Below are 72,089 nucleotides of genomic sequence, written 5' to 3' on the forward strand. Positions count from 1 at the left end.
AATCAGAAGCAGGAGCAGAATGAAGCCATTTTTATTTGCCATCTCCTGCTTTTGGTAATAGCGCTTCTGTAAGGTTCTGCTTCCTTCCACGAGTTTCAAGGTTTCTTTCCAACAGGTGGTGGAAAACACCAGCTGTCCTGGCAAAGCTACTGGCCCTTGAGATTAGTTTCGTATTTCCAGATTACTACGCATTCAGGAGAATTATGCATGGACCAGCCCATCATCCCTAGGCTGAACAATGCCCCCTTTCCCGAACTACTAGAAACTGGTAGTGGCGTCCACAACAGCGAACGGATGGAGCACGCAGATACGGCCAGGAAATATGTTACAATACCTTTTTTCTTATTCACATTAGTTTTACTTTTTTTACGTTGTTTTCTATCCTACCGTGTAGTAGGAATCATATCATTTCGTTTTATTTTTCCTTATAAATAAGTAAATTACACATAACATTAAAATTCAGAATATGATTTGTAACCTATAACTTTTTCTCTTTTTGTAGAGCAATTGTATAAAAGGCAAAGTAATTGAAACGCATTCGAAACAAACGAATGAAACCAATATTAATATGTAAAAAAACTTTGACTACAAGGGGCGAAATGTACACCTTCATATAGCCCATCCGTCTTCATGAGAAAATAGGATGAAAAATAGAAAAAACTGCTGGTCGCGAATTTCTAATAATATTGTACAAACATTATTTTCACTCGCTATAGTAAAGAAAGGACAACTAGGTTGTAATGTTCCGTAGACGACAAGAGAAGGACGAGAAGGGAAATCCGTCGTGTCCTTTTCGGAGGAACCATTGTGACAATTACCGTAAGCGATTTAGAGAAATCACAGAAAATTTAAGTGTGTGTGGCCGGATGGGGATTTGAACAGTCGTTAACCGCATACCATTGCGTCATCTCGTCCGATCACATTATGTAGACTAAACCACATTGCCTCATGCACTAATGATTGTGTTGCAATTTTTTATGCAACTGTTTGTTACTCGCGTAATATGAGGGTTGGAACTTTAATAATGGCAACTATTTATTTACAGCTTGTAGAAAATAGATACGTGTTTCAAAGTTTTACTGACCTTCAAAGTAGTCACCAACATTGTGTATAATCCGTTGCCAGCGATGTGGAAGTCGTTGGATTCTCGTAGCAGTGCCAGTTGTGTTGACATTTCGAGAGGCGCGGACTATTGGTTCTGAGCACTATGGGACTCAACTTCTGAGGTCATTAGTCCCCTAGAATTTGGAACTAGTTAAACCTAACTAACCTAAGGACATCACACACATCCATGCCCGAGGCAGGATTCGAACCTGCGACCGTAGCGGTCTCGCGGTTCCAGACTGCAGCGCCTAGAACCGCACGGCTACTTCGGCCGGCGCGCGGTCTATTGCTCGACAAATTTGTAACAGTTCTGAAGAGAACGCCGAGTTGAATTCACGAAGGCTTAAGTCAGGGGAGTGCAGCAGGTGGTATAGCACATAGCAGCCCCATCAGTGAAACAAGTAAGTAACAGCTTGCACTGTTCATGCTTGAGCATTGCCTGCAAAATAATGGTCAGGTCCTGCAGAAAGTGTCATCACTTCTGTCTCAATACTGTTCATTTTTGGAACACAATCTACGACCAGCTTAGAGACAGAAGTGATGACACTTTCAGCAGGACCTGACCATCGTTTTGCAGGACAATGCTCAAGCACGTACAGGGCAAGTTGTTACTGATTTGTTTGACTGATGGGTCGCCGGCACGGTAGCTCAGCGTGTTCGGTCAGAGGATTACGTGCTCTCTGTAATAAAAAAAACTGAGTTACTCGATTAACAACCAACTTCAATGGATGTTTTACGACGTCCGCCCTGAGCAGATGCAACGATCAAAAGCGAACAAAATGAGATTAAAAAAAGAATGGGGCTGCTAAGTGCTATACCACCTGCTGCACTCCCCTGACTTAAGCCCTCGTGAGTTCAACTCGATTTCTAAACTGAAGGAAACACTTCACGGCATTCGCTTCAGAACTGCTACAAATTTGTCGCGCAATAGACCGCGCCGCTCGAACTGTCAACACAACTGGCACTGATAAGAGAATCCTACGACTTCCACATCGCTGGCAACGGGTTATACACAATGCTGATGACTACTTTGAAGGTAAGTAAAACATTGAAACACGTGTCTATTTTGTACGAGCTATAAACAAGTAGTTGCCACTATTAAAGTTCCAACCCTCGTAAATATGAGTCGAACAAAACAGTCGTAATGCAGATGAATTTTTGAAAGTTATTGAGCCTCATGAATGAACCATATCGAAACCTTTTTGTATTTATCGCTAAAATAACTTCATTTTACTTCCTGGGCATAATAACCCCCAGGGTACGAATCATTTTTCTAAAGCGATATAAAATATTAAATGTAGAACTAGAATACGGAGCGCTGAGAATTCAAATACACTAGTAGATAATACTTCCATACCCGAATGGGGCACTAAAAGAACGGACGAAATGCATTGATTCAAAGTGCGGCCAGGATGGGAGCACGTTGCAGAGTGTGCACTGCCGTCCGTGTGTAGGGAAGCAGCCTACTCACGCATTATAAAATTCACATCAGTCTTTCCATTGTGTGCCAACCTAGTCCGCTGTAACTAGCTCTGACGTCATAAATATTGCGCAATACTTTAAAATGAAGTAAATAACCTGAAACGTTTCTAGCATGTCAGGAGTAATACAAAATCAATATGTGTAGGATATCAGTTCAATAACTTTAACCATTTTCGAAATTTGGATCTTTTTCTGTAAAAATCATTGGCGCAACAGAAAAGAGCTAGAAACTTAAAAATTTATATTTAGATTCTTTTTGCATAATAATTTAGTAGAAACAGTGTTCTGGATCTCACAAATTAAAATTTTAGTCGAAATTCATGATTTTCTGGTTTTTGTCTTAGAAATTAAGGAAGCAAGATGGATTAAGTAGGCGAATAAATAAAGCTAGGATGTTTAAATTTAAGTAGAAGGGAGATCCGCTATAATCATAAAAATGTGAGAAGTTTCAACAGAATAACTATAAAACTATAGCGATAGCGATAGCGATAGCGTATCTCCAAAGGGCAAGTTCAGAGCTCGTCTACTGCATGTAGTGTAATTAAATTAATTATCTCGCCCAAAATATTTGACTTAGCCACGTCAGACTTTTATTATGATTACTTACCTGTGAGCTGATTGCACATTTAAGTTGAGAGCTTCATCGGCGATCAGCAAAGGAAGCAATGTTTTATTCGATAACTTGAAGTGGTGCATTACTAACCCGGCGGCTAGTCGGGAGAGCAGATTTGATCAGGCGTTCCCTTAGCCATCGGCACCGCGGCTTTATATGTAAGAACGCTGCGCGAGGAAGGAAGGCCCCAGTTATCTCCAGACGCTGATTAGCGCACTACCTGTGCCGGGAGTCGCGTCGCGTCGGTATCGTTGATATAAACAGCCTCCGATGCAGTAATAAGTTACTCAGGATACGCGTAAACACGAAATCGTTTTCGAGTGAAGTGTTAATTTTGGGAGGAGGAGGATTAGTGTTTAACGTCCCATCGACAACGAGGTCATCAGAGATGGAGCGCAAGCTCGGGTGAGGGAAGGGTGGGGAAGGAAATCGGCCGTGCCCTTTCAAAGGGACCATCCCGGCATTTGCCTGAAGCGATTTAGGGAAATAACGGAAAACCTAAATCAGGATGGCCGGAGACAGGATTGAGCCGTCGTCCTCCCGAATGCGAGTTCAGTGTTCTAACCACTGCGCCACCTCGCTCGGTGTTAATTTTGGGATGACGTTAATGATCTATCTTTAGTTTGCGTATGTCGTATTTTCACGTGCCGCTGCAGGACAGACATTCTACCATTATTAGCGTGGCGTTTGATGAACATTATCATCAAATTATGGCGAGCTTTCACTTAAACATTAAGTTTGAACAGTTATAGTGGCATCAGCGCATTAGTCTCTGAACTGCTTTGGTAGTTGGATTGTGTGGATTCTTTTTGGTCTGTGACTTTCAGAATATAGTGAACATTTTAGAGAGAATGGTTTTTGATTATGAATCCCAGACAATCTCCTAATTCCTCAGAGCTATAAGCTGTAGCTATAAATGTATTTCTCAGATGAAGTGGGCACTAGGAATTCTAATTACAGGCTTCAAGTTTTGCTAATCACATTCTGGTTGCCAATATAGTAGTTACAGAGCCAGTGTTGAGAACGGCAAACAGCATAAATACAAAACATATATTCTATTATTCCACCCGCCGCCCCACATATGTTGCTAATCGGCCGGGAAATAAACAGAGTAAAAGTGAAAGTGATTTTTAAATATTCGGATTCGGAAGTGAAATGCGACACGCCACTGAGCAATGGAACAGTGATAGACAGTGTTACGTGTGCATGTGGACGATGCAATTGGATTAACAACGCATCTGGATTGACGGAGCTGGCGCTGAGTCTAGCTGCACCGCTGGCATCGCGAGAAGTCAGACTCGCCGCACCGCAGTCATCCGACGGAGCGACCGGAGCCGCGTCTGCTGTTGCGGGCTACGCCCACAACACAGCAGTTGTCGAGGTGCCGTCTGCAGTTCAACGCGCCCCGTCACATCAGTAATCCTGGTACGCCGCGTCGGCAACGCCATACGTCGTGCAGAAGGAACTAAGTTAAGTGAAAAGCTGTTAAAACTTTTACTAACCTGCACTAAAAGACTGTCGGCGATGGAACCGCAAATAGAAACAGAAGTTAAACCTAAATCAGGACCAATGTCTGTTGAAGGAACTGTAAATCCAGACAACGGTTCAAGTGTAAATATGCATGAAAATAGTAATGTTAAAGTGAAATCCGAACTAGTGTCTCCTGACAGTAGTGTGAAAAAGGGCAACAATTCAATAGTAGAGACCCCTGTAGTAAAGCAGAAATCAGAAAGTGTTAAGTTATTGGATGATAGTTTCTCTGATGAATTAAAAATGAAACAGTCATCAGAGATTGTAGAGTTTAAAAAGGAGAAGTTAGATATGACTGATCAATCAGAAGTTTCATTTAGTTTTGATGATTCTGGTGCTGGAGCTAGTTTTTCGTCACCTGAGTGTGATAAAAAGCCAGTTAGTGAGCAACCCAAAGATACTGGGGCTATTGATTTAAATGTAATATTACAAGCAATAGCTGCCAGTAATGCAAAAATGTCAGCCAGTAATGCTAGAATGACAGCTGAGTTAAAATCTAATATAATTGAGGTAAATAACAGGATTGTGGCCAGCCAAACCAATTTTAATAAGCGGTTTGAGGCAATGGACAATAAATTAGAATCCAATAAAGCTGAATTAGAAACTTCCTTCAAGACTGGCTGAAATAAGTTGAAAGAGGATCTGGACAGTTTAAATTATAAAATTGATTACAACCATGAGGATATTAAGAAAAAGGTTGCTCAACCGTTATCTGAGATGTATAAAACAGTAAAATCCGAAGTTACTGAGGTTCGCAAATACTTCCAAATGGAAGATGCGAAGCTGGAGCACAAGTTAACAGAAAAGATCGAGGCGGAATCTGAACTGTGCTCAGATAGGTTTAAAGATGTTAATACAAAAGTAAACATATGTCAAGCAGAAGTAGACGCAATCTAAACTGATACTACTCATATTGTGCAAAGAGTAGAAAATATTATTACTAACATTGCTAACATTGAGAGTAAAGTAGCTTTAGAAACTTCTGGTAATGGTTGTATGCAACAAGTTGTAGCTGCAAACGCCGCTTTTATCGGGTGTTGGCAGTTCTTGCGGTTCGATACAGATAAAAATATCCACCCGCTAGATTTCTGGAACGATTTTGAAGATGTGATTCCACCAACTTGGTCTGAACGAGAGAAAATCTCATTTATTAGAAGCCATTTAGCAGGTGACGCCATGCGTTGGTCAGCTGATGTTATGTTGGAGTGTAAAACATTAGCGGAATTTAAAACAGCTTTCATTAATGAGTATTGGTCTAGCAATAAGCAAAATGAAGTGTTGAGAGAATTTTGGAGTGGAAAACGCTTCAATGCAGGCAAGGAATCTATTAAAGAGTTTGCTAGGTCATGGATTTCACGTTTGTCACATTTGGCGGAAAAGCTGAAACCTGAAATGATGATACTAGGTCTCGAAGTCAAACTGCCATGGTATTGGCAAACTAGAATTATATCTGCCCCTAGAGACGATCTTGATCGTTTCATTGAGTATTTGGAACGTGTAGAGCGTGTTGCTGCCAATGAGGAGCAAGCACGTAATAACAGAAATGGTAATAACACTAGTAGTAATTTTAAGAACGAGCAGAATGGCAATGTAAACATCAGAACAGTAGGTGTTCGCCATCCTAAGATAGGTAGGAATTGAAGAAATAATTATCAGAACCAACAATGGCATCCTAATGATAGTAATTTTGTTCCGAACAAAATTATGCAGGTAAACAACAGTGCGGAAAGCAATGCTGTGCCAGTTAACTATAATGGAAATAAAGGAAACAGTAGTAGGCCGAGGCAGGAAAACTAGTTCCCGTCTATGAGGACACTGGCGCTCACCAGGCGGTTATTTTTCCTAAGCCAATAATTGCAGTAATTGGTAAGACAGATCAGAATACTCAGACTGAACATGTGGATGAGGGGTCGGTAGCATCTAAGGATACAGCAGAAATATTAGATCACTCACAGTATTTGATAGATACCGTGTTAGAGACGCTTTCTAAGTGGGAAGAGAAAGAGAAGGCGCAGCAGTGTAACGGTAGGGAAGAGCTACAAAATACTGAATTGTCAGGTGAAGAAGCAGAAGAAATTCATGCTTATATTTACGATGAGGATGATGTGCTCTTATCTAAAGTGCCTGTGGAGGATGTTGATACTGTACTAATAGATTTAGGACAGGAGGTAAGTGAGAATGTAGAGGATAGCCTGTTGGGGGTCGATGAACCCAGTAGCTGTGACCAGTTGTCACTGGAGAAGGAACCCGAAGATAATAGTGAAAGTGGTTTAGCTGTAACTAGTTTTATGCCCGGTCTGCAGGCGGAGAATCGCTCAGACTACAGTAATTTGGGTCATGTTCAGCAAACTAATTGTAATGAAGTCGTGCGGGTTTCGATTTGAAATTAATGGACCGACTGGAAAAGGCAGCTGAAAATGTAGTTCAGGCAACCCCTACACACTTTGACCTAAATGTAATGAAGACAGATGTCGATCACTGTAGTTGGAGACAAATCCAAAAGGAACTATTGGATGAGTTTGAGGAACCACACAATGTGATTGCAGATATGGTAGAATTCCCTATTCTAACGCAAATATCCATAGACGAAAAGAAGTTAAGGGCTAGGGCAAATATAAGGAAAAGAACATTAGAAAGAAAGAAGCGTCATGACGCAAAAGCTGTACCCACCAGTTTTGAAATAGGTCAGTTAGTCCTTGTCAAAACCAAGGAAAAATCAAAGAAAATAAATGCAGAAACAAAGAAATTCATGTTCGTATACCAAGGACCTTTCAGGATCATAGGAAAACCACATGCCAATGCATATAGGCTAGAGTACCCTAAGAGTAAAAAGCTATTCGGTCTCAGGAACGTGATCGACCTAAAGAAGTTCATAGGTAGCGAATGAATTCTGTAGGGAGGAGGTTGTTCTGTAACCTCTACACAGTGTGGCAGCTGTGCAGTCTCAGCTGTGTGAGACCTTTTTTCCTTTTCAGGTCTCACTCATTCTTCGTCTTTCCTATCCACCAAAATTTCGGCTCTTACTCTCAAATACTAAAATCTTCCGGTATGACTATCAAGCCAGCATTAAGCTAATGAATTCTGTAGGGAGGAGGTTGTTCTGTAACCTCTACGCAGTGTGGCAGCTGTGCAGTCCCAGCTGTGTGAGATCGTCTTTCCTTTTCAGGTCTCACTCATTCTTCATCTTTCCTATCCACCAAAATTTCGACTCCTTCTTTGCAATACAAAAATTTTCCGTCATGGCTATCAAGCCATGTGTTCTGTAACCATTCTATCCACCGATTAGTGAAGAAAATACCTACTGTGACAAACCTAACAGTGACATAAACGACAGAGAAGTATGATGTAATTAAGATACAAAGGTATTTGAGTAACAAATATGTATAGAACCCTGGTAATATTATAAGTACAAAGTTGTTGTTTTATTGGAAATGGTCCACCAACAGTAATTTAAAAACATATACAAATTCGTGTACAAGCAGGATCTGAAGTGGCAGAAAAACCTATTGTATGCTGTAGATCTAGCTAATTAATAGTAAAAGAGATTGCTTAGTGTTATGAAAAATATGCAGATAAGTTATAAGAATGAACTCACCTTGTGTAGCAAGGAATGGCAGTGTAATAGAATTGAACAGTGTTTGTGGTCGAGGCGTTAAGGACACGTCCTTGAAATATTTATAAGGTCGGAGCTGGCCGTTATTTGGTGTAGTGTGTGACAGGACACGCCTACACGTATTGAGGTTATGAGTTGGAGGTACCCTTATGTTAGATGAGACAGAGCAGCTCATGGTGTCCTATAGGTTTAAGGAATTTAGCATTACGCTCGTCCATAATTACTTAATGCACTTTAGTGGTAGGTCGAGAGAGACTACCTGTGGTTTCAGCATCCAATCAAGTGGAAATGGATTGCAACGTGGGCAAACTGATCAGCTGCCATATACTATAGATGTGAAATAAATGTGCTATCCTATGCGTTAAATGTTAATAGAGTGAGTGTTAAATAAGTACATACACTAGCAACATAATTGAGTAACATAATGGCAGACGTGAAACATTATTTATAGCTCAACATAAATACACTTCGATGAAGTAAGTACATAATTTCAGATGGGGAACTGACACAGCAGCAGAAGACCAATAAGTGGATTTAGTAGTCAACTAAACGTAGTGTGTTTTGAACACTCGGAACTGTACTATTACCACAAGTTACTCACCTGTACAAAGAAGCTGAGAAGACAACTACTAATCAAATATACTCATACTATCTCTAAGAATAAGGTAATCGAAGATGAGTCAGCTAAGTAAATAAAATACAAATGTATCAAGAATGTACCGAGCATTGGTTCAGTGTTCTGGCCCAGAAATAATAAATTGAGATTAAATAGGATTCATGATTGTATGCCTTGAGCATAAATTTTCTCTAGTACGTGACTAACGTCGTTTTGAGCCATTTGTTTACCGATTTTATGACAATTAAGTAACCGTGAGAGTAAAATTGAAAAAGTTCTGTTAACTTTGTTCCAGAAACATATTGAAAGATAAAATGTATGTATATCTCCATTTCATTGTGACCCACCCTTAGATATTAAGTGAACAGAGTCTGAGGCACTCTTTTTGTTTGTTCTACAGGACAAACCAGATAATGGCAGCCTGGTAGCTGCGTGAAAGCGTGGAGTGACTTGGACACAACTCACAGTGACCCCTCCCCTTTCCCCATGTAATTTAGAGTGAACGTGAAGGACGCACACCATAGCAACTTCCCCTCCTCTACCCTTGTGAACGGAAGTGTAGAACGCCAGCCAAAGCGGCTACAACCACGTGTGTAAAAATGAAATTGTCATGATTTGTGAAATTTTCTTTCAGGTTTAGAAAAGACTGCTATGATATAATTATCTGTTTATGTATAATGAATAACTGTGTTATTTTCTTTGAATTTGTGTATGTAAAAATATTTACAGACAATTTAATGGATTTAAGATTTTCATAATTTTATATATTTTTATGTGTTCGTCTGTCTAAGGCAATATGTATGCCAAAGTGTTTCATTGATTTTTGCTTAAATTTTGAGCGATAATGTTGCTTAAGAGGCAGTGAACATCCCAGCAATTTAAATACATTTCAATTTTAATTTTTCATAGGGAGTTAAGCTGTACTCTTGCTTCCCTTTTTGTAATTAATTTTTTTCATTTAGAATCAAAAAAATTAAGTAGAGGGTGATGTAGGGAAGCAGCCTACTCACGCCTTATAAAATTCACATCAGTCTTTCCATTGTGTGCCAGCCTAGTCCGCTGTAACTAGCTCTGACGTCATAAATATTGCTCAATACTTTAAAATGAAGTAAATAACCTGAAACGTTTCTAGCATGTCAGGAGTAATACAAAATCAATATGTGTTAGATATCAGTTCAATAACTTTAACCATTTTCGAAATTTGGATGTTTAACTGTAAAAACCATTGGCGCAACAGAAAAGAGCTAGAAACTTAAAAATTTATATTTAGATTCTTTTTGCATAATAATTTAGTAGAAACAGTATTCTGGATCTCACAAATTAAAATTTTAGTTGAAATTCATGATTTTCTGGTTTTTGTCTTAGAAATTAAGGAAGCAATATGGATTAAGTAGGCGAATAAATAAAGCTAGGATGTTTAAATTTAAGTAGAAGGGAGATCCGCTATAATCATAAAAATGTGAGAAGTTTCAACAGAATAACTATAAAACTATAGCGATAGCGATAGCGTATCTCCAAAGGGCAAGTTCAGAGCTCGTCTACTGCGTATAGTGTAATTAAATTAATTATCTCGCCCAAAATATTTGACTTAGCCACGTCAGACTTTTATTATGGTTACTTACCTGTGAGCTGATTGCAGATTTAAATTGAAAGCTATATCGGCGATCAGCAAAGGAAGCAATGATTTATTCGATAACTTGAAGTGGTGCATTACTAGCCCAGCGGCTAGTCGCGAGAGCAGATTTGATCAGGCGTTCTCTTAGCCGTCCGCACCGCGGCTTTATATGTAAGAACGCTGCGCGAGGAAGGAAGGCCCCAGTTCTCTCCAGACGCTGATTAGCGCACCACCTGTGCCGGGAGTCGCGTCGCGTCGCGTCGGTATCGTTGATATAAACAGCCTTGGATGCAGTATTAAGTTACTCGCGATACGCGTAACCACGAAATCGTTTTCGAGTGAAGTGTTAATTTTGGGATGACGTTAATGATCTATCTTCAGTTTGCGTATGTCGTATTTTCACGTGCCGCCGCAGGACAGACATTCCACCATTATTAGCGTGGCGTTTGATGAACATTATCATCAAATTATGGCGAGCATTCACTTAAACATTTAATTTGAACAGTTATAGTGGCATCAGCGCATTAGTCTCTGAACTGCTCTGGTAGTTGGATTGTGTGGATTCTTTTTGGTCTGTGACTTTCAGAATATAGTGAACATTTTAAAGAGAATGGTTTTTGATTATGAATCCCAGACAATCTCCTAATTCCTCAGAGCTGTAAGCTGTAGCTATAAATGTATTTCTCAGATGAAGTGGGCACTAGGAATTCTAATTACAGGCTTCACGTTTTGCTAATCACTTTCTGGTTGCCATTATTGTAGTTAGAGAGCCAGTGTTGAGAACGGCAAACAGCATAAATACAAAACATATATTCTATTAATCCACCCGCCGCCCCACACGTGGTGATCACATGCCCTGTCAGGAAGCATGTCACGCATTTTATAATGTCCAGGAGACCACCGTTAATCGCGGTGTAATAAATGTCTTAGAATAAATGTGTCAAATAAATGTGTCATTTCTTTTCGTCTCATTGCTTATTTCTTCCAATACCTTGTGTACCATGCTGTAGTAGTTCTTTCTACTTATGGTCCAAGTTTCATCGAGTTATGTTAGTTGGTAGTGACATATCATGTGAAAGTTAATTTCGTCCTAGTCTTGCACCCCAGTGTGTTTGTCTTACCGAAAATATTTTTTATAGCGTTTCATACGATTATTAAACATATAGACTTTGCGAGAATGGTGTCGACAAGCTTAGTTTTTGCAATTAACTACTAAATTTAGTCCAGGTGATACTGTTGGCCTCCGGCATTCAGTATGGTCTTTTAGAACTACGCAGAACGTTCAGCGTGAGGTGTCACCTGTGTATGGACATTACTCCCTCTGGTCCATGGAATGTACCCTCGACTCTTCGCAGTAGTTCCAGTCGACAGCGGTATACAGATGCACGCATGGGTAGCAGCAGCTGTATACAGGTTTGGTAAGGATTCTTTATATGACATATAAATGTACCTTACTCGGAAAAGCCTTCTTTTTTCAGTAAATAAGGGAAGTTAACGTTCAACGGGTTCCGACGTAAGATCCAACACCTGATGTTTCTAAGTAACAATTTAACTGTTTTAAAACCTGGATAGAATTTGCGCCTAAGGCAAAAAGGTACATTTTGTTTATTTTAACTTTTCCCAAAAATGTTTCAGCCCTCATTGTGAATATTTGTTTATTATTCTATCACAGATAACGTTATTAGTTGGTCATGGTGTCCGATGCTGTTTTTGTTAATTATTACGTCGGACATGACGCTCCCACGTGTCATGTGTTGGTAACTTTATTTGCACCATACATTATTCAGTGTCACATGGTTTCTGATGCTGTAGTCTTCTTTCACGTTGTTTTAGACGTTTTAAAACGCTTATTTACGTGACTGTCGCTGTTTTTAACCGTCACACACGTGTTTTATTTACTGTACCACAAAACCACAAGAGTTGTGGCGTCATATCACTGCGGAAATGTTTGGAGTTTGACACAGAACGTTGTCACATTTTTCGAAAACTATATGCGACTATCTCACCTTTCACCGCTACGTAATTCTGGCGAGAAAATTTTCTTCATCACCAGTATTCAGAATGATTCTATCCTGGTCGATCGTCACTGCTTTTAGTCTCAAGTAATCGACCGTGTGCTCTGTGGCTGGTAGTAGTTATCCAACTGTGTAACCGAATACAGCCTATTGCTGTTTTCTTTCTGTTACGAAACACGATGTTGCTCATTGTTTAATTATTTTCAAAATTCTTGGACCCAGATTTCGGCTGACAAAGCTATTACGACTTCGCTAACTATGAACTTTCGCATAATGAGTATAGGATGTTGTGGTCTAGTGGTAAAGCGTGTGGATAGAATGCAAGATGTCATGGGATCGAATCCCGATATAACCATGGAAATTTTCAGTCTTCACTTATTAAAAACGTGAGTAGTCGCCAAGAACGACACGTTATTCGGATTCCACGTTCAACTGTAGGTCCCATTACCCAGGTTGAATAACTCGATTAGATTAGGGATATGGAAGTCGTCGAAGTGGTGTCCAGATGAAATAGATGCACCCAGCTTTTGAACCACGCTAAGTTATTGTTGATATTGGCTTGGTTCAAATGGCTCTGAGCACTATGCGACTTAACTTCTGAGGTCATTAGTCGCCTAGAACTTAGAACTAATTAAACCTAACTAACCTAAGGACATCACACACATCCATGCCCGAGGCAGGATTCAAACCTGCGACCGTAGCGGTCGCTCGGTTCCAGACTGTAACGCCTAGAACCGCACGGCCACTTTGGCCGGCTATTGTTGTTATTGTAACGTAATGAATATACGAGGGTAAGTCAAAAAGTAGAGGGACTTCTGAGAAAAGAAATATTTATTCTAGTCATAGAAGACTGAAACGTACATTATTTATCTACTTAACCTCCGTGAACTTCAAAGCAATTTCTCCAATGTTGCACAAGTTTTTTGATTCCGTCAGAAAAATAAGTTTTCTGGTTGTACCTGTAACCAATTTTGCACCGAATCAATGACTTCTGCATCGAGTGCAAATGTTCTTCTCCTGACCGCTTGCTTCCATTGTCCAAATATGTGGAAATCACTTAGAACCAGGTGTGGAATGTATGGCGTGTATTTCAGCACTTCCAATCCGAACTCCTTTATTGTTTCGGCCGTCCATTTGGCAGAATATGGCCGAGCGCAATCTTGCTGCAGGATGACACCTTTTTGCAGTTTTCCATAAGGTTTGAATCTGATTGGAGGTTTCAGGTAGAGTCGCAACACATCGCAATAGCGCTAACCGTTCAGAGTTTCGCCTCTTGGGGTGGAATGAACGGCTACCACTCTTTCCATGTTCCAGAACAGTGTTAGCATAATCTTACCAGCTGATGGTTGACGTTCAAATTTCTTAACTGCTGGTGATGAGCTAGCAGCCATACTTTCTGGTTCGTGATGATGCACCCAAGTTTCGTCTACGCTAACGGTTTGCTGTAAAAATTCATCGCCCTCATGATTATAACAGGCCAAATGTTTACAAGAGATGTCCATCCTTTGCGCCTTGTGCTGCACTGACACTTCTTTCGTACTCACCTTGCACACACTTTCCGAATACTTAGCCTGTTGTGTAAGATGAAATTCACTGAACCATGACTGGTATGTAAAGTATTCACTATTTCGTTCACTATGATTCATCTGTTTTCCATCACCGTTCCCTCAATCACTTACAAATTGTCCTTAGCTGTTGACGTCAATGGTATGCCCGATCTTTCCTCGTCACGTAGAGAAGTTCTTCCCTGTTTGAAGCGCTCTAGCTATTCGTAGATCTTGCTTCGCGATAAACAGCTGTCACCATACTGCACTTGCATTCAGCGAATAATTCCCGCAAGTTTAACACCTTCCGCAAATAAAAAGCGAATCACTGCCCTTATTTACGCCTTCGTGGAGATCGACAATGGAGCTGCCATGTTTCACCGTTGAATAGAATCGTTGCAGACGACGGTACTGCAGCCCTGGATACTAGCAGTGATACCAAGTCCTACAGCCAGACATTGCAAAAGTCCATTTACTTTTTGACTTCGCGTCGTACATATATATTTCTTCATAATAATTTTAGAAGAACAAAATGTGAAGTAGTAGCCTACGTAAGTTGCTTACTTCCGATGTCGGATGACAAGACTGTTATAAGCTAAAATATAAAACAAAAAGCTTGCGTATTTAACTATCTCTCAATATGGAATTGTCCTGACAAGGTTGGTGCTAGCTCGAACTTTTAGGCATTATATTGGACTGCGGTTATATTTTGAACAGGGCGGAATTAGTTGCGGCTTTCCTCCTGTGATTCGCTATAAATAATGGCGTCTTCCGCGAAGAGTCTGAAAATACTGCTGACGACGTTATTTATATAGATTATGACGCTCTCATTTCCTTGAGACACTCACGATGTTGCCTGCTTTGCTGATGGAGCTTGCTTGTCCAGAGTAATGTGCAGAACTCAAGTTTTACAAAACCATTTAGAAATCAGCATAATTAATCCTCGAAAATGTACTACATCTAGTGTCAGGGTGTATATTCGTGGAAAACAAACGCGAGATATAAGAAATGCTGTATTAACTAAGTGCAGATCCCACCGTTGGCTCTATTTCACTAAATGATTGCTGATTGCATCGAACATCCTCAAACAACAGTCATTATTTCAGGACGTTCTGCGTACTTTATAAAGTGAGTAGCCTCAAAAAAATCATATAAGCTTTTTTTGTTTCTAATCTTGACCTTTTGTTATCTTCGAGGAAGAGAACGTTGTCCACTAATCTAAAAGCACAGAACAATAAGCTTTTCTTCTTTTCTAGTCTTATCCTTTTATTATCTTCGAAGAAGTGAACGCCGTGCACTAATCTAAAAGCATGGGACAATTACTGGTGTCGGATACTGATAACAAAATTCATTTTGTGGAAACACCTGTATTACATTCAGTACATAAATGAGACATATTTTTACCAACGTGCAGTTCGGTTTTAAAAAGTCAGTCGCTTTAAAACAGCTGCGAGATGTATTTGTGTTACTCATTGCACTCCGGCTATTCTACTAATTTTATCAAGTAAATAAACGAATGATAACTCATTGTAGCCATAAATTCAAACTAACAACGTAGTGTATGCTTCAATTTTAGTGCTAAATTAGAATAGTAATATGCCTACTGTCAGTCACATTTAGACTCGCGAAGAAATTAATAAGATACATTAAATTTTTTCATAATGCGGGGCCAGAGTCATAATATATTTCTTTAAAGTCATTATCGCCATTGGACTATTGTTTATTTACAGTGTTACAGTTACACTTACACACTCATGATTTCGGCTTCAAAGTGCCATTATCAAGGGTTCTAAGTGTTATAAATTGCCTAAGATGGCATACTGTCGTATTAAAATACACTATTAGACACATGAAAAGATACATTTAATTTGTCGTAATACGGTCTAAACGCAGATGCAATTCCTCTGGCTCCCACAGCGTACAGTTCCCTGCTAAGGACCGACTGTGTCAGTTGTCCGCCCGGCGCCGCTGAACACAGCGGTTATCCTACCCGAAGTACCTCTAATGGCCATGACTAAGGTTGATGGTGACACACTTGCACCAGGCCTGCCGTAAGTACGTGGTTTTAACTCGCCCTCATGCGAATTCATAGCTCGTTGTGTATCTTATGCTTGAGAACACTAAAGAAGGGCCTTGCTCCCTGTCTACACCCCCAATTCCCCCCCCCCCCCCCCCAAACACACACACACTCACGTTCGAGTACAATTCGGCTAGTTTCGCTATACTTTCTCGCCTGGTAGCAACTTTACCTGTCGGAGGACTTGAATCTTTTTTGTGCAGTTCCTCTGTACCTCATATATACTTTTTGCACACTTGCTCATGACAGAAAATACATATCTATTAAACTTCAGTGTTGATTCCTTCGGATTTCTTTTCTCTAAAAGTTCAGTTGATAGCCGAGTCCAATACAGGTATCCCTTCCATAAAACACATAGCCACCTCACGGGAGTGTTGGTGTTGACCGCTCGCAATGCCTAAGGGTGACGCACAAATGGTTACTCAATTTCCAGCCTTTTTACAATATTAAGTTCTTAATCCTTTTTTAAATAGACATCTGTTTTACTCAGTTCAACTATTGCTGGATTTGGCGTTTCTGACCAATTATTGAAATTTCTGATGAAGACACTAAAATAGCTATATCTGTCCTACATATGTGTGTGTTTTTGTAGGTCGAGTTTCTTGTGTGCTTTCATGGAGAATTTTATACTGATGGGCAATTGCATTTGAAATAGCTGTAATGAAGGAGGAAAAGCAGTCATAACGTATCTGGAATGTCATCGGACTTTGCAATCGGCGTGAAAGTCAACTGCAGGATGAGCAAGATGCGCGATATCAGTTCGTGTAACCGCGGCCAGATCGTGGGTGCCCGACGCATGGAACGCTCTACCTCTGAGACAGAGCAAGTACTGATCGTCTGACATGTCACCGGCTCGATTTTCCTCATAGGAACTTCTCTCTACCTTCGGAGGAGGCTTAGCCCTGCGAGTTGTTCTGTCCGTCCTTAGATGTCTATTTTATTCCTTCCTCTTTTCTTAGATGGTCCTCTCTAGTGTCGATTTGAAACACACGAAGAAAGTCTACATTAATATGTTACAAGAACACGCTATTCCGCCAGCGTACGGGGCTACCAGGTAGCGTTGTGACGCTGCACCATGGGGTCCAGGTGGCGGTCTTGGACGTTTTACATTTCCCGTAGAAGTCACCAGCCATTTGCCTAAACCTATCTCGGAAGTAAGGTATTCTGGCTGTCTGATGGAGTTCCGCCGTCAGCAAATCCCGAGGTAGGTTTAGACAGAGTAAAAGTTGACTAGTGGGAGAACGTTGCTCGACGAAACATTGTGAGTCTTTTTGTAATTGCATGTGTGCTCATCTGAAAAACCTCAATCGATTCCGAAAATAATTCCCATGAAGTATTTGATGCATAGAAATACATATTACAAATGATTGAAGCGATTTCACAGCTCTACAATAACTTTATTATTTGAGATATTTTCACAATGCTTTGCACACACATACAAAAACTCAAAAAGTTTTTTTAGGCATTCACAAATGTTCGATATGTGCCCCTTTCGTGATTCGGCAGACATTAAGCCGATAATCAAGTTCCTCCCACACTCGGCGCAGCATGTCCCTAGCAATGAGTTCGAAAGCATCATTGATGCGAGCTCGCAGTTCTGGCACGTTTCTTGGTAGAGGAATCTTCCACATAACCCCACAGAAAGAAATCGCATGGGGTTAAGTCGGGAGAGCGTGGAGGCCATGACATGAATTGCTGATCATGATCTCCACCACGACCGATCCATCGGTTTTCCAATCTCGTGTTTAAGAAATGCCGAACATCATGATGGAAGTGCGGTGGAGCACCATCCTGTTGAAAGATGAAGTCGGCGCTGTCGGTCTCCAGTTGTGGCATGAGCCAATTTTCCAGCATGTCCAGATACACGTGTCCTTTCTCGGCTCTTGTCGCCATTTTGTCTCACTGCGCTCTCGAGCGCTCTGGCGGCAGAAACCTGAAGTGCAGCTTCAGCCGAACAAAACTTTATGAGTTTTTCTACGTATCTGTAGTGTGTCGTGACCATATGTCAATGAATGGAGCTACAGTGAATTTATGAAATCGCTTCAATCATTTGTAATAGCCCTGTATGTTAGGAATTGTGGTTCTGACGTTTTAGTATCGCCCAAACACTTGTATGAGCAATTGCTGACTGGTGAGATATTTCTCACTTACTCGCATATGGATTATGAAACACTGCAGTTTCATTATTGCTGTTCCCCGTTACAGTTGCTTTAAGAGTTCTGTTTTTTTTAAACGTCACACTTCCTTCCGTAGTGAATAATTTTATAACACGATAAATAGTCGTATGAGATGTGGCGTATCAGCGCAAAGAACAACAGCAGCGTTCGTAAATTAATATTATTTCAATTTTCTTGTCTACAAATAAAACATCCATTACTTAAAATGCGCCATAAAATGCTCCGGAGGAGGAAGTGGTGCCGAGTCGTTCGACGTTGGTGCATATAAATGCTTAGGCGTCGTGGTGGGGCGCAACGTGTGGTGGGGCGCTGAACGGTGGGACGTGCATGTAGAATTCACTCGGTATGTGTTTTTCCACGGCAGGTGCGTCTGTCACTATTATTATGAACATTTTCCCTCGTAATGGTTGTGGATTGTATTTTGTCAGTAGCCGCGTAGCGCCTGACACGAGAGTTATGGTGGTTGGATGGAAGAACAAATCGAAATCAGTCACCCTCATGACGAGATTCGAGAGGATTCTCCGATGGTGTGGGGACTCACCGAAATCAACCTCTAAGAGAACTAAAAACTACATTACGTTTAAAGTTGCTTATTTGCTAGAGTTTTAAATATCTAAACGTAAACAAAAATATTAATTGCTTGGAATAAAAAAAGTTTAAATTTCTTTCGCGAGTATAACGTAGAATCAAGCGAGTTGGTTCTTAACTGTAAATACCGGAAAAATTGACTTTTGTCAATTACAGCACCATACACCTCGAACAGAAAAAAATATTTGGGGTAAACCCCACGTATTTGATAGCGTAGAATCCGAATCTGCAGCAAAATGAGTGCTTCACATTTGAAAATAGGAAATTAACCTCCCCTTCATGAGGAAAAGGGTGTTAGAGTTGATCAGTTTTAGCACAGAAAGGTGTCCACTTTGAAAACAATAACGTTTTATCTATATCATTTTTTCGTACTAGGCGTATTTTTCGCGGTATTTAGTTGTTCCGAGTTAAAAGAAACATCCTGTATAAAGGGTGGTCAGAATGAGTCCGAAAAGTTTGTAACGATGTTGCAGTGTAGTTGTGCTGAGAAATAATTTTGAGAAAAAATTCGATATGTTGCGCCGTTTCCGAGTTAATTCGCATTGCCTTTAGCAACTCAGGCCGTTGCGCGCGCAAATTCAAACGGCCCGCCAGATAAAATTAGTGTCAGTTGTTCTCATAGCGCAAATGAAAGCGCACGAGATTTCTTAGTCATTGCTTCGGGTTCGATCGCTACTACCTACCACCCCACGTCCAAGTTTTGTATAGCTCTCCTGTTAGATTTTAGGTAACCAAACGAAGAACGCTTGAATTTGCGTACATCGGCCAACTTCAATGCTAATTAACTCTGAAACATCGCAAGGTATGGAATTTTTTTCTTAACAGTTATTTTTCAGCACAACTTACCCTGCAACACCTTTACAAGCTTTTCAGACTTGTGTTGACCACTTTATATGCTACGGGATACTGCACACATGGCCGGCCGGGGTGGCCGAGCGGTTCTAGGCGCTACAGTCTGGAACCGCGCGACTGCTACGGTCGCAGGTTCGAATCCTGCCTCGGGCATGGGTGTGTGTGATGTCCTTAGGTTAGTTAGGTTTAAGTAGTTCTAAGTTCTAGGGGACTGATGGCCTCAGAAGTTAAGTGCTCAGAGCCATTTGAACCATTTGAACTACACACATGTAAACAGAAAATATTGGAAAATAAAACTATTAGCTACCAATTCAGAGTAGTCTTCCTATTACTTTAAACGGCAGTCTGTCACTTAAAGCAAGATTTCACTTTCACACTCGTTCGCCTCGTTAACTCACAAACAATTTGTTATCTTCCAACTTAACCTCATTTACACTGAAGTGCGACAGTATTATGAACACTGTAAACCACGAGACTGAATGCCACTTGGAGGTGTTGCGCACACGTAACGCTGTGTATTAAGTACACTGAACCGCCAAAGAAACTGTTACAGGCATGCGTATTCAAATACAGAGATATGTAAACGGACAGACAACGGCGCGGCGATCAGCAACGCATATATAAGACAACAAGTGTCTGGCGCAGTTGTTAGATCGGTTAATGCTGCTATAATGGCAGGTAATCAAGATTTAAGTGAGTTTGAACGTGGTGTTATAATCGGCGCACGATCGGTGGGACACAGCATCTCCGAGGTAGCGATGAAGTGGGGATTTTCCCGAACGACCATTTCACGTGTATACCGTGAATATCAAGATTCCGGTAAAACGTCAAAACTCCAACATCGCTGCGGCCAGAAAAAGATCCTGCAAGAACGGGACCAACGACAACTGAAGAGAATCGTTCAACGTGACAGAAGTCCAACCCTTCCGCAAATTGCTGCAGATTTCAGTGCTGGGCCATCAACAAGTGTCAGCATGCGAACCATTCAACGAAACATTATTGATATGGGCTTTCGGAGCCGAGGGCCGACTCGTGTACCCCTGATAACTGCACGACAAAAAGCTTTAAACCTCGCCTGGGCCCGCCAACACCGACACTGGACTGTTGATGACCGGAAACATGTTGCCTGGTCGGAAAAGTCTCATTTCAAGATGTATCGAGCGGATGGACGTGTACGGATATGGAGCAACGTCATGAATCCATGGACCCTGCATGTCATCGGGGGACTGTTTAAGCTAATAGAGGCTCTGTAATGGTGTGGGGCGTGTGCAGCTGGAGTGATATGGGACCCCTGATACGTCTAGATGCGCCTCTGACAGGTGATACGTACGTAAGCATCATGTCTGATCACCTGCATACATTCATGTTCATTGTGCGTTCCGACGGACTTGGGCAATTCCAGCAGGACAATGCGACACCCTAAACGTCCAGCATTTCTACAAAGTTGCTCCAGGAACACTCTTCTGAGTTTAAACACTTCCGCTGGCCATCAAACTCCCCAGACGTGAACATTATTGAGCAAATCTTGGATGCCTTGCAATGTGCTGTTCAGAAGAGATCTCCACTCCGTCGTACTCTTACGCATTTATGGACGGCCCTGCAGGATTCATGGTGTCAGTTACCTCCAGCACTACCTCAGACATTAGTCAAGTTTCTGCCACGTCGTGTTACGGCACTTCTGCGTGCTCGCGGTGGCCCTACACGATATTATGCAGGTGTACCAGTTTCTTTAGCTCTTCATTGTAGATGCAACGTGTGAACAACCCAGCTTATAATCCGAAATTGTTTCACTGCGGAAGACGGTCCCTCTTTATAACTGACGAAATTACACTGAAATGAAAGATATTGAGGTAAGTGATTGCGAAGTAAAAGATCCCCTAAAATCGCCCAACGGTGGATAGGCATCTGAATCTGCTGACGTACTTAGGAAGTTCTAAATAAATTGTATGAAAGAACTGGGGGCCCTTATAGCAGCACATTTTCGTATGTCGATGGAGCGACGAAGGGTTGCAGGTAGCCGCAAAAAGCCGCAAGTCATTCTCATTTTTAAGAAGTGTTATACGAACAGAAGCACATAATTATAGGCCCGTAGAACTAACGTCAGTCCGGATTAAATTTCATGGACGTATATGATGACCTTTTTGAAAAGCGATGAATCTCGTGTTTAGGAGACATCATTCACCATGTATTCCGCATAGTGAGATCTTGTGAAACTCAGCTCGCTCATTTCGTCCATGAGGTCCAGACGGTAGTGTATAATATCACCGTGTTCTTTGACTTCCGGAGCGCATTGGGAACAAAATACGAGGTTACAGAATATCGGACCAGTTTTGAGACGTGATTTCGAATTTATTATCGGTGGGATCCTGGATCAGTATCACTCGGTTATACCAAGTTTTCAGTATCACCATATGTGAGAAACGGTAGCTTTGATTTGTTGTTAAACACGTCACACGCTTTTTACTGCTTTCCTGCATTGGGAATGGTTTGAATAGTGAACCAACTCCTTTTTAATTTGAAAAAAGTGCGTGTAGCGTTCATATGTCACAATATAGCGATGGTAATGAGTAATGCTACTCCTTGCTTGGCTCCAAAGTTTTGTTTTTAAGTAAAAGGCAGGGTATATTCCATGATTTTCGACTTGGAAAAATGTCATTCACTAGTGCTCAGAATACTGAATACTATGCATATTAACATATACTTTTCATTGTTTTTCTCAAATATATGAACATGTTCCAGTTTGGTGGGAAAAGGGCTGTCAGCAAAATTTAATGAACCTGAATAAGGAAGATAATTAGATACACGATCCACAGAGACATCTGCAGGATACGATCCAGTTATAAATGAGCATCTGAAACAATAATTATCGTTCTTTGAATCGACATTTACCAAGAATGTTTGTCTGAAATCACGTTAGATAATTTTCTATATTTTCTCACAAAAATCCTTTATTTATTTACACACTAAAGCAAAGTTTCAGAATTTATTTTAACCCCCATCCGGAATGTCGCCGGCCGAAGTGGCCGTGCGGTTAACGGCGCTGCAGTCTGGAACCGCAAGACCGCTACGGTCGCAGGTTCGAATCCTGCCTCGGGCATGGATGTTTGTGATGTCCTTAGGTTAGTTAGGTTTAACTAGTTCTAAGTTCTAGGGGACTAATGACCTCAGCAGTTGAGTCCCATAGTGCTCAGAGCCATTTGAACCATTTTGAACCGGAATGTCGCACCTGGAAAGACTCCTCTTTTTTAACACTCGACCGTAACATTGGTTGAATTCCATTCTACAGACAGCAATAGAATCGAGTTCTTGCTGTTCATATTCATTTCTAATTCACCAGACCTGGTCAGTAGGAACTTACGAGGAACTGTTATTTTTATGTTAAGTGGTTGATTTAACTCGTGTAATCTGTTTTCAAAAATTGGAAGACAAAACGCGATTGACCATTACGCTGGTAAATTGTCGAATCTTAAATTCAGAATCCGCATACTGATTTAAGAGTGTCCTTATTGATTTAAACCGCTTTGTTGATGATTCACCCTTTATTTACAGTCATTATCTTTTTCACCGCTAATATGCAGTTGTTGCTATGATTAGAGGTCATTATTCAGTAAATTCTGTAATTCATCAGATCAGCCACCGAATTTCATTGACCTTTCTCCTTTAGAAAGTGGTACACTTCTTCTGGTTGCGTTTTGTAGCTGCATCATGAACGAAGAAGAATATTGTAAATTAAGAACACTCTTTTAAAAAACAAGGGGCATTAGACTTTTACTCGTAACGTCCATTACACTGCTGAAGAGTGTTCTGTATGTATGCCTAAAAATGTTTCGATGATAATGACCTCAGCGTTCCGTCATAGACATGTGTGACAAATATCAGTGATAACATAAGCTTGGCACAGACTATGGAACATTGATTGTTATTGCTATACATTTATTTCTGCTGATTAAGAATCAGAGACAACCACGAAGGAAGGAAGATTAGAATTTAACGTCCCATAAACAGTGATGTCATTAGAGACGGAGAAACAGCTCGGATTACGAAAGGATTCGGAAGGAAATAGGCCGTGCCATTTTCAGAGGAACCATCTCGACTTTTGCCTGAAACTGTTTAGGGTAATCACGGAAAACCTAAATCTGTAACTGTTCGCGCAGCTCCCCCTTCAGAGGTTCGAGTCCTCCCTTGTGCATGGGTGTGTGGGTTGTCCTTAGCGTAAGTTAGTTTAAGATAGATTATGTAGTGCGTAAGCTTAGGGACCGATGACCTCACCAGTTTGGTCCCATAAGACCTTACCACAAATTTCCAATTTCCTACATCTGGACTGCCGGACGGGGATTTCAACTGACATTCTCCCGAATGTGGAGTCCAGTGTGCTAGCCATTGCGCCACCTCGCTCGGTCAGACACAACCAATGACAAGCTGCAGCTGCTGGTGCAATCAAACTTGCACGTACGTGTCTTGAATCTCATATTATACAGAGACTTGAACTGAGAAGATGACGTTGCAGCACATATCTGAAAAACGTCCCAGAGAAATCTGTCACGTCGTAAACATGACAGCTCGATCAGTGTCAATAACGCTGTTCTTCACCTATTCTATAAGTTTCAGTATCACCTTTCGTCGCTATGTTTTTGAATATTGTCACATTTAACGGCAAAATCCTTTCCTAAGTGTACGTATGCCTTGGAGGGTTTCCATGCATTAGAGACAGCGTGTAACTTAAGCTCACAGCTACACGCACCAAGCAACAGCCTGGTCAAATACGGAGCACTTTATTGAACTAAATACCGTGGGCAGTTTAGCTCATCAGCTCATCAGTCTGAACCGCACTAATGACTCGGCAATGAAATTTATGTCTGCGCCTTGGTGTGATGAGCCGTGAGACACCAAGAACAGTCAATTTTACACATTTTCTACACATCAAAGAATTCTGCTAACTTCCTCGTAGAGCAATCACTACAATAAATTTTGTCAATGATGCACTAAGAGTATCGTGGATTCTGCCCTGGTCGCGTTGAACTGATTCCCTGTTTTGACAGGAAAGTATCTAATTGAAAACGAGAAGATATCATAGTTACCTAAAAGATATAACAACTACCTTGTCGCTCGTAATACTACCGCAATTCAAATGAATCTTTTTTAAATACGATTTCTTCACGTTTAATCATTTGGTCTACTTTCGCGTCCCGGTCGGTAAACTAGTGTGGTACGCTGCCATTTAATCCGATATAACCCGGATAGTGTCCGAGTTCTGGAAGCATATTTTATGTGACAGTGATAGGCTAAGGCTGCTCCCAATTAAAATTGATTTTACTTTATTAGGTGTTTTTAAATTAATGTACGTAGCAGATCTCACTCCATAAGTTCAGCAATTATTACAAGAACAGTTAACCATTTTCGTTTCTCTAATTAAAGAATTTGTAAATTACTGCGTTTGTTAAATCAATTGGAAACATATAGAACAGGTACCAATGCACTCGTGAAGACTTGAATTAAATACACATAATTACACTGTCCAGTTACATTAATGTGACCACCTGTCAGATGCCTGAATAACCATATTTTTGCAGCGCGGACCACACGTGCAGGAAGAGAGTGGGTTCTGGAAGATCCTTACAGGGATGTGGAGCCATGTCGCCTCCAGTGCCGTGGCCAGCTGTGCAGGTTTCTGGGCTGAGGATCAATACCGCCAACATCCCAATCGAGGTGGTCCCAAAGATTTTTCGATTGGGTTTAAATCCGAAGAGTTTAGTGGCCTGGGGAGTTCGGTAAACTCATCCTGGTGTTCATCAAACCACGCACGTACACGGCGAGCTGTATGACACGTTGCATTGTGCTGCTGATGATGGGCATCATGCCGAGGAAAAACAAACGGCATGTAGGGGTGGACGTGGTCCTCAATGATACATGCATACTTGGGGTGATCCATTGTGCCATCCAGCATGACGAGATCGCCCAGGGAATGCCATCAAAACATTTCCCAGACCTCCTCTGCCCTCCACCCTTCCGACGAGGGGTGTTTGCTTTCAGACGTTTCACTGTAAACACGCCAATGGCCGTCTGTCATCTGAAAAGGCCATCTGCTGCTAGTCAGTGGACATTGAGTTGTGGTACTGGCGTGCAAATTCCAGCTTTCGTAAATGATGAACAGCAGTCAACATGAGTGCAGAACCAGGAGCCTGCTGCGGAGACCCATACGTAGCAACGTCCACTGAAAGGTCATCGAGGAGACATTGTTGGTGACCCTTCGTCCATCTGCGCGGTCAGTTGCTCAGCAATTGCACGTCTGTTCGGCCGTATATATATGCGCAGCCGTCGTTCAACACTGTCATCTATGGCCCGTTATGCACCACAGTTGCCTCGGCGCCACTTTTGAGTAGCGCCTTTTTGCAATGCACTGAATACAGTTTAAGTCCATTTCAGAAATGGTTCCACCCTTGGCCCGAAAGCCAATGACCATGCTATTTTGGCCGTCAGATAAATCGCTCCATTACCGGATTATAACAACGACTGCTCGTACCACATGCTGTCTCTGAGTGTTTACTGTACGTTGACGTCGAACATATGTGGTGGTCACATTAACATGACTGGATCGATTAGTAGCCATGTTGACTTCGGCGACATGGACTCCACGTGAAACTGAAATCGTTGAGAAGGCATCATCATTAATGACAGCTGCGGGCTTTCAAACAGTATGAATTAAAGATGTGATCGCGTGGCCCTCAACTACATACTCTCCAACTCAGAGTTGCAATATTAAAAGTTTTGGCTGGTTTCGTTGTCTAGGGGCTGGGATACGCAGTTGCCGCATTACAGGCCAAATACTGCTGAGTCTACAGTATACGTTAAGAATACACACATGAATCGAATGGTGGAAGGTTTCTATCACTCGGCAATTGCGAATTATGAAAGTAACATATAAATTTATAAATGAAAGATTGCAATTAAATAAAATCTGCAGGTACTATCTTAACGACTTTAAATGATGAGTATGATAGTAGAAGTACTTTTGAAAATGCGCTATATTTCTGCAAAACACTTATTGGTGTCGATGGTCCAGCAATTAAATAAAATATAAGTTGAATAACAGGGAAACAGTAGATTCCTACTGCACGTAATTAGTTATGAACAACAACATAGATCGCAAGATATTCACTTCTAAACGCACACTACATCTTCACTGTAGAAGCCACGGAAATCTGAAAAGTGCACAAGTCGGCACTCCGAAGTATTTCTATCTCTCGCGATCACGCGCAAACTGCTCCACTGTCCAAGTCCTTCCGCCGACTCTGCGTCCGTCGCGCCGTTGCGTCCAGCACTTCCCGTGTCCTGTGCGACTGTCCCTCAGGTCGCACTGCCCAGAACTGCCCCGTGTCCTCTCAGGAAACGATGCTCCTCCCCAACCTCCATGCGTCTCTCTTAGTAACGAGCACTGTATTTGGCTAGAGCGCTCCCTCCATGGCCCCAAGCCAACGTGCACTCACAAAAATATTGAAACACATACGAAGTACTGGATTTACATTTAAATAACAGCTGGACCATAAAGACGCTCTAACACACCTTATTAAATACATAAACAAATTAAATAAACATATATCAAAGGAGTAGTAACGAAAGGTAGGCCAGTAGCCTAATGTCTCTGTGCTTTCTTAAACACTGTAAATATTTACCCAATTTCTTTATGAATAGTGTATATCGGATATAAACAAAAACATAGATGAATAAATATGTTTATAAGCTTGCTGCTACTGTTTCTTCGTGTAACTGTGGAGTACTTATGACCTGACGCGATCGATAGTAATCGGCCACTTTGACCTCCAATAACTCATGTACTACTTAAGTTACATGCCTGTAATTCCTACAAATGTAGGTTTATCCTAATAGCTTTCCAAAGACACGTAGATCGACGAAATCGGATGAAGCGTTTGGATTTTGGAAATTCGTTGCTGGGTGTTACTTGTATAATTTAGCATCAGATACTAAACTTTAAACTAATAAAGATATTGAAAATCTGGGAACACCATCAGAGTTGTCGTGCAAATAATAGTAATGTACATGTTTCTTTTTCAGGTATCATGATTCATCTGGCTACTATTAATTTCTATACGAACTGTGAAACGTCTGCCATTAAGGTTTCACAAAGTCCGCCATCTTCGGCCCTCCCGACGCACAGCGTCACCAGGGAATTCCCAGCCACGTGCTTGGTAGACCAAGCGCTGGGGCTCCCCTCATGCTAAGCTAACGTTCGGCACCAAGTGGTTGCTGCCTGGCTGCGGCTTTGACGAGCGTCCTGTGCGGCCGCCCCAACTCCGAACCTATAATATTTCCAGGGCGACACAACTCGCCCGTTACATCACACAGCTCAGTCGCCGTCAACAACTTACGCAGATTGATAGTAACTGCGTACAAGTCACACATATCTCGCTCGATGGGTTCCCAGATTATGCTCAATATAATTGTGGTGTGGTAGCGTTGGTGTGAGGTTAAGGGAACACAAGCAGATTCAAGACCTTGAAGGGTTTCTTCCTGTATCGTTCGCCTGAGAGAGTCATCAGGAGACGAATCTATTTCCTCATTTTATTTCATGGAAACACGTCCAGCATGAGATTATATCCATCACGTGCGTCAGTAGTGTCCTGTTGGCGCTAGGAAGCATCACCTGATCTGCTTCACGACAAGTTCATATCCTTCCTTTCAGTTGTTGAAAATGTTGGAACTGAGTCACGTGGCCAATGTTTTGGGTGAACATTAAGAATTTAGTACATCGTTATTAGGGGAAAATCGATACGATACCTGCTGTGAAGTACTGATATTAGTAAAAGTATCAGTTGAAAAGTATGGAATAAAGATCTATGGTTATCCAGTTGAAATTACTCGATACCAAGAAGAATCGATTCTTTTTCCATATCCTTACGTGGAAGATCTAGGAAATGGACACCTACAATATGGACGGGATAGACTGCGCTCATATCGTCCGTGTTACCCATTCCACAGGGTGTCCATAATTCAAGCTCCAGGATTAAAGCGCTGTAGAAAGAGAACCACTGCTCAGAATGACATCAAATTTGAACAGCATGTTGTTGACACAGTGGGAAACGTCACGAAACAAAAAAATAAAAAATACGAAAATTTGACCAATAGCTGGCGCTATAAGTGTCAGAATATGCACACCAATAGTCGCTAGACGGCCAACATAACTATCTCCGTGAAGGCTCTCACGGTGCTGGTGAACGTCTGTTACAAGAACAGTGCCTGTGTGCCAGTAGACCAGCAGAAGCTCCGGACACTGAAGGGTATGAGAAACGGCATATGCTAAGGATCTGGAGAAAATGATTACAAAATTCGAAAAGATACGTCCGTTGATGTGCAGTGTGGAAGAGGGAGGAAGGGAGTTGATCCGGCGTCTGTCGAAGACATGATCACAGTATTGCAGGAGGAGTCGAGCGGTGGCACGTTGAATTGCCGAACGTTGGACATGTGTGCGTGTAAGGTGCACAAAACCCTACGAAACATCCTGCATTACTATCCATATAAAATCGCCCGTGTTCAGGAGTTGCTTCCTGCTGACCTGCCAGCAAGGCAAACGTTCGCTCTGGTATTTCTTGTTCGCATGGAGATGGGCGCTTGCAGAATGTCTGTCAGTGAACAAAAGCACGGTGAGTCGTTGGACGAGGCGTCTGTTATCAAACCAGGTCGCGCAAAACTGTCCGATCTTCTGCGTGCTTGCGGGCTGCACTCAGCTGTGACTCCTGCAGTGTTGAAACGTGTGGATATTCCCATTCGAGGTGATCAATGGATCACTCTCAGAAACCTCGTTGCCCAACTGGACGTCTCTGTTGGTAGTGCTGACACACGCGTCGCCTGGGTGGGGATACTCAAACGTGTCTGCTAGCTGGATTCCTCGCCGCCTAACGGAAGACTAGACACAGCTTCCATGTGTTTGGTCCAATGAAAGATGACTCTGCGGGGAGCAGTACGTGGGCGGTGGAGAGGCTTTTGGTGCACCAATACGTTGTCTGCAAAGTCGACCAGTAGAGTGGAACCATACGAGTGTACAGGTCCTCCCGGTAAGGTGGCATAAGGCCCTCGCATTGAACGGAGATTATGTTGAAAAATAGGGCTTTGTAGCTAAAAGAGAATAAAAAAATATGGATTTCTTGGAATCCTGAATAAAACCAATCTGCTTTCTGAAAAAAATATGATGCGCTACTTATTGAACGCCCCTTGTAGAAGAGTAGCTTCTAGCGTTTGTCACTGTGAGTTAAGGGACTCCAACCCTTGCTGCGAGCGTACAAGTTCATATCGCTAACTTTATGCCAAAAATTTGCTCTGAGACGCATGCGCGAAAACTTTGTCGAGTTTAACACCCTTCTCGAATATTACTCCATCTGTGGCGCGCAGGCGCATGTGGAATGGTAATACTACATGCACGCTCTCTGTCGGAATGCGAGCTCGTGGAGTTCAAATTCGTATTTTAGATTAATAAAACTGACTGTCGCTAGACGTGACATTAGTGATAAAATTTTTTCTCTCTGTTGAGCCCCACGCCTTACGCAGTTTAAAGCCGCCATCGCGATTAATAAGATCTTTCGCCAGACGTATTTCCACCGATTTCTTAATAACGGAATCCTAAAAGCATCTCGTCGAGGCCAAGATTTCCGTGCCAGAATAATTCATAGGATATTCCGTGGAGATACAGTGCTTGGCTGTGGCCGATTTATTGGTCGGCCAAGGGCGAGTGGGATCATGTTCAACACACTTTTAACGTAATGTGCGTGTTGTCTGACCACAATGTCAAGGTATTATGTTGATTCCAGCTTCTACAATCCCATATTGTCCTTTATCGAACCAAGAAGAGCACAAGTCTTTTTATTTGGCCGGGAGATTACTGTGACATCATGTTTCCTTAGGATTTTGCCTAATTTCGGCGACATATTGCTGACATATAGGAGGAACGCCCTGAACTTGAAACGGCCCTTCTCCTTTTGATCTAGCGCGTTGACACGTGCCACGAAAGACTTGGCTTCGACGAGACCCTTCTGGCTTTCAGTTATAAAGGAATCGGAGGAAATGCGTTTGGCGGGAAAAGAATGGCTCTGAGCACTATGGGACTCAACATCTGAGGTCATCAGTCCCCTAGAACTTGGAACTAATTAAATCTAACTAACCTAAGGACATCACACACATCCATGCCCGAGGCAGGATTCGAACCTGCGACCGTAGCAGTCACGCAGTTCCGGACTGAGTTTGGCGGAAAATCTTATTTATCGTGATGGTGGCTTTCAACTGGTTAAGGCATGTGGCCCGGCGATTCCTTTAATATCTTCAGAAATGTGTTCTTGGCTTAATTTCGCTGAGAATTACTGCACTAAATACACCAAAATAAAGAAAATCTTTTGTAAGCTTGATAGTGATGAATCAGATACTATCGAAACTGTGAAAGTGGTCTTTACAGATATCTTGTCTGGAAACTTGGCGCCGACCGAAGTGGCCGTGCGGTTAAAGGCGCTGCAGTCTGGAACCGCAAGACCGCTACGGTCGCAGGTTCGAATCCTGCCTCGGGCATGGATGTTTGTGATGTCCTTAGGTTAGTTAGGTTTAACTAGTTCTAAGTTCTAGGGGACTAATGACCTCAGAAGTTGAGTCCCATAGTGCTCAGAGCCATTTGAACCATTTTTGAAACTTGGCATACATCAATGCCAACTTTTCAGTGGTATCAAAAGTCATCACAAGACTGGAAGCTGCTGGTACTCAACTGTGGGTCCCCCTGGGTATGGTGCAACATGTGCAGGCCTCAGTTGGGTCAAGCTTGTGGTTATGTGGCTGACAAAGTGAACAACAAATTGCAAAGTTTTCTCCAGTGGAATCTTGGATATTCTTTCACGTACGAAATTAGTGACAGTCTTTCTGGGAATTCCACAATATTTGAAGACAGTGAACCAAAGCTAGCCTGCAGTGACCTCGTCGCCTTCAAATGCGCTCCTATTTCGTTATGTGATGTGGAGAGGAGCTTTTCCAGGTGAATAACAATCCTAAGCGACAACTTTAGATCTTTGAAAATGGAAAACCTGAAAATGCACCTTCTGTTCCAATGCAACTCTGCAGAAACTGAAGACTGATAAGTCGTATTAACTAATTTCGAATACTTTAAACAAGTGGTGTGCAGTTGGTTTCATTGTTTCGATAGGTGTTATTGTTTTCGTTGTACTTCGTGCTTTTACAGACGTTTCAAAAATAAGTATAAACTAATTTCAAACACTGCAAAAATCAGTACTATATTCACATATGCATTCGGTATTACACTTTGTATAAAAAATCAATAAGAGTATTTTTAAAGAATCTTTGTAAGTCATATATTATTTTAAGATCATATTTGTATAAATTTTAGATCCTAAATGCTTGCGTAGTTTGCTCTTTCTTAGGTCATTAAAATCTGAGCTCTACTAATCGCACGACTAACGACCGTTAATTTTATTAATTTCGCATTTGAATTTTAACTCCGTGAGCACGCATTCTGCCAGAGAGTGTACATGTAGTATCACCATTACATCTGCGCCTGCACACCACAGATGGAACGATATTTGAAGAGGGTGCTAAACTCGACAAAGGGCACTCATGTTGTGGCTGCCTTTGCGCTGCTTCTACGCGTCAATTTTTGGTATAAAGATAGCGATGTGAACTAGCAATCTCCAGTGCAAAACACTCACCTGAAGATGGCTGAGTAGTTGCCAGCCAAAATATCGTTGCAAGAAGTGGACGTCATCTGGCTGAAATCCGAAAACTTCATGGAATAAAGACGTTTATTTTGAAAATTGGTTTTATTTTTGGTCAAGCATCTTGTCAAAAATTATGTTACATGGCTAAAAAGAGCTATGAATATTAATACCAGGGTTTTTATTAAACATGTAATGCAGGGGCTCACGGGCTATGCCCGGGCCCGAGTGTCAAAGCCCTCAACCTCGCTTCCCATTTCCCACACCGTCACGCCACGCTGAGCGCGAGGAAGGGGAAGAGGGGAAAACAGCGAAGGCACCGTATTTAAATTGCAATGCATTCGCACTGCATGTGACTTCGTTTTATGAGTCAGTTCCTCAACAATATAGATCACAAACGAAACAAGTTTTAATAATAATTTTTTTTTTTTTTTTTTTTTTTTTTTTTTTTTTTTTTTTTTTGGTGCAAACTGTCGGCATACGCACAGACGCAGAGAATTTCACAGAGTTTTGCACTCGACCTGCCGCCTAATCGTGACTTATGCAGTTTCATGATCGAAAAAGGTCTTTCACATAAATATGTCGATGGAAATAATGTAGCACTTTTACAACCTAATGGTGGAGACTTGGAAAATCCGCCTGAGGAAAGCAATGTAGACGTCCTGGACAATTTTGACGTTAAAAGATTTGTCAGTGAAACTGGAATTACCTCGCAGGTCAATCAGCTACGTCTGTACATGCACATGGAACTTTCGACTGAAATGGCAAACCGTCTCGAAAACAGCTCGAAATGAGATGTAAGACTGACAGTGTCCTCAAAACCCTTACAAATCTATCCATTTAATTCTTGCAAGGCCACAATGAATTCTTCAAACCTCGGGCTTTCTTTAACGCCAGTGAGCATAGGGAACTGGACTCTCTTTGTCACAATGTGTCCTCTCTACAACGAGATTTTCTTTTTAATTGCATCCCAATCATATCAGAAAGAAGTTACCTTGTAATGTTTTACTGTGGGCAGTGTGCAGTCAAATCTCCTGAAACTGCGAAGTCTGGAATCCATTCCGGATGTTCTAACTTTCGTTCCTGCACTCCTTTTTGCTTCATAAATTCAGCAATAGCGAGTTTTAAATCGAAAAATCTTTCCAGGCATGCCCATGCCCCGTGAATTAACCAACGTACTTTGTAGTAATATATGAGGTCTCCATACTTTTTCGTTCATGAAACTATTGCAACTGACAATGGAATAATGGGTGCAATTTCACGAATTTTACTATTCGGACCAAGTGCTCCATGCCTGCAGATTTAGCACAAAGTACTTATGGATGTACAGAACAATGAATCCCGTCTGTCAATCGTTGTAATTTATTGCTCTTTCATTGGCATATAAATATTTGAATTCCCTCTGCATGGTACTGTAATGTCGTTTCATAGCAAATAAGCAGCACCCGTCGTTTATGTAAATTGAGAATTCGCATCCCTGTCTTCTGTCATTTCCACTCATTTTAAATGATTGTGACGATACATCGCTATAGTGACTCTTTTTGCGTAAACAGCCACTGGACCTGTTAACGTCCATCGTACCACGAACAAATAGCTAAGGGTAAGCAGCTCTGACACCACGCTTCTGCCGAACTCATAGAGTTGTGCCGATCGAAAAATGCCGCACAGCAATGCTAAATGAAATGTTGTGCTGTTCCGATACTTCCGAGAAGCACCGAGCAAAGGCGATTGACAGGCCGGACCTCGGCGCACCCGCGGCCCGCACGCGCTATGCACATGAAGTTTGGCTCGCCGTGGCCCGCCCTGGTGTAGTGAGTTGCGTTTAGGAAGTGTAAATTTCAGGTTGTCCGCAGCTCGTGGTCTTCTGGTAGCGTTCTCGCTTCCCGCGCGCGGTGCCCTGGGGACATCACACACATCCATGCCCAAGGCGGGATTCGAACCTGCTACCGTAACGGTCGCTCGGTTCCAGATCGAAGCGCCTAGAACCGCTCGGCCACACCGGCCGGCTTGCAAGCAAGACTGGCAGTCTTTACCACTTCTGATAGTCGCTCGAAACCAGAGAGAATCTCTTCTAATCCAAAGTGACACACATCATTGGTACCGACATGAGCAACCACCTGCAGTTGGCTGCACCCTGTGCTCGTCATGGCATCTGGGAGGACCCGTTCCACATCTGGAATAACTCCACCCGGTAAGCACACGGAGTGCAGATTGGTTTTCTTTCCCTTCTTGGCAGCCAAATCCCTAGCGGGCCTCATAACGCGCCTAACGTTGGAGCTCCCAACTACCAATAAACCCACCCTCTGCGATTGCCCAGATCTTGCAGGCTGAGTGGTTTCCTCTCAAACAGGACAGGCTACAGCATCTGGCTAAGCGACAGTGTCAGCCACAGACAGCACCTGGAACTTGTTTGTCAGACAAACCGGGGAGGTGCGGCCGCCTGGGAACTCTTTCGCCGTCTGCTACGCCCCGGAGCGACCTCCCACTCGACCACAGGCAAGGGGTCAACCTCAGTGCGAGCAGTAGCTGGGCTTGCCACCGGTGAGGACAGATCGGAGGACTCGGACGTGCTGGGCGTCCGTTGGATCCCCACGGCCGGCCGACAACAGTGGTGCCCATCCACTGCAGCCTCAAGCTGTGTATCCGAAGCCATCACGGCCTGAAGCTGAGAGCGAAGTGTCACCAACTTGGCTCGCATCAGCACACAACAATCGCAGTCCCTGTCCATACTAAAGACCGTGGAAAACTAAACTATGCAGATAAGAGGACTATCGGCACGTGCAGCGCAACTCTACTGTAGACCCTGACGAAAACGCAGGAACTGTGTCTAATAAATTAGATTAATACGCAGAGATTCAAAAAACTAACTACCGAAGCACTCAGGTGAAACTAAATAATTTGACCCTGATTAGGAACTTTTAATATGTCACAAAATCGGTTTACTTCCGATGCAAACGAAAACGCGAGAACTGTGGTTATTAGCTGTTAAATTAACGCGCAGAAAATCAAGAAACTAAACTATTAAAGCACACAGATGACACAAAATTCGCTCCTGGTTAGGAACTCGTAAAAGTCACAATATCTGTTACTTCTCTGTTACTGCTTGTGTCTCGGCCGGCTACTCTGCCAGAGGTCGTTCTGTTGTTTTGTGGGTGTTTTGGTGTATATCGTTACCATGACTTGAACTCACCCATTCATGAAACAGGATGTTTGATTTAACATTCTCGTTGACCAGTTGTTGGCCCTTCTTCTACATCTTCGTTATGGGTATGATGTGAACATTTCCATCTTCCAATATGAAAACAGCTGTCACAGGGCTGCACGCATACTTTCCTGGTTTGACGAATACAGCGGGTGAAACGCAGCAATCAATATTCTTGCAGTTTGGTAGCTCTACGCGATCTAATTATCAATGAACTAGCGATCCGACCCGGCTGAAAACGGTTAGCATTAAGTATCTACGGCCAGACGATTTGTGTGACGCAGCGTATTTTTGGGGACCACTGCGTAGATTATTGACTAAATTTCAAAGAATAGAGGTAAGTAACAGAATAGCATCACAACCATATAACTTACGCGATGTAAGCGGCGCACATCGTGGAAGTTGTCTGGAGGCATGAAAGTTATGTCTTTGATATTGAATTGGCGTTTGGAGTGATATCTCATGGAAATGATGGGAGCACATCCTTATCTACATCTACATCCATACTCCACAAGCCACCTGACGGTGTGTGGCGAAGGGTACCTTGAGTACCTCTATCGGTTCTCCCTTCTATTCCAGTCTCGTATTGTTCGTGGAAAGAAAGATTGTCGGTATGCCTCTGTGTGGGCTCTAATCTCTCTGATTTTATCCTCATGGTCTCTTCACGAGATATATGTAGGAGAGAGCAATATAATGCTTGACTCCTCGGTGAAGGTATGTTCTCGAAACAAAAGCCTGTACCGAGCTACTGAGCGTCTCTCTTGCAGAGTATTCCACTGGAGTTTATCTGTCAGCTCCGTAACGCTTTCGCGATTACTAAATGATCCTGTAACGAAGCGCGCTGCTCTCCATTGGATCTTCTCTATCTCTTCTATCAACCCTATCTGGTACGGATCTCACACTGGTGAGCAGTATTCAAGCAGTCGGCGAACAAGTGTACTGTAACCTACTTCCTTTGTTTTCGGACTGCTTTTCCTTAGGATTCTTCCAATGAATCTCAGTCTGGCATCTGCTTTACCGACGATTAACTTTATATGGTCATTCCATTTTAAATCACTCCTAATCCCTACTCCCAGATAATTTATGAAATTAACTGCTTCCAGTTGTTGACCTGCTATATTGTAGCTAAATGATAAAGGATCTTTCTTTCTATGTATTCGCAGCGCATTACACTTGTCTACATTGAGATTCAATTGCCATTCCCTGCACCATGTGTAAATTCGTTACAGATCCTCCAGCATTTCAGTACAGTTTTCCATTGTTATAACATCTAGATATACTACAGCATCATCCGCAAAAAGCCTCAGTGAACTTCCGATGTTATCCACAAGGTCATTTATATATATTGTGAATAGCAACGGTCCTACGACACTCCCCTGTGGCACACCTGAAATCACTCTTTCTTCGGATGACTTCTCTCCATTGAGAATGACATGCTGCGTTCTGTTATCTAGGAACTATTCTATCCAATCACACAACTTGTCTGATAGTCTATATGCTCTTACTTCATTCATTAAACGATTCTGGGGAACTGTATCAAACGCCTTGCGGAAGTCAAGACACACGGCATCCACCTGGGAACCCGTGTCTATGGCTCTGTGAGTCTCGTGGACGAATAGCGCGAGCTGGGTTTCACACGATCGTCTTTTTCGAAACCCATGCTGATGGACACATTGCAAACGAATATTTACGCATGCCTAAGAGCCACCTTTTGATTCACGCGCCATGAATTTCGAAATAAATGGATGAGGCAAAGCTTTTGTTGATGTGTGTACAGTCATGGACAAAACGAGCGAGACCCCTCGCCTTTTCGTTATGCTGATCCGCACAGCTTTAAAGTCTGCTACACAGCATAACACGCAAGATGACGAAGTGCTACCAACATACTATGCACAGGCATGAAATTGAAAAACTATCCGAAATTTGTCAGACTGTTTTCAATCATGTGCAAGACTATATTAATGCTGATTAGTGTGTTAACCACAACACCTAAATATAAGATATAAATGAAAGAAGAAACGGTAATTTGTATGAACTGTACTAATAAAAATGAATTTCAGCTTATCGATAATAAAACTGTTTTAGTAAGGCAAAGTACCCCAGATCGTTACGAATTAGCAAAATATTATGCGCATTTGGGCGCTAAATGGTCTGTGTCAACGTTCAGACCAGTCATACAGGATTACCGTTGCTGACCTACCATGAAAGTGTGCAAATTTAGCAATGCGTGAAGATTCATAACGAAATTCAGTTATAAATCATTCAGTGCCACCCTTAAGTCAATTCAATTATTGACAGAAGCGGAAAAAGTAGGCAGCAACAAGTATGAAATTCTACAAGAGTTTCATATCGACATCCACGGGGCGCCGGTACACAATAAAGGTAGCAATAAAACGTATTGGGGGCGCGAGAATTTCTTAAAATTCCTTTTTCTGATAGTCCATCAGCCTCCATCTAGATTAGAACCGAAAAAAAACCTGACCTCCCTTGCAGTAGCAAACACCTTTCACTACGCTAGCAGACAACCCAGGCAAACAGCCCTCTATTATTACCCCAGACATGAATAAGCCGGCGACTTCGCAATGAAAATGGCAAAATGATCTGCATTTTCTGTTGCATAGAGCTTTCTGAACTCAAAAACATGAATTGTCTACCCTTATGTCACCGCTTATGTGACAATCATTCGGGATGTTTATCGAAATAACAAAAAACTGTTATTAGCGAGTAAATTTAGTAGGATAAATCTGCACCACCCCAGGAAATAAACGGCGACGTAGCTGCCAAACGTATTCTACAATGTTTCGAATTCTCCATTAGACGTGCCACGGACAGAAAACGTTCATTAGCCGAAGTGTCCCTTAAGGTAGCTAGCAATGGGAATGCTCGCACATCTAAAACGCGGTGGCATTAACAATGGGATCTGAATTATCACGTGTATAGGCAAATGGATTTTATTTGCATTCCTGTAAACGTGATTTGGATCGAAAGCGCAGCTACGATTAATATGATGATGTATCGACTGCAACTGGAAAATTTCGAATAAAGAGTAGGGGAAATTATTATGCGGCCCTCATCTGCAGTAACTGTGGTAGCTATTTTCGTTGTTAGGATTTCGTCACGTAAATCGGTAAAAATGGAACCCTACTAGTCTCACTTTACCGTCTGTCTGTCTACCCAACCCTTAAAACCCGTTTACCTCGAGTACGGGTGGACATAATAAGCGGAAATCTATCGCACTTCCTGCGGTATTCGGTCCCTTGGTGGTGTAAAAAGTGAGCTATGTCAACGCAACCTAGAGATACGGCCGTTTATGTAAAGAAAATTTACGCGAAAGGTCAAGAAATGCCTCTAAGAACTATGCCACCAAACTGCTTAGGTCATCAGTCCCCTAGACCAAGAACTACTTAAACCTACCCAACCTAACACACATCCATGCCCGGGGAAGGATTCGAACTGACGGCGTAAGGAGCCGCGCGGTCCGCGATATGACGCCGTTGAGCACACGGTTAACCCGCGCCGGCAAGCTGTTAATATCATCTGCTATTACTAAAAAGTTATTCACTTCTGGTGAATGATTTTCTGCGCAGTTCATTTAAGAAAGAATAACTAAAATATATTTGGTGTTACGGAAGAGGAAGGGCGCCTAATTCATTTCCCATTGTCTTTATTCATGATGTTAGATTTGCAATGTGAGCATACGTACTATCCATAACCACACTTGAGATCCAAGTCATAGTCACAGATATGCTAATACAACATATTGGCTTATACTTGAGGCATTTCGTTTCCCACGAAGTGGTGGCAGACGATGCTGTGGCGTCTTCGAAGAGCGAGTTTCTCCAGTGCTAGCTATCTCAGCACATCAGCTGAGCGAACTTGCATAGTATGTTGGTAGCACTTCGTCGCCTTGTCTGTTATACTGTGTAGCAGACCTTAAAGCTGCGCGGATCAGCATAACGAAAAGGCGAGGGGTCTCGCTCGTTTTGTCCACGACTGTACATCTCATGGAGTGACCATGAGGATAAAATGTAAGTAATTCGGCTTATATGTGGTGCTTGCAGTCTTTCTTCCCGTGAATATAATAGAAAATGGAAATGATTGGGTACGCTATATACCCACCACACGTCGGTATGTGGAGCACAGATGTTGATGTAAAATAGAACACGTCTCTTGCTTTGATAGTCTTTCCTGTTCAGTTTAGATGCTCATCCAGGACTGTGTGGGCATCTATGCTGCTTATGATAAGGTAGTGGGGTAGCATCAAGGACTGCTGGAAGAGCCGCTTAACGAAAATGCTCACTCATTAGATTTGGCTGCGATACAAGTATTACATATAACTGCTCCTGATTTGGTTGGACACCAAGAATTTTTGCCTGCATTCATGCTGGAGTAATGTCAGCTTTCATGCCAGAGATAATCGAAGTGATATTGAGATTCATTTGGATATAAATTTGTAAGTTATATAAATAGTTATAAGCATGTAACTCAGATGTGATGTTATCGATATAACAGGAGAAAAGCGATGGGTGAAGGACTAAACGTTTGGGGAACTCCTAAGAACACATTTTTCCGTGATGACTTCTCTATTCCACAGAACGTTGCTGCCTCTTGATCACGGGGTCCCGGGCAGGGCGTTGTGACCGTGCGGTTCTAGGCGCTTCAGTCCGGAACCTCGCGCCTCCTGCGGTCGCAGGTTCGAATCCTGCCTCGGGCATGGATGTGTGTGATGGCCTTAGGTTAGTTAGGTTTACGTAGTTCTAAGTCTAGGGGACTGATGACCTCAGATGTTAAGTCCCATAGTGCTCAGAGCCATTTGAACCATTTTGTAAAAATTGGGACTTTGTACAGGCGTTGCTAACCGCGCAGTTGAGCGCCCCCACAAACCAAACATCATCATCATCATATTCCACAGAAGACTCATTAATATCTGTTTGTCAGGAAGCTTCCAATCCACATGAGTCGACTGTTTGATAAATTCAGCCTTCACATTGTGAAAAGAGAGATATCTAAATCAGCATTATCAAATGCATTACTGAAATGAAACATTATTCGAATGACCGTTTCTCTTCAGTTCATGGCCTTGTTGAATTAATAGTACATCATCTGATCATGAATAATATACTCCACAGTTCTTGATGCGTTGGGTAATATACTGGGTGACCTTTAATCACATGGCGATATTTGGTTATTGCTCTTATGTATAAGTCTAATTAAGCTTCGTTTCAGCTCAGTATGTTATGTACCATTAATGAGAGAGAATTCGAAGATGCCCAGTATTCCGTATTACTCTTGTAGAAGCATGTTTTAAGAAGCGGTGCCTGTTGTGAAAGTGCTATCTCGTGTTATAATTTATCTTGCCTCGAGAGCGAAATAGTGTCGAGAAAAAGTCGTGTAATTCGTCTGAGGGAGTTTGCTAACATTCATTAAACGTCGTCTCTCCAAAACCGAGTTGCTCAGTTTGTTTTCCGCTTTTTTTTTTTAAAATCTCATTTTGTTCGAAATTGATCGTTGTGTATGTTTGGGGCGGTCGTCCCAGGACACCCGTTCAGGTTGTTCGTTGAGTAGTTCACTCAGTTTTTTGTTACAGAGGGTAGCTAACCCTCTGACCGAACACGCTGAGCTACCATGCCGGCACTAGAGGGTAGCAGAGGTTGACTCGCTGCATACTGAAGGAGTTGCTCACTGCCGGACTGGAAATCCCCACTGTTTTGTCGGGATGCAGACCGAGGACCTGTGTGGCGTTATTAGACGCAATAAAACAGTGCTCAAATTTATTCCATTTGTTACTCAGAATAGATGTCGTTCTCTTGTCGTCTGCGACCGCTGGTGGCTACGTAAACCGGAGAGGAATCCGCTGAATCAAACAGCGGACTCTAAGCTGCCGAGGACGGAATCGAAGTCGATGACACGCTGATGCGGCGGTTTGCCTCCAAATGGCGAGGTAGGCACGCCACGTCGGTAGCCCTGTTTCGGGACGGCGGCAACCGCGACGTGTGTGTTTCATTCACACGTCGCTTCATAGAGTACTCAGTCCGTCGCAGTTCACTACCTACGTTGTTCCATCAGGTGGACGGCATTGTTGGATGCCGTGATGTTGTGCTGAAAGCTCGACCCTGCCTGCCGGTACCGTAGGCCGTCAGTCTCGTGCGAGGTTGGAGTTTTAGGACAGTTTCAGTACTGGACCAGAGTCGTGTTGGTAGATCTCTGGACTCCCCATCAGTGCTGGCTGTTGTGCTGACTTCAGTACTGGATGCTAGATTTAATTATTCATGACTAAGAATCGCTGACCTTCTCGTAAGGCAGCAAGCGGAAGGCGTACATTAGAACAATCTGAAACATAAGATAGTATCACACCATTACCAGAGAATCGATCCTACTGATCGAGTGCTCTAGGCTAGTGTGGGTGGGATATTTGTGTCGCCGAGGAGAGTCTCAGCTGTACGACATCATTCGGAGTAGCCGAATCTGTACTGCTCTTCTCGAATCGTCACTGCATTTGCTTAATAAATTTGTTAGAATTTCTTTACTGCTTAGTCAAACCCCTACTAAGCGATGTTGCATTTTATCTAGTGTCTCTTACATAACGTTTCGAAGGCAGTTCAGTCTGCACTCTTCTAACGATTTGCTGCTGAGCTCACTCGCAGTCTCGCTCAAGAGTGTCGAGGTTGCTGTCTTTCTGACCGAGTAACGGTGTTGAAATGTTTACGCTTCCCGGCTGGCGGGTGTTGATACTTCCACGTGACTGAGTAACGCCGGCTGTTCGAACTTAGAAAATTTTACTCTCCCGTTTCCTTACTGATTTGTCACATAACAATACAACAAAGCGAGTATGGCTGATTTTGTCACTGCTTACATTTTGCTTCACTTTTTTCCACAATTTTCTGTGTTCCTCACAAAGAGTAGTTGTTGAATTTCACTTGAATTTTCCGTGCGCACAGTGTCACTTCTTCGTTTTCTCGTGGAATTGCAGTTAGCTACGAAGCAGGAGCTCTCTTTACTTTGATTAGCTGCTGGATGAGCATGTACGTATGTGAGAGCCTAATGTCGGCTCACTTCCCAAGTTTTAAACTCACATTACATGTGCTCAGTATGGGCATCATTTTTGACGTGGCAGACGTCAGTACGGGCTGAGCCCTCTTTGGATATCAGTTCATTGGATTGGCAATCTGCAGGCTCGAACTAATTCGATGTGACAAGAGAGAGCGGATGATTTTTCTTCACATTGTGATGTACTTGCCCCCATAGTGGCGCCCTTTGTCGTAGTATTTTGTCGCTTCGGAACACTGTAGATGGTGTAAACTGGTAACAGGAGGTCATGTGACCCTCCACCACTGATGTAAATCATCGCAGTGAAGTGGAATGTACTAGCCAGACCTTTGTATGGAACCAGCACAGTGTTAGATGGGTCGACATCGTATCCTCCCGAATAAGGTTTCAGTGTCTTCACCTCTACGTCATCTCGCTCCGTGCCCGTGTCTGGCGACGTCACGTATCTGTGCTATGGGAATAAGTGCGCAGACCGTCGTGTTACACCCTCCCAAGTCTACTGGGACAAAGAGTGACAGTAATTCACTGGATTATTACTGTTGAAACCAACTAAGCAACTACAATTTGCAGAAGGACGATGCTATGTTGCTTCGAACATTCTTGCATGTCCGAAGGAAGGGGCACTGCGCCGACTACTGCCGTTTTGGAATGCCTGAAATGTCGTCGTAGTTGTGAATACTAACCGCCGTCAGCTGTATAAGGGAATGATGACAATGAACATTTGTGCCGAACCGAGACTCGAAACCGGATTTCCCACTTTACGCGAGCGGTCGCCTTAACTGCTTTGGGTTTACGTGCACGACTCACTGCCAGACCCAAACTTGTCGGCTCACTTCCCAAGTGTTGTCGTTCCTGCGTCACTGTGCATTTTTATTCAAAGTCGCTGCCTGGAATCGGCGGATAAATACGATATTGCAGTGCCTGTGTTGTTAAGAAGAGTGCACGGATGTCCGAAGGAACATTGAATCGCTCTTCTTAACAACACAGGCACTGCAATATCGTATTTATCCGCCGATACCAGGCAGCGACTAATTAAAATGTCCTCCTCTGTAGGGGAATTACACAATGTGTGTACGAGTACAGATTGTGACGCAGGAACGACGACATGTGGAAGTTTGGATGTGGCCGTGAGTCGTGCACGGATAGCCAAAGCCGTTAAAGCGACTGCTCGCGTAAAGCGAGAGATCCGGTTCGAGTCCCGGTCCAGCAGAAAATTTAACTGGCGTCATGCCCTTATACAGCTTACGCGTGTCACACATGTGACACATTTATGTGTTTCTGGGTATCCTGCATCCACACGACGGCGATTAAGTGGCAATAAAATTTATGAAAAAAGCTAAAAACTTCACGCCAGGGATGACTACGGGAACAGAAATTGCCTGTGTGTTGGATTTAATATCACTCCACATGATGGTTGGAATCTCGGAATGTGAAGAGTCTACTTCTATACCGGAGCTCTGGACCTGATAAATGTATGGTTTCCCGGACAAACTTAAAACAGTATGACATATATTACATATATATCTTCTGTAGCTATTTCCAGCACACATGACCCTTTTTCCTCTTGTTTAAGAATTCGACGTTGGACCCATACGTGTTACAGTGGTTCATATCCTGAAATTGGCATTCAGCAATGAGGCCAAACAGCCATTCACTACTCACTAAGTACCCAACAAGACAACACGTACACTGTACATAGATCACTGTGCCTTGGACAAAATTCGAACCGCCGAACTCCGACTTATCTGCTTCGTTCCATCTGCAACAGGAAGTCGGGCAGACAGAATTACGAAGTGTGGGAGGAAATCTGTGAGACAGACAACACTGCGGGCGATCTGGCAACGGTGTGTTGTTCTACTTGTGTAGACCAGTTTGTTCATCCCTTCCAGTTGCTCAGTCCGAGTTTCAGCATCGTACAGTCCTCAAGTGATTTTTAAGAGTGGCATCACAGAAGTTGCGTTTTTGTTGTGTGTTATGAAGATGCAACAGGGGAATTTAGACGAACGTTATCCAATCAAGTTTCGCGTTAAACTTTGTGAATCCGTGAGTGTGACCCTTGAAAAATTGAAACAGGCCTGTGGGGAACATTCCTTATCAAGAGCACAAGTTTTCCGTTGGGACAAATCATTTTTAGAAGGCCGAGGACACGTCGAAGATAAATCTCTATCAGAGGAACCCTCAACTTCAAAAACCGACGAAAACGTCGAACGTGTGCGTGCTCCGAGAGCAATAATTAACAATAAGGATGGTGGGTGACCTCTTAAATTTAAACACTTGCACTGTACATCAAATTTTGACCGAAGATTTGCACTTGTGAAAGGTTTGTGCCAAAATGGTGCCAAAAAACCTCACGATTGAGCAAAAGGATAATCGAAGAAACGTGTGCGTTGATTTTCTTGAGAGAACTGCCAATGACCACGAATGGTTCAGTCGTGTGATCACAGGTGATGAATTCTTTGTTTCTGAGTACAATCCTGAGACAATGCGGAAAAATGAGGAGTGGCACACTGACACAACTCCTCGACCGAAAAATCTCGAATGAGCAAATCAATACAATACTGATTTGACTTTTTGACAGTTGCTGTATCGTGCATAAAGAATCTGTTCCTCCAGGACAAACTGTCGACCGCCTGTTTTACAAAGATGTTCTTGAAAGGCTCAGAAAAAGGGTGAATCGTGTGAGACCAGCCAATGCAGACAAGTAGATGCTGCTTTATGCACCATGCATCGCATGGCCACTTCCATCACGGACTTTCTTTGCCTCAAAAGGCATTGCTTTAGTACCACAGCCCCCCTATTCAACTAATCTTAATCCTTGTGACTTTTCTCTTTTCCCAAAATTGAAAAATATCTTCCAAGAACGTCATCTTGAGACTATTGAGAACATTTAAAAGAATGTGACCGATATGTAAGAGACCCTACCAGTTGAAGACTTTCAGCGCTACTACGAAGGCTGGGAGTAACGATTCCATCGGTGTATAGCTGCCGAAGGCCACTACTGCGAAGGCTGTAAAAAAATAAACTCTTTGGCGGATAAAACAATCAGTCTCATTACTTTTCTCACACACTTAATATTCTCTATATTTCTTATGTTTTAAAGACGCCAGCTTCGGACATTTGCGTATTATAGCCGCTCGCTACTGGTTTTTAATAACTTTACAGTGCAGCTATCGTTTATTTGTTCGGATTCAAACAAGTATCTTAAGAACTAATTCACAAATTTTTATTCAGGGACACACACAGATGGACACAAAGCCAAGACAGAATGATCCTAGTCATGGGTGAAATTCGAATTCACGACTTCCGAAAAAGAAGCTTTATGTCTTGTGCTACACGGCCTCCACAGGCTGGAACCACGTAGGCTTATGGGCATACTTAAAGCGGCAAGAAATTGGGAATATGTTTTCCTTTTGTCTGTTAACATTGCCGCTCCTTGTGGCAGCAAGTAGAAATCACATAACGTGCAATCAGTTGCAGTGGCTCACTGGGAGCATTCAGTTCGAGACAGAGGCGCCACACTGACTGAGAAAGCTAAGTTAACAATCGGTGATGTTGGCAGGAGGTATGGCGTGCCGCCTACTGATGGGAAGATATGGTGGAAGAATTATGTTAAAAGAGGCACTACCAATAGAGTTCCTGGTCATGGCAGGTAGAGACTAAACACCAGGAGGACACAGAGCTTGTGCGTAAGAGCAGACAGGTTACGTTCCTTGTTTTTCTGTTCAGTTGACTGTCAGTGAGGGCCAGTGTAAGATCATCTGGCGCCAGAAAAATATTAAACACAAGATAATAAAGTATGAGTTTGCAGGTCACTGCTGTGTCCTCTGTTCTTTCGTTGTCATAGCGATGGTTAATGTAAGTAACTGGCGACGTAAAACGATGAGATTAGTTGTACTTTCTCTGTGGAACTACGTTTCTGTACTCAAAATTATAATTTTTAAAATACTATCTCACATTAAGTGAAAATTACTCAGATTATTTAATATAAATGACAACAAAATATAAGATGAATTTAGCATGATAATTCAATGCCACTCCAGGAAGTAACTTGACTATCCTGGAGTTGCCAAACATATTATGTGATGTTGCCAATTATATTAGCCACAGGAATAATATGTTTGCACAACCAGTGGTTCCCTTGAGTGGCCTTGGAAGTGAGGAGCGCAGCTCACGTTTCAAAGATGCACCTCTGAGTAGACCCTGGTTCGAAACATTAACAATATAAACTAATGACTTTTATTCTCATACCAGTAACTGGCTTTAGGGTCTAGAGCGTAGGTACTAATAAGACTCAGATTCGCCGAGTGCAACTTGGAAATTATAAATCAATAGCTGTCGCAATTTTTTCTTTCTTAAGCGTACAGCAAAGTGAGAAGGTTTTTCAACAGACGTAATTCACTTTTTTGGAGTATCTACGGTGGTGGTAGTGTAAGCATTATGTGTACGTAACACGTGTTTTGAGCTTTCTAAATAAGGCTTTTCTTGAGAACGGCGTCATTGGCAGTACCACCAAAACAGAATAACGCAAATGAGAAGATAACAACAGCACATTGTTTGCAAAACGCTAATGTCCACAGAGAAATTCCGTATGCTACAAGTAATAAAAAGTAAGAAAAGGAAGCAGAGAATTTAAAAAGGAACACAGTGCGCTGACAGTACCGTCTTTAATATGTCGTTCTAAATTAAAACTGATATTTAGTCTATGATAATCAAAAGAACGGAAATTAACTTCTACCCATAATGATTACAAAGCAATCATTGCTGATGCTTGGTCCATAGAAGTAAAAACCTTCTTATGTATAAGCTGTTCAATTTTCAGTATACTTATGACAAAGAGAGAAGGGAATAGCATTAAGAGGTTCACCTAGTTGAGAGTGGGGCATATTTTCAAACCAATGCCTCGCAACCAGTGCAGTTTTTTCTTAATTTATTACCTGCCCCGTCATACTTTTACTCATTAGCTCTCGCTTAGCTGACAAATTGTGGGTCAAATAAATATAACATAAGAGAATGACAAATAGATATCGAGACTAACAGCCTCACAATTGGAATCGCAATGCAAGAACTTGACAAAGGAATTAAGAAATCGAAAAATCCCAACGCAACGGTTATAGATGGTATGACAGTGGGACAGATTAAACATTTAGGCACCAAAGGAAGTTAATAACGTCGTTTGTTTTTCTATGTTTATGTGTCTGTAAGTGACGAACAAACCCTTAAGACGTGTCATACTTTCTTTTCGCAGTTCGTGGTCGCAGTGACGAATGTCAACGCAGTCCATCTGCTATAAGACGTGCAGTCACTACACGAGGCAATTATACCATTAAGGGAAAAATTTATCAGCGGACCTGGAACAACTCCAAACACTTCATTATTACCGAAATAGTTTAGACAAGAGTCTCTACCCTCGCCTTGATCCACAAGATGAGGATGAAGCCTTACCACCTGTATTCTACGATCAGCTCTGCAGCAGCGGAAATACATTATATTCAGTTCCAAATTACTGCTACTGGAAACATACATCGCTACCGGTATCAAGTGAAATGTCTCCACGTGACTCGCAATTAGACCTCTGCAATGTCATCAAAAATGAGGGAATAGAAAAATTCTCTAGACCAATGTTCAAAGCAAGAAAGATCGAACAGTCACAGGATATCGAGCACGTCAGTTCTCACGGAAACAGTGTAGTTTATTCTCCTTTTAGGAAGCAGCAGACCGCTAGTTACTTTCACGGTGTGACGCCTGATTCTCCTACGTCTCCGCTCGGACCTGCAAAAGTTCCCACTAGCCACAGTTCCGAATAGCCATCACTGCTAGGAACTATCGCCATTATGTCTCGCACCTGTGCACTTAACCACAATACGCCTTCAGAAGTTGGAAATTGCTGATGAACCTGCACGCCCGGGCACAGGACCGTAACTTATTTTTTCAATGCTTCCATACTCTAAACACAGCTTGTCCAAGCTCTAGTATCTTAACCAGAATCCCCCATTGTTTCTAACTTCTATCATGCTTCTTGGCATGGAATCTATGAGACGTTGGACATTATTGCCACAAGAGGCAACTTTCTCCCAGGCTTCAAGAACGCGGTCACAAAGGGACTCAGATTGGTTTTTTGGTCAGTTATCTGACACCGTTCGTGCTATCTCAGCCTACATGTTTCTCCATTGGATTTATATCAGTAGCCCATGGCGCCCCGTCCATGACACTGATGTCCACGTCAGAAAGCTGCTGCTGAATGAATGCGGACTTATGCAGAAGTGAATGATCTGCCTGTAATGTGAATTCTCCTTCACTGCATACCATTTGCACTGAAGGCAGCATTACGCTCTGCAGTATGTGAGCGTACTGCCTGCTATCGAGAGTTCCCTCTATTCTGCTCGTGCTCCTCTCAAAGAAATCCAAACCGAACAGGAAACCTATAGCCGCCCACTACTTCTTTTTGTCACTACATATTCTTCACGATTTCTTGTCTCTCGTGGCCTGTGAACCACTCTTGAACCGTCGTTGCTCTTGGAAAACACCCTTTCATCAGTGAAAATTACGTTTTCCCACACTGCGTTTAGATAGAGCTGCGCTAATGCCAGCTGCTATAAGATATTTTCCGTGCTGAGTTCCTGTTTCACAGCAGATCTTTGTGCATGGAGTCCAGATTCCTTCATTGTCTGATGAACTATGTCAGTGGAACCGGGGATGTTGGTCTCTTACTGCAACTGCTTCGTGATGAGAAAGAGAAACTGTGCTCTCACGCAAAAGCTCTGTGTCCTGATGTGTGCTAAGTCTCTTGCTCCCTGAGTCAGGAATTCTCTTGGTAGTGCCTCTTTCAACGTAATTCTTTAACCATATATTTGCAGTGTGGCACACCATACCTCCTGCCAGCATCTCTATTTGAAAACTTGCATTCTTCAACAAGGGTGATTACTCTGTCTCAGACTGAACACTGCCAGTAAGACATTACATCTGACTGCACGTGATGTGATATCTGTTTACCGCCAAAAGGAGCGGCAATAGTGGCAGACTAAAGGAAGACGTATTCAAAACTTCTTGTCATTTTTTAAAAAAGTATGCCTATAAGTCCATGTGGCTACAGCCTGTGGAGGACGTATTGGCCAAGGCATGGAGACGCTGTTTCGAAATTCGTGGATTCGAATGTCGCCCATGATATGGACGACTTTGTCTTGGGTTTGTGTTCGTCAATACGGCTATGACGTGAGTCCCTGAATAAAAATTGTGAAGAAGTAGTTCTTAAGAAACTTGTTTGAATTTGAACAAATAATTAACAGCTGCACTGTAAAGTTGCTAAGTGTGAGTAGCTAGGGGTAATAAAACACGTGTTCGAGACCGGTTTTTCAAACATATCTAAGTGTAGAGACAATTTCTATCTGACCGACCTCCTGTTGCAGATGGAACTAAGGCGGTAAGATGGAGATCGCCGGTTCGCATTCGGTACAAGGCACGATGATGTGCGTTGTTTTTTGCGTACTTCGTGAGTAGTAACGATGACGACGATAGAGTGAGTGGCTGTTCTGACTGATTGCCGAACGTCAGTTACGAGATTGTGGACTACTGTTAACACGTGTGTCCAGTGTCGAATTATTAAGCAAAACGGGATAAAACCAGTGTACTGGAAATAGTTACAGCAGATAACTCGTATATGTAATGTATGTCAGGCTGATTTGTCCTAAATACCATGCATTTACTGGGTCTAGAGCTCTAGTCTAGGAGTTGACTCACGACATTCCGAGGCTGCAACCATCATATGGGGTGAGATTTAATCCAATACACAGGCAATTTCTATTCCCCAGTCATCCCTGAGGTGAGGTTTGTTTTAACTTTTACAATAAATTTTATTGCCGCTTAATCGCTGACGTGTGGGTGCGGGATACCGAAAAATTCATAAATGAGACAGGTATGTGACAGGCGTGGATGGGAGGTCACGTTATCTGCATATTGCTGGCGTTTACTGAATCTTGTGCAACTGCAGCTAGGCCCATATTAGACTACTGGCAGGGTGGTCGAAGAAAATTGCTTTAAACGCGTTGGACATCATCAACCTGAGAAGAGCGATAAATCAGCATCAGAACAACATGCTATGTCTGACATAAGTCATAACGCCCTAGAACAACACCAACATCCATCCACAATCAGCACCACAAGCGTATTACAGTTAATCGGAGATTCGAGTTGAACCCAGGGCGTGGTAAGGACATCCAGTGATATATTCATTTGTTTGCTATGTTTGTTACTAGAATCAGTGCCCCGCTATTGTTAAAAGGCCACTGCCATGATGGTCCACCACATGACTGCGCAGCATCCTGCCATCTTCCTCTCGTTTCTCCTTTTACCAGAAGTTAGCCTGTCGTTAAATTGTTTGTAAATAATCGCAGGACCATCCACATCATGTACCGTGTCCCGTTATTCACATCCAAAACCCGCGTATGACGAAAACCAGAGTAATATTATAAACCCTGTGGAGAAATTGGAGACTTTTTGTCACAGAAGGGTTTGTGGAACAGCATTTCAAGTATCACCTGTGCGCTGGATCCTACTCAAGCACTTTAGTCATCGCCTGTGCTCTAGATCCTACTCAAGCACTTAAGTCATGGGAATCAAAAGTGAAATAATAGTTCGGCATATGTGACGGATGAGATTTGTAGTTATATGATAGTTATTGTGATGCAGCATTTTGGTTAAATGCATCAGCAACTCAAAGATGCAGCGGATCATGACTTTTACAGTTTTAATCCTTTTACCAATATGTCTCATTTGTATTTAACGAACTATACCGAAATACACTACTGGCCATTAAAATTGTTGCACCACGAAGATGACGTGCTACAGACGCGAAATTTAACCGACAGGAAGAAGATGCTGTGATATGCAAATGATTAGTTTTTCAGATCGCCGCTTAATCAAGGTTGGCGCCGGTGGCGACACCTACAACGTGCTGACATGAGGAAAGTTTCCAACCGATTTCTCATACACAAACAGCAGTTGGCCGGCGTTGCCTGGTGAAACGTTGATGTGATGCCTCGTGTAAGGAGGAGAAATGCATACCATCACGTTTCCGACTTTGATAAAAGTCGGATTGTAGCCTATCGGGATTGCGGTTTATCGTATCGCGACATTGCTGCTCGCGTTGGTGGAGATCCAATGACTGTTTGCAGAATATGGAATCGGTGGGTTCAGGACGGTAATACGGAACGCCGTGCTGGATCCCAACGGCCTCGTATCACTAGCAGTCGAGATGACAGGCTACAGACTACAGACTACAGACAGGCTACAGACTACTGGCAGGGTGGTCGAAGAAAATTGCTTTAAACGCGTTGGACATCATCAACCTGAGAAGAGCGATAAATCAGCATCAGAACAATATGCTATGTCTGACATAAGTCATAACGCCCTAGAACAACACCAACATCCATCCACAATCAGCACCACAAGCGTATTACAGTTAATCGGAGATTCGAGTTGAACCCAGGGCGTGGTAAGGACATCCAGTGATATATTCATTTGTTTGCTATGTTTGTTACTAGAATCAGTGCCCCGCTATTGTTAAAAGGCCACTGCCATGATGGTCCACCACGTGACTGCGCAGCATCCTGCCATCTTCCTCTCGTTTCTCCTTTTACCAGAAGTTAGCCTGTCGTTAAATTGTTTGTAAATAATCGCAGGACCATCCACATCATGTACCGTGTCCCGTTATTCACATCCAAAACCCGCGTATGACGAAAACCAGAGTAATATTATAAACCCCGTGGAGAAATTGGAGACTTTTTGTCACAGAAGGGTTTGTGGAACAGCATTTCAAGTATCACCTGTGCACTGGATCCTACTCAAGCACTTTAGTCATCGCCTGTGCTCTAGATCCTACTCAAGCACTTTAGTCATGGGAATCAAAAGTGAAATAATAGTTCGGCATATGTGACGGATGAGATTTGTAGTTATATGATAGTTATTGTGATGCAGCATTTTGGTTAAATGCATCAGCAACTCAAAGATGCAGCGGATCATGACTTTTACAGTTTTAATCCTTTTACCAATATGTCTCATTTGTATTTAACGAACTATACCGAAATACACTACTGGCCACCACGAAGCACCACGAAGATGACGTGCTACAAACGCGAAATTTAACCGACAGGAAGAAGATGCTGTGATATGCAAATGGTTAGTTTTTCAGATCGCCGCTTAATCAAGGTTGGCGCCGGTGGCGACACCTACAACGTGCTGACATGAGGAAAGTTTCCAACCGATTTCTCATACACAAACAGCAGTTGGCCGGCGTTGCCTGGTGAAACGTTGATGTGATGCCTCGTGTAAGGAGGAGAAATGCATACCATCACGTTTCCGACTTTGATAAAAGTCGGATTGTAGCCTATCGGGATTGCGGTTTATCGTATCGCGACATTGCTGCTCGCGTTGGTGGAGATCCAATGACTGTTTGCAGAATATGGAATCGGTGGGTTCAGGACGGTAATACGGAACGCCGTGCTGGATCCCAACGGCCTCGTATCACTAGCAGTCGAGATGACAGGCATCTTATCCGCATGGCTGTAACGGATCACGCAGCCACGTCTCGATCTCTGAGTCAACAGATTGGGGGGGGGGGGGGGGGTTGCAAGACGACAACCATCTGCACGAGCAGTTCGACGACGTATGCAGCAGCATGGACTATCAGCTCGGAGACCATGGCTGCGGTTACCCTTGACGCTGCATCACAGACAGGAGCGCCTGCGATGGTGTACTCAACAACGAACGTGGGTGCACGAATGGCAAAACGTCATTTTTTCGGATGAATCCAGGTTCTGTTTACAGCATCATGCTGGTCGTATCCGTGTTTGGCGACATCGCGGTGAATGCACATTGGAAGCGTGTATTCGTCATCGCCATACTGGCGTATCACCCGGCGTGATGGTATGGGGTGCCATTGGTTACACGTCTCAGTCACCTCTTGTTCGCATTGACGGCACTTTGAACAGTGGACGTTACATTTCAGATGTGTTACGACCCGTGGCCCTACCCTTCATTCGATCTCTGCTAAACCCTACATTTCAGCAGGATAATGCACGACCGCATGTTGCAGGTCCTTTCTGGGTACAGAAAATGTTCGACTGCTGCCCTGGCCAGCACATTATCCAGATCTCACACCAATTGAAAACGTCTGGTCAATGGTGGCCGAGCAACTGGCTCGTCACAAGACGCCAGTCACTACTCGTGATGAACTGTGGTATCGTGTTGAAGCTGCATGGGCAGCTGTACCTGTACACGCCATCCAAGCTCTGTTTGGCTCAATGCCCAGGCGTATCAAGGCCGTTATTACGGCCAGAGGTGGTTGTTCTGGGTACTGATTTCTCAGGATCTATCCACCCAAACTGCGTGAAAATGTAATCACATGTCAGTTCTAGTATAATATATATGTCCAATGAATACCCGTGCATCTGCATTTCTTCTTGGTGTAGCAATTTTAATGGCCAGTAGTGTAGTAACCCATTAATTGCTCTTACCTCTTTACTCGAGATGCTCTGCAAAGCTTTGAATTATGGACATAATTTATTTCTAGAAGTCCGTAAGAGACTTCGTATATTGCAGTTAATATTGTGTGATAAGTAAATGATCCAGTAACGTTATGTTCCTAATCTGATAGCACTGCCCATTCATGAGACCTTTAATGACTGTATGTAGGCGCACAATAACTCGTTACATCCTTACTCGTTCGCTTTTAGTCGTAATTTCTGTCATTAATTAATGGGAAAATATAAGAATATCAACTATTAGGTATAGCTATATTAATTTATAACATTTTTTACGCTGCCCAAGTAATGATTTCTTGTTTCGTTATGTCTTTGAAGAATAGCTCCCCGAAAAAGGCTTTTGCATTTGGATATTTTTTCTGACGTAAGACACCATATCTTTTGCGACTTGAGCTACTTCAAGAAAAATATTTGAATTACAGCGAAACAGATATTTCGTTTCCCTCACACTCGATTTCATAATTTGGGTGAACATTGTTCGAAATTATGCCATGTTTCTCTTTCTACTGAATTCATTCGCTGAAAAGATAAAAATGTTTGCAGCATGTATATTTGAATTCTGCAACTTCTGATTACCACTCCACACTTCTAAGCATTACGCCACAAGAAGCAGAGATTAGAACACTCTCCTTGAACACATGACACTATATCCTTATTCTAAAACATGCAATGTTGTAATTTGAAGCTACAAAAGAAGAAGATAAGGGATTTTAGGAAAAAATGCCTTGTAGGTAAAAAAATGGTTCAAGTGGCTCTGAGCACTATGGGACTTAACATCTGAGGTCATCAGTCCCCTAGAACGTAGAACTATTTAAACCTAACTAACCTAAGGACATCACACACATCCATGTCCGAGGCAGGAGTCGAACCTACGACCGTAGCAGTCGCGCGGTTCCGGACAGAAGCGCCTAGAACTGCTCGGCCACCGCGCCTGACTCTTGTAGGTAAAATTGGTCTTTCATTCTTAGACATCTCCGATTAGTTAAGCCTGAATGTCAGATCCGTAGCCCCCATGATAACTTTCTTGAAAATTTTGTAATCTCTGCTTCCAATGTTTGTTATTTCCAGGTGGTTTCGCTGCTATTCGAACATTCAGTCATGTCCATTATCTGTGCCATAGCAGCCAGAAGACCTGGAGCGCCCTCTGCTAGTCAGTCAAGTAAGGAATCCTTACCATACAGGGCATAGGTGAATGTACATAATGAGCTTCTGATATATTCCATGTCATGATTCAGTGACCTGCTTCCTCTTTCTGACGTCACGCCCCGGGCCCAGTTTTGTTGCTGCTATTGCCAGATGGCCCTATTTTTTGCTGTTATGTCTACAGTGGCACATTTATTTGCTGTTATGTGTCTCTTTTGTGATTGTAGAAAGACATTGTTGTACTGATTCTCCAGGCTTTCAGCCGGTTCTCGCTTTTCAGGATGTTAGTTAAACAGCTTGCAGTAGATTCCACGCTTCGGCTGGTATTTGGTCTGGTCCACACGTTGTGGTAATTTTTATTTCCGATAGTGCTTGTCTGACCTCTACTGTGATGATTTCCGTTACAGGGCTCATATATCTCTAGCTGTCGTGAAAATTCTTCATTCCTTAGAAGATTTCATTATTCATACCATCTTTCACATATTTCCTTATTAGCTGCCAGATGTGTGCCTTTGCCATCTTTGATTTAATTTGTAGTTTGAACGTCCTTATGTCCGTGTTTCACCGTTCTGTAGATTTCAGTGTTCCCTCCTTATCCATTCCGTTTATGCAGATCGAGTTCAGCTTCTCCTTTCTCGATATCTTTCTTCGTACCTGAGTGAGCTTCTTGCCACAATTTGAATAACTGTTTCTTTTCAGATATGGCGTCTTTGTTGTGCCTGTACCATCATATGAAATACTTATTTTTGTGAAGGGGTCTTTTACTGGAGAGTAGTCCTGAGGGGAATATTTGGCAAGGCAGTTGCTAATTTCATTTTTAAACTAATTCCTTTTTCAGTGCGTGATTCATGCCATTTTATCTTACTGTACGGCCGGCCGAAGTGGCCGTGCGGTTAAAGGCGCTGCAGTCTGGAACCGCAAGACCGCTACGGTCGCAGGTTCGAATCCTGCCTCGGGCATGGATGTTTGTGATGTCTTTAGGTTAGTTAGGTTTAACTAGTTCTAAGTTCTAGGGGACTAATGACCTCAGCAGTTGAGTCCCATAGTGCTCAGAGCCATTTGAACCATTTTCTTACTGTATATTTTATTTCCTCCTAATTCGCTCTCTGAAATTAATTTATGTCAAGAGTAACTTGCGTTGTGAAGGTAATGATTCTCCTGGAATTACTTTGCTGTCTTTAATACTGGGTGAATCACCTAAAACTTGCGCTGCAAATATTGTGGAAATGGAAATTGCTATTGATGGGCGGTTTTCAGGGAATAGATTGGTGGTCACGGGATTGTACACTGAAGAGCCAAAGGAACTGGTACACCTGTCAAATATTGTGTAGGGCCCTCGCGAGCAAACAGAAGTGCCGTAACACGACGTGGGATGGACTCGACTAATGTCTGAAGTAGTGCTGGACGGAATTAACACCATGAATCCTGCTGGGCTGTACATAAATCCGTAAGAGTACGAGGGGGTGGTGATGTCTTCTGAACAGCATGTTGCAAGGCATCCCAGATATGCTCAATAATGTTCATGTCTGGGGAGTTTGGTGGCCAGCGGAAGTGTTTAAACTCAGAAGAGTGTTTCTGGAGCAACTCTGTAGCAGTTCTGGACGTGTGGGGTGTCGCATTGTCCTGCTGGAATCGCCCAAGTCCGTCGGAATGCACAATGGGCATGAATGGATGCAGGTGATCAGACAGGATGCTTACGTACGTATCACCTCTCAGAGTCGTATCTAGACGTATCAGGGGTTCTATATCACTCCAGCTGCAAACCCCCCACACCATTACAGAGCTTTCACTAGCATGAACAGTCCCCTGCTGACATGCAGGGTCCATGGATTCATGAGGTTGCTCCATATCCGTACACGTTCATCCGCTCGATAAAATTTGAAATTAGATTTGTCCGACCAGGCAACATGTTTCCAGTCATCAGCAGTCCAGTGTCGGTATTGCCGGGACCTGTCGAGGCGTAAAGCTTTTTGTCGTGCAGTTATCAGGGGTACACGAAAGGGCCTTCGGCTCCGAAAGCCCGTATCAATGATGTTTCGTTGAATGGTTTGCGCTCTGACACTTGTTGATAGCCCAGCACTGAAATCTGCAGCAATTTGCGGAAGGGTAGCACTTCTGTCACGTTGAACGATTCTCTAGAGTCGTCGTTGGTCCCGTTCTTGCTGGATATTTTTCCAGCCGCAGCGAAGTCGGAGATTCGATATTTTACCGGATTCCTGATATTCACGGCACACACGTGAAATGGTCATTCGGGGAAATCCCCACTTGATCGCTACGTCGGAGATGCTGTATCCCATCGCTCGTGCGCCGACTATAACACCGCGTTCAAACTCACTGAAATCTTGATAACCTGCCATTGTAGCAGCATTAACCGATCTAACAACTGCGCCAGACACTTGTCGTCTTATATAGCCGTGCCGCCCGCTTTACCGTATTCTGCCTGTTTACATATCTCTGTATTTGAATACGCATTCCTATACCAGTTTCTTTGGCGCTTCAGTGTATTTTTAGTCCATCAACAGATTGTAATAATACTTAGAAATTTTGGAAATTTTTATGAGGTCTTTTGGGACCGAACTGCTGAGGTCATCGGTCCCTAAGCTTACGGACTACTTAATTTAACTTAAACTAATTTACACTAAGGACAACACACACACCCATGCCCGAGGGAGGACTCGAACCTCCGACGGGGGAAGCCGCGCGGACTGTGACAAGATGCCCTAGGCCGCTCGGCTACCCCGCGCGGCAATACTTAGAAAGTGTATTTTTTGTGCAAATATCCACTTCTTTAAATGTAACAATGCGTATTGACATTAACAAGCTATAAGTAGGGTAAATTAGAATGCCAGTGGTGTTTGTTGTAATGTACTAGTGTGAGTTGTTTACGTTATATCATATTTTGAAAACTTTTCACACCGTCGCTTGTGTGTGCCATTCAACCTGCTTAGTTGCTAGTTACGATGTTGTTACGTTTGCTTGGAGTGTCCTTGTGTGTAGTACCTTGAGTGCATTGCGACTTGCTAGTCAGTTAGTGTGTGACAAACCTAGCAGTAGTTCACAAGTGGACAACGGGATTTAACAGTACAGAAAAGGCCAGCATGTACATTATGCGTGGAGAGTGTAGGGAGAGTGCTGTTCGTTCTTGTACAGTGTATGCCGCAAGACATACCAATAGACGTCAACCATCTCGACAGTTATTTATCAACCTCTTCAAACACATACGTGAAAGGGAGAAATTAATCTTCTTGCTGATGTTGCAGTTGATCGGCACGTTAGCTCCTGCGCAATTGCAAGAGGAAGTGGCACGAGTCCTATGCATTCTCCGTCGACACAGGTTCCATCCCTGTCACATCTCTCTCCATCAAGAACTACATGGTAATGATTATGAGAATTGTGTTAACTTCTGTACATGGGCATTACTACAGGATACTCGAAAGATATCATATATCTTGTTTAGTGATGAAGCCACATTTACAAATCATAGCCAGGGAAACTAGCGAAACGTGCACTACTGGTCTGTTGACAGTCTCCATTGGCTTCTTCAGGTGGAACGTCAGTGTCCATGGAGTTTACACGTGTGGTGTGGGTAGTGATCCATGAGCTCATAGGCCCGTTTTTCATAGACGGAACACTGAACGCGTGCAAGTATCGCAGCCCCCTACCAGACCATCCTCCATGGATACTAGAAGGTATTCCTCTGCAGGCTAAGAGGAACCTGTGGTACCAACATGATGCCTGACCAACCCATAGTGCACTAAGTACTACAGCACGTCTTCACGAATTGTATCCAAATCGTTCGAGTGGTCGCAGGAGACCTGTACCTTGGCCGGCCCTTTCACCGGATTTGACGCCTGTACCCTTATTTTGTGAGGAGAGCTGAAAGACGCTGTCTACAAGTACATACCAACTGCACTCGATGATATGCAACTACGTATTACTGCAGCCTGCTCTGACAGCTGAAATGCTAGCATGTGTGCAGCAAGTCGTTCCGGTCCAGACTGGAAGCATGTATTGCTCCTGTTGGTGGTCATTTTGAACACAACCTGTGATGGTCAGTTGTCTCGTTACTGGTCAGAATCCAACTAACTAGAGTATGCATTTGTGTTGTCCTTAAGTGTGTGCTACCACAGGTATTGTACAAGTGTCGGTGTGGGAACTTTTAATAATACGGTATCTCGTAAACAACTCGCACTAGAATCCTACAACAAAAACCACTGACGTTCTAATTTATCCTACTTTGTGTTTGTTAATGCCAATAGGCATTGTTCCATCTAAAAAAGTGCATCTTTGCACAAAAAATACACTTTTTAAGTATCATTAAAATCTGTTGATTGGCTAGCAAACCTAACCCGTGACTACCAGTCCATTCTGTGAAAACGGCACATCAACTGTACTTTCCACTTGCCCAATGTTTGCAGCGCAAGTTTAAGGTGATTCACCCTGTATATTTGAGGTTCTGTTTGTCTATAAAAACGATATCTATCTGTGTTTTGGATAGTCCACTTTTGAAACTGATTACATTTCTTCTTTCTTCTGAAAAATGTGTTCACCACTTCGAGGCTTTGAGGCACTGCCAGTTCCAGCAACACGTCTCTCTCGTTATTTCTCTTTCGAAAATAAAAACCACTACGATATCCCTCAAAACCAGCTCTATCTGCCTCACGTGTCCATTAAAATCCCCACACAACAGCTTTCGCTCTGATGTTGGTACTCTAATTCGCTGTGTATGCAGTTCTCCCTGGAATTCTAGTTTTTGGGACTTTCCATTGCAGAACATAAACACTAAAGGTGATACAGCAAGGCTGTTTCTCCATAGCTAGCTTTACGGAGGTGATACGATCACTCGTTGTATTTATTTCGACTACGTTTTGGCTCATTTATTCCTTTAATATTTGTATTATCTCAACTCCGTTGCTGGTTTTCTCTGTCCTATTATACAGTGTATAACACGTTTAAGTGCAGATATCTCTATTAGTGAATGAAGACAGCGTACTGAACAACATCAGTATTTATGTCATTTTCATGTTTTTAGGTTGGTTAGTACCTTTAAGTACATGTGGCAAATGGCAAGAGCAAGCCATTAAATCTTATTTTCTCTGGGACTGCGTGTCAAGTGTTGAAGAGAGGATACGTGGACACAAAACGTTTAGTCTATACTGACAGGCGTAGTCCACTTAGTGGTGCAGTTACGACCGTGCAGAAAATATCAGGTTGTAAAGTTTGTGACGTGTTTGTGGGAAGACTGACTCAGAGGAAAAACGCCCATCACACTGATGTGTGCACATGTTAAGGTACCACATATAAAAATATCTTTACTTACACACGTTGCACCCTATATATAAGTTTTATCTCCTTCCTGATTATGTTTATTCTGCACGCTTCCATTTTGTTTTCTGAACACAACACTTGCTGATAGCCGGCCGCTGTGGCTGAGCGGTTCTAGGCGCTTCAGTCCGGAACCGCGATGCTGCTTCAGTCGCAGGTTTGAATCCTGCCTCGGGCATGAATGTGTGTGATGCCCTTAGATTAGTCAGGTTTAAGTAGTTCTACGTCTAGAGGACTGATGACCTCATATGTTAAGTTCAAATGGTTCAAATGGCTCTGAGCACTATGGGACAAAACATCTGAGGTCATCAGTCCCGTAGAACTTAGAACTACTTAAACTGAAGCAACCTAAGGACATCACACGCATCCATGCCCAAGGCAGGAATCGAACCTGCGACCGTAGCGGTCGCGCGGTTCCAGACTGAAGCGCCTAGAACCGCTCGGTCACACCGGCCGGTAGATGTTAAGTCCCATAGTGGTTAGAGCCATTTGAACCATTTGAACTTGCTGATGTAACGTCTTTTTAATATAGCTCTTAGTTCGGCAGTGCATCCTGTCACACTGCTAATGTTGCAAGTGGCAATGCAGACTTGTGATATTCGCACAATATACTACTGTTTAGATGTTCCGTCGCTTGAGGGGAACGCCCTAGTCTTTTCATCACTCGATGAGGAAGTGCAAGGTGTTTCGTTGCTTGAACGGCGGCACAGTAGCACTATACTTCTATTTCATTTTTCTGTGCCTCGTGAGTAGTATCAGTTTTTGGTTTAAATGTTTTACGGTTGATTGCCAGCTGACACCAAGATTCTAATCTTCCTAGGACATTGGGAGCTCTGTTGACGTCTTGTGAGCTCTTCCGCCGGCCTTGACCTCTAGTGAGCTCTTCCGCCGCCATCTATAATAGTCGCTCCGACCTGTATGCTCATCTCAATTCTGAACCTCTACTTCCAGTATGTCGGAGGATCCCTGGTAGTGGGTTTGCCGGCCGTTATGGCCGAGCGGTTCTAGGCGCTTCAGTCGCAGGTTCGAATTCTGCCTCGGGCATGGATGTGTGTGATGTCCTTGGATTAGTTAGGTTTAAGTAGTTCTAAGTTCTAGGGGACTGATGACCTCAGATGTTAAGTCCCATAGCGCTCAGAGCCATTTGAACCATTTGGAGTGGGTTTTGTATCGAATGCTTCTCTCCGGCCTTTGTGATCCTCAGGAGGTATTTTATTGCCCTCCTACCCTCCAGCCGCATTTGCCGCTGCCTAGCATTCCTCTGTCTGCCACCTGCGGCAGCGTCCTTTGGGTTTCGAGAGTTGTGCAGACTGACATTTTGAAATGTGAGCGGGTGACTCACGACCCAGCATCCTCCCGGGAGGGGGACTGGGTTGCTAGCTATGCCTGTGTCCTTTGGAGCGTTTGCTGTGGGTTCGCAGGGGAGAGCATATCGTCCGATGAGACATTCACTTTGACCTAGGCCGGCAGTATTGGTTAAATACACCACGCAGTGTTGTTGACTGACGGATTGTATTGCCTTCAGGGACTGCAGTTCTCTTCATGTGGAATTCAACTTGGGGCATTGTGCTCATAAATGAGCTGTTTCTGCTTATGCCGCACAATTTCGTAGTTGAACACCATAGACAGTAAGAACTCGAAAGCTAGCTAAGATCAGACACTATCTACAGTGAAACGACGACTGTTATGCCAGCATTCTCGCTTAATATTTTTAATACAAATTTCCGTCAAAGTTGTAGTTTTAATTTCATTAATTACAAGTTTCGGTTGTTGTAATCATCAGATTCAATTATATGTGTGTTTTTCAGACACTTTGTATGATGTCAGATGTAACAGCTTACGTGCATACACAAGACTTGTCTGCTCTAGATATCAAAGAATCCCTTGGAAGAGCGGAGGTCAGAACATCAAACAACTAACAACTACTGGCTCCTGTTCGCACCACGGATCCGTCATCACAGAAATGGGACGTTTCAGGTCCAAATAGTGTATTTTTCTGCATTCCACGCTCTCTCCGGATGTGAAACCTTCCGTTGTTAGACTCAAAGACAGGAAAACATGGCTCTCTCCGGGTTGCGAGTTTTTGATTTTCCTTTGCCTAATGTTTTGGAGGCAACGGTATTTTGGTAACATTCATGCAGAGATACTACCTTAACGTGGAAGGCCACAGGCTTCTGTGTTTTCGAGAGCCGCTAGAGTTCTGCTCTATTCCGTCGTTTTTTCCGACATGGAACAATGGAGTGACATCGTGACTATCTCTTGCTGTTGTTGCTCGTGGAGGACTTCACGTACATCTTATCCGGATATTTTCTATTATTCGGTATACTCCAAAGGTATCTGGTATGTCGAGTTGTGTATAGCGAAAGGCTCACCATGCTACAGACGCTTTCAAGTCACAATGTTAAGGCAGAGTACAATTTTTATTCATGTGGGAGTGAACAAAAGCAGCGATCACTGATAACTTCAGGGTTACAATAAACTTGGTGGGCAAAAGTTACAGGGAATGTGCGACGCCAGAATATTGCGACTAGATGATCGTTTGACGCGATTATAGAGACGATATTTGTGCAGACTGTTACAGAAAGGTGTTTAATGAACATAAGAACACGAGTTAATTGACTCTGAATGTGGGATGATAATCGATAGAAGACGTATGGGTCGTAGCGTATTGGAGGTAACACAACAATTCGGATTTCCGAGGTTAGCAGTGTGTACGGCGGAGCTATTACATCGCACAGACAGTGTTTGAACACACGTAAACCTCAGCACAGATACCACAATTGTTTGACGAACAGACTGTACGAAGACATGAATGAACGAGAGTACGGCATTGTGGGCCGGGAGTCTCCCATTCGGGGAAGTTCGGCCGCCGAGGGAAGTACTTATCGCATTTGACGCCACATTGGGCGACTTGCGCGTCGGAGATGGGGATGAAATGATGATGAGGACAAAACAAGAACCACTCCCTGAGCGGAGGAAATCTCCTGCCCCAACCAGGAATCGAACCCGGGCCCCTTGGCTTAGCATTCCGCCGCGCTGACCAGTTTTTTTTTTTTTTTTAATCTCATTTTGTTCTATATTGTTCGTTGAATTTGTTCGTGGCGGACGTCCGATGACACTCGTTCAGGTTGTTCGTTGATCAGTTCACTCAGTTTTTTTATTACAGAGGGTAGATAAAGCCTCTGACCGAACACGCTGAGCTACCGTGCCGGCAACCACTCAGCTAACGGGGGCGGACTGTACGAAGACAAATGCACCGTACAGGTTTCAACACCCGACACCGACTCGTGTACAATATGCAACAAAGTGTGCTCTAACAACGTCCTAGTGAAAGGAGTAGTTGTATTTGGGTGAACACAGCTACCTATTTTCTACAGTAATAAGAAGCGTTTGACATGGTGCTCCATTGCAGACTGTTAACGAAGTTACGATCATACAGAATACTTCTTCAGAAATGTGAGTGGTTCGAAGAATTTTTAAGTAATCGAACCCTGCACCTGGTTGGTGCGATAAATGACAGCCAGCCTTAAATGTAGAAAAATGTAAGTTAATTCAGATGACTAGGAAATAAACACTGCCGTCATGTTCGAATACAGCATTAGAATACGGTGCTTGACACAGCCACGTCGAAGGAATATCTGGGCGTAACGCTGCAAAGAGATATAAAGTGGAACGATCATGTAAATATTATAGTAGGGAAGGCGAATTGTCGGCTTCGGTTTATTGAGAGGACTTTAGGAAAGTGTGGTTAATTTGTAAAGGAAACAGAGTATAGAACACTCATGTGACCTATTTTTGCTCATTTCTCGGGTGTTTGGGACCCCCACCTCATAAGATTAAATGAACACATCGAAGCAGTTCAGAGGGGCTACCAGCATTGTTACCGGTAGCTTCGACTAGAACGCAAGCATTGTGGAGATACTTCGGGAACTCAAATGGGACTTCCCGAAAGGAAGGCGACGTTCTTTTCAAGGAACACTGTTGAAAACATTTAGAATACCGGCATTTGACGCCGGCTGCAGAATGATTTCACTGGTGCCAACGTTTGCATAAGGACCACAAAGGTAAGGCCAGACAAATTGGGGCTCTTACGGAGGCATATAGATAATCGTTTCTCCTTCGCTCTATTTGCGATTGGACTGGAAAGTAAATGACTAGTAGTGGTACAAGGTACCCACGCCTGGGGTCATTAAAAATATTCTTAGCAATTGTGGACTCATGCTCAAAGAATTACACTTAAGTTTCGCACACAAAAAATGGAGACCTAAACATGAGCTACTGTATGATTCCCTTTATACCGTGGAGCATAAGTGGGTCCATGAGTATGCGAAGGAAATGGAGCTCCTTGCAGTTATACCTAGACGCTACTGAGACCCGTCTTGTTAGCTGAAGTTTGATGTGTCAGCAGTAATCATTAATTAATTTTACTCCACCTCTCACACAATCATTAGATCTACAAACGAATGCAGTAACATTATGTACTCAGAAGAATGTAGTTGAATGATGATCTTGATGTGTCATCAACTGAGAAGATAGGTATTTAAATTGTCGAGAATTCAACCCAGGAAGTCTCTCAAACATTTTATCTTACTAATACACTGGGTGGTTAGAGTTAAACTTTCGGTACATGAGCCAGAGTAGACACGAAACCATTTACGTGTGGGTACTCAACTTTATAGGAACCATGCTCAGACGGTGCACTGCAGGATTTGCGTTGTTAGTGGCGTTGGTGTCATGTTTTGCCTTTAGGCGCCGGTACTGGTATGGTGACTGAGCATTACAGATGCAGACAGTCAGTACGGGTCTGGGCAAGGTCAGCAGGGCTTTACTTGTAAAGCTGTTTTATGAAAACAACAGCAATTGCTCTCCTCGAGTACCGACGCGTCGGGGGAATACAGAGAGGTCTTCTTTCTGCACTGAGATTGAAGAACATGATGCGGAAGTTCCAATTAAATGGAGATTTGGGAATTGCTAGTGGGAGAGGCTGACTGCCACTTGCGCAACAAATTGTTGAAGAAGTTACTGTTGCCATGGCTGAGAATGCTGGACGCAATGAGCGATCTTCAAGCAGTGTACGAGCTGTGTCACGACAGCTGAACATTTGATGGTACACCGTTCGAAAAGTGCTGCGAACAATTATGAAATGGTATCTGTAGTGCGGTCCAAGGCTGTCGTGGATGCAGGTGATCGTCACATTATTCAGAATTTGTAACCTGGAACGCAAACATAGGATGCAGTTAATATCACCCTCTCATTTGGAAATATGTGGAAATTTAAATGCATTTCTTTCAATGGTTTATTCGTTATTTCCCTTCCGCGTGTCCTTACAAGCGTTTCCACAACGTTTCATTGTTCTACGATCACTCGTTTTTCATGGGTGCCCTCTCAAGCACCGAAAGTTTAATTATAATCACACTGCACTTTCAAATACATGAGATGCTATAAAGAGTTTTTTCAAATGCTTCAGTGATAAGGTAACTGTGTCTTCAGCAATTAAAATGGGTGTCCCTTGATTTCTAGATTAACTTACGTATATTTCACCATTGATGTTAGGTCATTCTGTGACACTCTACCGCCTATGAACTTTGTTTAGACTGCCGTTTTTATATTTTTTTTTTTTTAACTAGACAGAGTGGTTCTTAAAATTAAAGCGCCGAAACAGATGAGGAAGATGCCATATTAGACGACATACAGCGAAATGGTTATATTCGTTAGTGCCAGTATCAAAGTCTGTGTTGATCATGCCACAAAGTAATGCATCCTGCCCCAGAGAAACCATTTCAACTCCCTGGTATCGGTGTGAAAGGCGTCCTGTTGACCGTTCCAGTGCAACATTCCGCAAGAGAAACTTACACCTTAGAGTCAAGGCACTGTCTTAAATCATCTAGACCCTCGGGACTTTATGCAAAGAGTTCCTCAAGGCAATAAAACATATCGTAAGCAAAGTTCGTTTAGAAATCTTTATTGCACGCTCTAAAGATCGCAGGTAAAAATCTCTTCAGTCGATGTGTAGGCACATCACCCAGATGGGGAAAAATGCTAATCTTAAATCTAATGATAACGAGTATCTGTGTTTCCGACAATATGGAACGATGGAAGATAAATATGGAGCGTCAGCGTTGGGTCATACTGGTGCCACCTCCTTCTTCAGGACACTGGGGATACTACCTCTGGAAGTTACTTCATCTGGCCGCAATTTTTATGTACCTTTAAATTGAGTAAAATAATCTTACTTTGTGTTTTTAATGAAATCTCACTAGCTGGACAATTTTCCCGCTTCTGAAGCGCTCTACACCTGTATCAGAATAACAGAACGATAAATATATACTTATTTACCATAGCAACAACCACTCAGCTGCTTCAGATTCCGGTTACGAAAAACACTTGCAGATGACAACTGCAGCCTGTAAGGTAACTGTTGTGATTCACGTTGGCGTGTATTTGATTTCTCTGTGTAACATGTTTATTTCACGTAGTAAAATTTCCGGAGCTAGCGGCAAATGTGTGCAAAAAACTGATAAAGCATTTACGACACTGAAAAGCGTATTCAGTGCAACGCGTTAATGGGCGGTGTGTGAACGTATGCGGTAACTAACGACGCAGCTGTGGCTACCGCAGCCGTAATGCGCTAGCAGGTAATTGAGAACCTATATTGGTCCTTTCAGTCCTCAGCTGTACTCGGCAGTAACTTTCTTTGTTATTCTGATCTAGGTGTAGTCTTTAAGCCTGTGCTAAAGTCATGGAACGATCGTACCGATACCTCCAGTAGTTGCAATAACACTGTCGTCTGACTGCGGATCTTAGAAAAAATTGTCAGAACACTGACTTACCTTGTTTTTTTGCATCGATGAAGTTCAAAAAATGGCTCTGAACACTATGGGACTTAACATCTGTGGTCATCAGTCCCCTAGAACTTAGAAATACTTAAACCTAACTAACCTAAGGACATCACACACATCCATGCCCGAGGCAGGATTCGAACCTGCGACCGTAGCAGTCGCGCGGTTCCGGACTGCGCGCTAGAACCGCTAGACCACCGCGGCCGGCATCGATGAAGTTACTTAGTTCTTTTCAGAGTAGATTTAGAAGCTACCATTCCACTCTTGATAACATCATTTCATCGAATGTTGTTTCGTAACTGCTTTTTATGCGAAGGGAACAGTCTGAAAAGAAAGTCTGGTGTGTTACTTTGAAGCATAACGCACGGTATGATCCAAAGTATCCAGACACACATATGAAATTGCAGCTAGTATTTGGTAATAGGCCCAGCTCATGTTGTGGTGCCTAGTACAGAATAACAGTACCTACAACTTGCAGACAAAGCGCAGTTTTACACAGCTTCGTTAATAAACGTTTTGTGAGGGGTATCAAACTGTTCTTCAGGAGAAACTGGATGTTGTCGATTGCGACCTTTATTTTCAACCAAAAGTCTGCATTCCAAACTATCTCATGTTTTTCACTCTTTTTCAGTTTGCGATTCTGTGCAAGCCAGACCATTCGAATCATGAAACCCATACGACCAAATGTACCAGATGATCAAAAAGTCAGTATAAATTTGAAAACTGAATAAATCACGGAATAATGTAGATAGAGAGGTAAAAATTGACACACATGCTTGGAATGACATGGGGTTTTATTAGAACCACCCCATGTTGCTAGACGCGTGAAAGATCTCTTGCGCGCGTCGTTTGGTGATAATCGTGTGCTCAGCCGCCACTTTCGTCAGTCTTGGCCTCCCAGGTCCCCAGACCTCAGTCCGTGCGATTATTGGCTTTGGGGTTACGTGAAGTCGCAAGTGTATCGTGATCGACCGACGTCTCTAGGGATGCTATAAGACAACACCCGACGCCAATGCCTCACCGTAACTCCAGACATGCTTTACAGTGCTGTTCACAACATTATTCCTCGACTACAGCTATTGTTGAGGAATGATGGTGGACATATTGAGCATTTCCTGTAAAGAACATCATCTTTGCTTTGTCTTACTTTGTTATGCTGATTATTGCTATTCTGATCAGATGAAGCGCCATCTGTCGCACATTTTTTGAACTTTTGTATTTGTTTGGTTCTAATAAAACCCCATGTTATTCCAAGCATGTGTGTCAATTTGTACCTCTCTATCTACACTATTGCGTGAATTATTCAGTTTTCAAATTTATACTGACTTTTTGATCACCCGGTATATGTACGATTTGCCCGACGCACCTGTTTCAGTACCTTGTATATACTCCATGATCATCAACGCAACTCCGCAATCCGCATACAGACAGTCGTAATACTTGTCATATATCGTTTTCTAATAGAAATTTTCACAGTATTTTCACATGGAAGAAATGGACAAGGGATGCTCCCAGTAATGCAGAACAGAGTAGACAAACCCCTTCCGTACATTTTCATTAGGGGATGGGTTTAGTGATAATGCTAGCCAGTGGAACTGGTGAGAAACATGGTGATGCCATTGGATAATGTGAGATCCGCGTGCATGGACAGTGTCCTTTGTAGCTTCGAGATGATGCAGGAACGAAGAAAAATGGTCTGGGTGATGCTGAAGTACCTTCAACTCTTCCTTTATATCTTACGAACAGCACCACTGTGAGGTCACTGTGGCTCCGCACAAGTGAAGTTGCTCCTGTGTGCATCAAACTGCGTATATCAGCACACTAATAGTTGCCACTCTCTGGGTGCACGCCGCTCTCACAAACGATCGTCATTGTTCCAAGACAGAGTTTGTTGTAGTCGCTAAACACATCTTTGTACTGCTCAACCCCTCAGTTACGTCGTTCAATAATCCATTGGAGGGGGGTTGCGTGGTAATGAGGTGTGAGAGGAAGCTTGGACAGTGATACTCCAGTTCGAAGCCCCATTTCCAGAAAATGGTTCGTGGTGGTTCTAGTCCACATTCTGGATGTGGCATAGGTTTTAATTTGTGCTGCAGTCCACAGTGGCTGCTCGCCTGATGTATTGTTCCATGCGTGAATCTACGGGATGTATCATAAGTAATAGCAAAAACTGACACAAGCGAAAGTGTTCGATCATAGAAACGATAACATTCCAGTAAACATGGGTTTTCAAACGAGCCGTTTTCTAATTTCCCATCTAATTGGGCCTGATTTCATTCGTGACCCATCACTGGGGAATATGGTAGATCTATGATCGAGCGCCTGTACATTTTACTACTCACTGTTCCAGCTAACTGGGCCAAAATGGAAAAGGGTGGAGCGATTGACTGATTAGGGACAACTGTAACACTTTATAAGCATTTATTTCAAAATTGCCAAGTCACACCAAACTTGGTCACTCGTAACCCAACAAAAATATTCAATTCAGTTACCCCATACAGTGTAAATATTTCCATTGAAATTATTTCCTAAAGGAAATCAGTATTTAAAAAATCATATAACAGTTGTACCAATACTGGTAATAAAATTTACACGTTAACATCTTAAAAATTTGAACCTATTATACACGTCTTTTAGTTAGTGGTCGTCCTTAGAAATTTAATTTACCTTAATCTTACCTAAACCAGAAATCAACTGCCTCCTTTCCCTGCTTACTCGTGAGGCAGAATAGGCTTACGCAAATCAACTATTAAATCTTTAAACTTACGAGAATATACAAGTATATATGCAAGTGCATATACAAATATTGTTTAGGACTTACAGAAGATTCAGTGGTAACCGAATGATCTTAATGTTCACTAACATTGGTTTTGAAACAATTAGAAACGGAACATTGGTTCCCTATTACGAGTAGTAACGTGTGGTTGTGTCACGACCGCTGCTTCATCCCACGCCTTGTCCTACGATGTGCTTCCATCCATCTACTTTTTTTTATTATTTTTTTATTTTTATATCAGTCAACATAAATACTAGACAGTGTCAGCTTTTACACTTGAAACAGTTTAGTATCAGACACTAGAAATAACAATAATTTTTAGAAGGCAAATAGCCTCGTCTGCTGCCATTTGACAACACAGCCTGTGGAAGAGGCAGTTACCAGCGTGATTAATGAAACACCAGACACCAATGAGCATCAGCTCACTCCTTAATAAGTGACAACTCCCACTTCATGAATCTCTTTAGAACAATACATTCAGTCAACCATTTAGTCCCTAAGTCGAAGGATGCACAATTCGCAGAAGGCAAGGCTTTAACCATAGGGAGGAGCAATTTGATACCGACGCACAATAAGTTAATGTTCGACCAAGAAGATAGGCCTATAATATTGGCGAATGACAATACTTTTTACAAACCTACAATTAACACTTCTCGTATCTGGTCAGTTAAGACACGTTACATGCACCGCTGTCTGCTTTGAGTTACCGTGCCTCTTACTTCCTCCGTGCAGTGTAGCCCCGATCAAGTAAACACCGACGCACTATATTGGCTCTCCGCTTTCCACACAAGTCCCAGTTCCTTCCATCTCCGTGCGTCCATCCGTTCTCTCCACAACCACCGATCTTCCTCATTCAAAGCTTATCTATTCCACAGATAAATTCTTTTCTTTCTCAGAGAAGCTCCATTGAGTGCCAATGACGGGACGCCAACCTTTCCCACTCGAGTCTTGCGATACTTACACCAGCCCGTCCTTGAGCTGTCGAAGTGAGCCGGCCCGTAGAAATTCTTCCTACCTATTAAGTAGAGATGCACTCGTAGTTATATGTCCCTTGGCAGGGCCGTGGCAGTGCAGTCGGATTCTGAAATTGCAGTACTAGTGTCTATGTTTTACGTAATGAAGGGAAAGAAGTTTTTTGTGCAAATAATGTTTACATGGGATGCCATTATAGTGCATTTATTTAAGAAACACCGTAAAATGAACTTGTTCACACTGATTATAAGCTAACTATTAACGGTACGAGAGCACGGTCTACCACATGGAGTCATGGACTGTGGCGGCTGGTCCTGGCGGAGGTTCGAGTCCTCCCTCGGGCATGGGTGTGTGTGTTTGTCGTTAGGATAATTTAGGTTAAGTAGTGTGTAAGCTTAGGGACTGATGAGCTTAGCAGTTAAGTCCCATAAGATTTCACACACATTTGAACATTTCTTCTACCACATGACTGGATCGAAAGACGTCGTATGACGACGTTGACTGTGGCGCACAGTCTGCAACTTGAGCGTACAATCGGTATAGATCGTATAAGATCGTACATCTTCTGTTGTGTCAAAGTTATTCATTTATTTATTAATATCAACGTTTCCTGGCATTGTAAAGTTACTGAAAGATACTATTCATGACCCATAGACTCCTCCTAATGTCTGAGTGGCAAAAGGCAAACTTTGCTAGCAAATATTTGTTAATA

This window comes from Schistocerca americana, chromosome X (genome assembly GCF_021461395.2).
Source record: "Schistocerca americana isolate TAMUIC-IGC-003095 chromosome X, iqSchAmer2.1, whole genome shotgun sequence".
NCBI lineage: Eukaryota > Metazoa > Arthropoda > Insecta > Orthoptera > Acrididae > Schistocerca > Schistocerca americana.